Source organism: Mesoplodon densirostris, chromosome 8 (genome assembly GCF_025265405.1).
Source record: "Mesoplodon densirostris isolate mMesDen1 chromosome 8, mMesDen1 primary haplotype, whole genome shotgun sequence".
In the NCBI taxonomy this organism is placed as follows: domain Eukaryota; kingdom Metazoa; phylum Chordata; class Mammalia; order Artiodactyla; family Ziphiidae; genus Mesoplodon; species Mesoplodon densirostris.
The window spans coordinates 104,720,175-104,791,566 of NC_082668.1; the positions used below are offsets into that span (position 1 = coordinate 104,720,175).

Here is a 71,392-nt window from a genome sequence, read left to right on the forward strand (position 1 = left end):
CTTTTTTTCTGTTATTTTACTACTATTTGTGTTTAACTTACCAAAATCAGAATTTAATTAATATTATTGTCATTTTCCTAAACAATACAAAACCCAAGTATATTTTAATTTTAACTCTCCTTTCTAAATATGGTGTTGATGTCCATTATTTCAGTTTTACTCTACTTCTAAGCACATAAGAGATTATTATTATTGTTTTATAAATTTAGCTTTTGTTTAGATTTACTTATATATTTACCACAGTGTTTGCTTATCATTTCATCTTGCATCTTACACTTCCCATTTGGATTCTTTCCTCTGCCTGACGTATTTTAAAATTTCCTTTAGTGATAGTTTCCTGTTTGTCTGAAAATGTTTTTCTTTCTTTATATTCTTGAAAGATAGTTTTGATAAGTATGTAACTCCAGGTTGACAGTTTTCTCTTTCTCATTTAAAATATTATTTCTTTTTTCAAATGGTTTCCTTCTTTTTTCTGTTGAGTTATTTTTTGTCAAAATAATTCTTCATACTTTTAAATTTAATCTACGTTTTCTCTCTCATTGCTTCTGATTGTCTTCATTGTTAGCAATTTGACTACAATGTGCCTAGGTGTGGGTTCTTGGTATTTATCCTCCTTGGGAATCTTTGGTATTCCTGTACTCTGAAGATCGGTGTCTTTTACTGATTCTGGAAAATTCTCACCTACCTATTGCCTCTTTCCATTTCTCTTCTCCCCTTTTAGAAATCTGATGAAATGTACATTAGATCTCCTTACTCAATCCTCCATTTATCTTGTCTCTTGACTTCTCTTTCTATCTTTTTGTTTCTATTTGTCACTTCCTGGATAATTTTTGCTCAGCACATTGTAGATAATTCATTGCCTTCTGACTTCCTTTGCTGCTGTTAAGAAGTCAACCACTAGGGGCTTCCCTGGTGGCGCAGTGGTTGAGAGTCCGCCTGCCAATGCGGGGGACACGGGTTCGTGCCCCGATCCCGGAAGATCCCACATGCCACGGAGCGGCTGGGCCCGCGAGCCATGGCCGCGGAGCCTGTGTGTCCGGAGCCTGTGCTCCGCAACGGGAGAGGCCACAGCAGTGAGAGGCCCGCGTACAGCAAAAAAAAAAAAAAAAAAAAAAAAAAAGAAGTCAACCACTAGCCCAGTTGTTATCCCTTTGGAGACAATCTCTCTTTTCTCTGATTTTTCTGTGGTTTTGCTAGGTTATGTCAAAATGCGAACTTAATTTTGCTCATGCTTCATGGTGCTCAGAGGGCCAGTGTTCTACAAAGGTCTTGCTTTCTGAACTATGGGTCTCCTTTCCCAGGTGAATACCTTTACTTTCTCTTACCTCGCCAGAGCTATTTCCTAGCAAACAAGCTAGTCCCTCTCTGAATCTCTGATTTTTTTCTGATGCCACAGAAATGTCTTCCTTGCTTTCTCCCTTTTGTGCTTTATCTCTTATATATTTAGAATAGTTTATGCATCTAAAGAGGGAAATTGTACCATCTCAACTGGAGCCATTACTTCTAAAAGTATCTATCTAAAAGTATATAAAAATGATATTAAAAATAAAATAAATGACCTTTCCTATGCTTTGTGAGCTTGGGGCCAGGATTTTCCTTGTCCCCTAATCTGAGAAAGGGATGCAGGCTCATGTGATGTAGGAGTTTTTGTGTTGGTGGGTGTTAAAGTATTAGTAGGTGAGTGTTAAGGAATTACCCAGGGAGATAAGGTGATATACCCAGGGAAGGTATTTGCATGCTGTTAACTCCTTTTCCAGAGATAGTGTATTCTTCTCAATTAGAGACTTTATAAAGTGGTGGGGATTTCCATCACTTTGGCCTGAGGAGGGGGATGATTCTATCTAGTCCATCTCCCCAAATCAGATTAGGCCTGTCCCTGCTCAGAATTCTTAAGCAAGTCCCATTGGTGGCTGAGTGAAAAGCACCCTTCATAGCTTGATACTCAAAGCTATTAGTGAGGTTTCTCCTTGCATTCTCTAGGACCCTGGGCATGCCAGACCCATTTATGTCTACTCACCCATCTCTATCTCAAGTTTCTTTTTCTTAATTCAATTAGCTAGTAACTCCGTAATTCCTACTTACCTTTTCAGACTGACAAGCAGAATTCTTCCTCCAAGAAGCTTTACTTGACCAACCCCTCTCTTCCTTTCCACCCACCCCACCCTTTCTTTCCCTTTCCTTCTATTTTCTCTTCCTCATCCCGCTGGACATGTATGGAAACACCCTGTGGTCCCCTCTCTCTATTTAGCAATATGTCTTGCTTTTGGGTTCCTTTCTATCAATGTCTATCTGTGTGACCTGCTTGAGAGCAGACCTTCATCTCTGTAGACCCAGTGCACACACAGGGCCAGGCACATAGGAGGTTCTCTGCACATGCTCTGTGACTTGGAATGAAGGCCATTCTCCTACCATGGTGGCAGGTGGCACTCTGCCCTCTCAGAGCCCCACAGGTCCTGCTTTGCCAAGGCCAATGAACAAAGCTCTCTGACTTGCCTCCTGGGCAACACCATCCCTCAGGATTTCCCACTACCCTGAGAACTGAGTGTCTGCATCTAGGTAGGATGTTTCTGGAAGGCAGTACCTTCCCCTCCTCCTTTGCCTCCTCCCATACAAACACCCCTGGGAAAGCAGGGAAACTGTAAAGGAAAAGATGTCTTATGGTATCTGAGAATGTACTTGCCTGGCCTCTGAGAGTTTACTTGGGAAGGCACTTACATCAGTCAGAATAAATACCAGCTCAGCTGGTAGGAAGGCTGACGTGGCTGCCTTGGGGTGCAGATGAGCTCACTCACCTCATGTTACACAGCGAAGGTCTCTGGGTACTCTTAGAGCAATTCTCCTGCAAGCCCACAAACCCCAGGTTCCCAGAAACTCACTGGAGCTCTTCCATATCAGATCATCAGTTTCTAAAAAACCATGCAGTGCATGGGCTGAAGCCTGGGTTCCAATCCTAGCTCTGCCACATTATACTATGCAATCTGGATGAGGTTCCTCATGTGTCTCTGTCTCAGTTTCCTCATCCATAAAGTGGAGAGAAAATAATAACACTTACCTCAAAGGATCGTTGTGAGCATTCAGTGAGTGAATAGGTAATACCTAGTATGTAGGTATTTCTCATAAACTTAGAAATAGTCGTCACTAACCTTCAGTGCATTGTGTTTTATCAGACAAGCTTTTATCCCATCTCTCTCGGTCTCTCCACCTGTTCAGTGAGAAGCTGAGCTGTGTGACTTCTCATGCCTCTAGCAGCTGGAACTCCCAGTTGTCTCCCATCTCATCAGTCCACACCCAGGTAGCGTCCAAATATAGGTGGTATGTCTTTCAAGCAATGCCGCTGGACATAGGACTAGATCACTTTCGCCTGGTCTTGATTATAGTTTGGGTGATACTCATGTACCATTTCTCTGCTTGGTTCTAAAGACCCCTCGGGTAGACAATCTTCACTGAGGCAATTCACACAAGGATTCACAGGGAGGGCTCAGCGGGAGGGGTGGGCTGTAAAATACTCTGCATCTATGAAAATGCCACTTCTTGGATGAAGTTCATTTAATTTATGCTGCTTTTTTTTTCTGATTATATATTTTTGGTAGAAGACTTGGAAAGTTTATGTGATAGGAGGGAAATATCCAAAAACAGTGATTCCTACCTATTACTCTTTGTGAAGAATATCCAAAAACAGTGATTCCTACCTATTACTCTTGGTGAAGAAGCTCTGCTTCAGAAGCCGAGGTCCTTGCAGAGCCCCGGGATGGAGGGAGATGCCTGGTGTGCAGAATCCCAGGGACCGTATGGGCCTTGCAGTACTGCATGTGGCCCCTTTGACAGCAGGTAGACAGCAAAGAGACAAGGGCAAAGAGACAAGAGGTCATAGTGAAGATCCACATTCCAAAGGGAGAGACGTCTCAGAAGAGCTTCCTTGAGTCCTTTGGAAACTTCTCTCATTGGTCTTAACCCTGAGCAATTACTGTTAATATACAGGTGAGTTTTCCCATCTTTTCTGTGCCTTTTAGTGTGCTTGTGTTTGCACTGGGTATGTTGTGTATTTTAATGTTTTTCACGTAATGTTACATCACCAACATTTCCCCAACTTATTAAACATTCTCTGCAACACCATTTTATTGCTGCTGAATATCTAATTGCAAGTCTGCATCATAATTATCTTAACATTCCCCTAATGATAAACACTTAAACTGTTCTATTTTTTCCTTACTGTAAATAGAGCTATTATGGACCTTTTTAAACTGAAATCTTGGCCTGTATTTCAGGGTATTTTCTCAGAACAGACTTTTAGAGGTAGAGTTTCCGGGACAAAGAATGTGAACGTTTACAAGATTCTTGGTGCACTGTCAAAGGCATTGCCAGAGAAGTGATGGGCAGGTCTGCGCTCACCAGTGTGTGCCCATTGGACACTTAGTGGCTTTGGGTAAGCTTCTTTTAGATAATCTCTGTCTTAATTAATAAGATAAAATGTGATATATATGCATATATATGTAAACGTGTGTGTATATTATATATATCTTTGATTAGTAATGCAGCTGCACATTTTTTCCCTCTTACAATCATTTTTTAATGGCAGGTGATTAATAGCGGGTAGAATAAACAAGTTAGCTTACTTCTCCTTCCCTGGGGGGTAGCTGCTGTTAGCTGCCAAAAATTCCAACTCAGCTTGGCTGTTTAAACTCTCCAGCTTGTTTTGTTTTGTTTTTTTTTAAATCAAATTTGTCTGTAGGGGGAAAATCCCTCTGTAGAAGCAACCAAAAATAACTTTGTGATGGCACATTTCAACAGGCTGTTGACAGGGGTGAAAAGACCTTCTCTTCATCTTGAGCATCTCCATGTCCCAGGGTACTGGCTCATTCTAACAGTTTCATGAAGGGATGGTAGGACTCTTCATCCCCTTTTAACTAATGAGGAAATCAAGGCTCCAAAAGGGGAGCCTCCTGAATCTGCTCCACGTCATCTCCCAGGAACCAGATCCTCTTCTTCAGTTAGTAACAATCAACTGAAAGACCCAACGGGGCCCTTCCATTGTCAGACCATGGCTGGATGTAGGGTGCGGGGCAGGGTGGGGAAGCCCAGCCTGGCTTCAGTGGGAGAGTGTTGTCCTCAACTGGCAATGCCTGCCAGGGACACAGGTGTGGGAGGACTTTCACAAGTACCCAGTGCTGCCTAGATGCCCAGTACCACCCAGGTGCCCAGTAGCTGACCAGGTGCCCAGGGCCGTCCAGGTGCTGGTATTTACAACATAGGTGGAGCCTGACCCTCTGGTGTCTCTAGGATCCCGTTTTTTCTTCTAGCAGAGAAATTAGAAGGTTGGACATAAGTATACCTATTGGTTTCTGTGACCTTATCTGGACCATGTCCGGTCATTTTGCCTGACTTCAAGCACAGCCTCTTTTCTGTATCCTAGTCCTATGTGGCCAGGATGGTGTTCTGAACTGAAAAGGGTGTAAGAGCTGAGCCTTTGCAAATTAATGAAATGAGAGACATCTCCCTTCTGTGCCCTCTTGTCTCCACCGTGCCCTCCACCACACAAATATACCTCATCACCTTGTGCTGCTTTCCTGCCTCCAGGCTCTGGTGCCCTGAGTCCTCCACACAGGGAAGAGGGGATGTGTACAGCCTCACTTTCCCCTGTTTCCCCCATGCCAGCAAGGATATGTGTGACAGAGAGCTTTGCAATGTTTCTTCCTAAAGAATAAAACTTGAATTATGGCATTTCTGACTTCCTTGGGGTTGAAAGTTTGGGTAGAAGGCCTTCTGTGGGCATCTCCAATGCTGTATAGACAGGCTTTAAGAGGTAGCCCTTCTGAATCCTTTGTTTTTATTTCCCCTCTGGGGTTCTAGGCAGGTATCTTTTGTCCCAGCGGAATTGCAGACATGTCTTTAGGAAGCTGAAGACCTTGGTTCTTTCTGTGCAGATTTTAGTGACAAAGGCAGATGAAGAGTCTTCATCCATAAACCCAACACATCTCTTTTGAATTTTTGTTCTGGGGTCCATAGTGTTCTGTACACGTGGCAACCTACAAAACAACGCAGAGACAGGTACATTCATAGTTTTGTCCAAAGAGGATTTTGCTTCCATCCTGAGGGATCTGTTATACTGTGCTTTTCCTTATTCAAGCCTCAATAATTTCTAGACTACCTTTCTCCTCACAGTACACCTCTAATTCACCTCAACATTGGCCACCAAAGTGTTTTGCAAACCAGACCATATCCACACCCTGTTCCCTCCCATAAGTACCTCCGAGGGCTTTCCACCACCTTTGGGGCAATAACCAGGCTCCACAGTATGGCAGCCAGGCCCCCTCATTACCTGGTTCTTTGCAGTCTCTGGGTCCAGCCTCATCCCTGGTCACTTCCACACAGGCCTCATGCTCCAAAAATAACAGCTCACTTGAACTTTCTGGAATCACTTCTATTTCTCTGCATCTTTCATCTCTGCATATGGCTGACTCCTTCAGAAGCAGGCTCAGAAGTCCTCCTTCAAGAAACCTTCTCTCAGGGACTTCCCTGGTGGTCCAGTGGTTAGGACTCTGAGCTTCCACTGCAGGGGGCATGGGTTCGATCCCTTTCGGGGAACTAAGATCACGCAAGCTGCGTGGTGAGCCAAAAAAAAAAAAAAAAAAAAAAAAAAAAGAATCCTTCTCTGACCTCCCACAGGCATTTTATTTTCTAATTGAAATATAGTTGATTTACAATGTTCTGTTAGTTTCAGGTGTACAGTGGAGTGATATATATATATATATGTATTCTTTTTCAGATATTTTTCTCTTATAGGCTATTACAAGATACTGAATATAGTTCCCTGTGCTATACAGTAGGTCCTTGTTGTTTATCTATTTTATATATAGTAGTGTGTATATGTTAATCCCAAACTCCTAATTTATCCCATCCCCCCTTTCCCCTTTGGTAACCATAAGTTTGTTTTTTAGGTCTGTGGGTCTATTTCTTTTGGTAGTCTTCCACTGTGGGCCCTTCACAACTTGAGCTGATTCAACACGTTTCCTGTGGTGGTGGGTGTCCTCCAGAGCAGTGGAGTCCTGATAGCCTTTAAATCTCTGGCATTGTGCCTGCAGCGTAGTATAAACTCAGAGAACATTTGTGGAATGAATGAAGTTGTTTCAGTCCCTGAATGGTGGGGCCTGGGTGCTCACCATCATTTTGTCCTAACATCTCCACTTGTCACCCTTAGAAAACAATATCTGATGAACAACAGCTGTGGACTAAACGGTCCTTCCCTGGATGACAGTGTGTTTGCCTCTGAGGCATCGAGGGGGCCCACAGGGTGTATTATCTTGACAGGGTGAATGCAGAACTCTTCCCTAAGTCCTTTTTGACTTGAGAGAAAAAGAAGAATTCCAGCTAGGTGAAAAATAAGAGTTGGCTGAAGTGTTTGGCTCGAAGTTAGAGATGGGGAGGTCTGTATATCTTAAGCATCCTTGGAGTTCTATCATGTTGGCAAGAGAGAGCTCTCCATCACAGGACGACCTCAGAAATAGAAGCTGGCAAATTTCAACCAAGCTCATTGTCAGGGCTCTGGATTTATGAATTCACCCATAAACTAAGACTTCCCACCGTGTCTGCCTCTATTTGTGAGAGCAAAGCAGCAAAAACAATCACACCCGCAGCCATCTCCCTCACACACTAACAAAGAGGGGCAGAAAAGCCTTCTACCTTAAACTCCCTCATGTGTCTCAAGAAGCAGAAGATGCTTTCTGGGAATTCCCTGGTGGTCTGGTGGTTGGAACTTCATCATGCTTTCACTGCTGTGGCCTGGGTTTGATCCCTGGTGGGGGAACTAAGATCCCACCAGCCATGCAGCACGGCTGGGGGGGAAAGAAAAAGCAGAATTTTCTTTCTGATTTGCTGCTGAGAAGGCAGCGGTTATTTAGCTCGTGGCTAGGGGGTCATGGATGTGCACACTTATTCAACAGGTGTTTACTGAGCACCCTCAGTCCCAGGCATGGGGTTAGGCAACGCTTACCATGTTGAGAGACAGTTCTCCATGGGTCTCTCTCATTCCTTACATCGTGTCAGTGAGGCACAGGCTGTCCTTTGTTCTGGACCATCTTTGCAAGGATGTTTGTGGAACAAGTGGCCTTGGAGGATGGAGACAGTGCTTCCCTCCAGAGCGGAGGGTAGGCATGCTTACTTCCCATTATAATGGACTCAACTTCTCCTAGCCCAGCACTTGCTTCCAGAACTTAACCCACTCATGTGGACATGCAGCCATCTGGGACCATTCACATTGCCATGTGGGGTTTGGGGACAAAGAGAACTGATGAAAAGATGCTGGTATTCATGGCCCGGTTGTGCCATGAGTGATGAAGCCCTCGGTCTCTGAACAAGGACTCCTGTGCCTTCTGTCCACAACCGTGGAAGTGTTACAGAATGACCTGTTAACTCGAAAGCAGGTAAAATCTCAGCGCCTTCACCGTTCCCGACAAGCTTATTGCCTTATTGAATTTTATATTCAAAACACTGTAAAATTAAAATAGTTTTACTTCACTTTGTTCTTTCAAACTGAAACAGAGAAGTTAAGTAACTCTTCCTGGGTCACAGAGCTAGTTTGTGTCACAGGGGAGATTTTTGTTCCACTCTCTCTGATTCCACAACAACTCTCTCTCCATAACATGTGGAGCTGTTACACTGAAAACATTAAAGTGCCTGTAGGTTCATTGTGGCCCTGGGCCAGTTAAAATCCTCTTGGTCCCTTAAAGCATCCCTGTTGCCATGATGATAAAAAATACTCAGCGAGGAATGGCAAACAGCTGAGCAGCCTCTCCTCCAAAGGAACATAAACAAGATAAAATCATCATGAGTTCCTTCCACTGCTGAAAAAGTTCTCCTCTAATATTTACATAACAACTGGCTGGAAGCCCTGACCTACTGCCCTTTCTTCCGGTGAGAGGATGAGATCCATTTCCCACCCAGCAGGATGGGTGGAGTCATGTGAAATTCAGACTAAACAACAGCGTAGCTGGAGGGAACGGTGTGCTAAGGGTGAGGGACGTCTCGGCCCCTGGGTTGCGTCCAGACCTTGATGTGCCCTTAGAACCCTGTACATTTCCACGGTGCATTGCCACATCCTTATGATGGAGACTGACCTGTTTCTTCAGTGGCTCCCTGTTACCCATGGGACCAAGGTCACGGTCCATCTCTGGTCTATTGTGCAACTGATCCAAGCCTTGCTTTCTCTCTGAAGCCTTTCCTAAGTCCATGCCATCCCACAGGTGGAACTGGCCCCTCCCCACATTATCTATATCATTTCTCTTACAGCATCAGTAACACTTTTCCATGTACACTTATGTGCTTATCTCTTCCACAAAGCCACGCACCCTTAGAGTCAGGGCCTGTTATATTCAGCTATGTCACCCTCGCACTTAGATAGGTACCTGTTTGTGGGTTGCAGCTATACACTCTGACACATACAGACATATATGATCCATCTGTTTCTGGGTCTGAAATGTTATTTTTGAATTGAATACTTTTTAAAAGCACACATCACCCAATAAGGGTGGGTATGAATGACATGATGTCATCTAGTTGGTCATTTTCCTCTTGATAAGAGTAACCTGGTGGCAAACGTTGGGGGTGCTTGAGGTGTGGGTGAGGTATGATGGACCTGAAAACACTTACTGTCTCTGTCTTGCTAATCGTCCTGCCCAGGGCCAGCTCCCATGGCTCTGAGCTGCCTCTGTCTCGGCCAGTCCTCAGTGGGAATGGGGATGCTGGCACAGGAGCCCAGGCCGTGGCTGGCCGGGCCTGCTGGACGGCAGAGAGTCGGCCTGGGTGTGCTGGCCCCCTGGCATCCCTGAGTCCTGCTGCTGCCTGCTCTGCTTCCAGTAAGAACTCCCGCCGATTCACCTCAGCCTGTGGGGGGCAGGAGGCTCCCTTCCCCAGTCTACTGGCCAGACAGGCCTGTGTTCAGATGCTCCGTTGGCCTTTAGAAGCTGTGTGACCTCCAGCAAGTCCTTCCATCTTTCTGAGCCTCAGCTTCTACAGGTCTAAAGGAAGGATGAGGCGGCCCTCCTGTGAGGTTATGGTGCGGATGAAGGAGGACCATGTGCAAAGAAGCTGGGGTTCACTTAAGAGTGTCCCCTCTTCGTCCAGCCCTCCCCCCTTCTATCCCCCCTCTCTTCCTTTCCCCTCCACTTCCCTCCTTCTTCCTGAACAGCCCTGGAGACTTGGGGTGTGCACACTTGCTCTTATTTTTCCTGATTATCATCTGCTGCAGACCCGTTGCATGGAAGATCCAGTGCACTGTCGGGGGATGGATCAAAGATAAAGTAAACATTCTCCCTGCCCGGTGGGAACATTATTTATCTGCACATCCGTGTGTACTGGTTGCTGCGTGCACGTGTCCGTGTCCATTCTCTCACTAAGTTTCTCTGCTCCTTGGGATGGCAGCCTCACCTATGCAGTCAGCCTGTGACCTCTCCCTCCTGGGTGGCGTCTGCACTGAGCCTCCTTGGCCAACCCAGCCTTGCAGCTTCCATGTCACTGAAACAGGAGGGAAGGGGGCAGGGCACAACCTCTAAAAGAATGACATAGCCCTTGAGGACACGACATAAACTGGTTAGAACCAATTAGGTCCAAGATGGCAGAAGATTTGACTTCCAGTGGACCTTGAGCCTCACTCTACGCTCATTGTAATACAGTAGCTAAATGACACACCCACAGGAGCCATGACAGTTCTGATGCCGACCATGAAAGGCCAAAAAGTGGGTGGTGGCCCATTTCCTGAAAATCTCCGCCCCTTCTCCAAAATAGTTGGAATAATCCTCCCACTCTTTAGCCTATGAAATTACCCAGCCTATAAAAACTAACCACCCCATATTTTGGGGCCTCTTGCCTTCTGAGACAGACTGCACTCTCTCTGTGGAGTGTGTTTCTTCCAAGGCTGTTCTCGCCTTTTGAGATGAATCACATTCTGTATGCGGAATGTATATCTCTCTAAATAAATCTACTTCTTACATATCATTTTGTCTCTCACTGAATTCTTTCTATGATGAGACATAAAGAACCTGAGCTTCATTAAGTCCTGAGACAAGGTGTGTGATTTCAATTAAAAGACAGCGGGTGTAAGTCCCAATCTGAGCTGTGCAGTTTCATCACCGCTGCATCTTATTCTGGTTGGGCCTGGGACCCGGTGGGCTGGGGAGCAGGCTGTGCTTCCATAAAGTTTTCCAGGGCACTGGGTAGGCCAGGGGGATGAGGCTGAGGGGAGGGGAGGGAAGAAGTGAGGTGCCAGGGAGCCCAGCTTCCGTGAGCCAGTTCTCAGACTACAGTCAGTACAGATGGACATGGGGCTGTGGAGGGAAGGAGGGAGGGAGGGGTGACCAGTATTCCTCTTCCCACACAGGCACCAGCCCTCAGGGAGGCCCAGGGTCTCATCCTCTCCCTGGCCTTTTTAAAGGAAGGCACTTCTGAAACTGAGCACGACCCTGTGTGGCTCCTGGGCAGGGAAGCCTTTCTGTGTCCCCCATTTCTTGTTGGTAGGGAATAGACTCCAGCCTCCATGACCTTCCCTGAGTTCCAAAGGGCAGTTTCAAACAGTTGCTAATCAGGGAAGGGATGGGATGCAGAGACAAGGGAGGAGCAGCCAAGAAACAACAGTGCAGCCTTGGGGCAGGGTCCTGGTTCTGCCTCATGGGACACACATAACAACATCTTTGAGCTCTTCTGCAGAACTAAAACCCCCAGCAAATGGAAGATGCTAACAACTTGATGAAGCATTCTTCATTCCAGAGAGAAAGCCACAGTTTGTTATCCTTGAGAACCACAGAAGCTCATCAGGAGACCACCTGAGGCCAGAATAAAGGAGTACAGGTTCTGCACACACCCTGATCCTGATCAGCAACCCTGGCCTTGAACCACTGCTATAAAACTCCTCACCAAATCCTGCCCCCCCCCCAGGTTGGGGCATACAATTTTTGAGGGCATGAGCCCTCTGTGTCCCCCTCTGCCTGGCAAAGCAATAAAGCTATTCTTTTCTACTTCACCCAAAACTCTGTCTCTGAGATTTGATTTGGCCCCGGTGTACAGAGGCCGAGTTTCCAGCATCACTTCTGTGTGTGGGCTCTGGGTGCTCCCTCTGTGCCCACTGGACAGTGATCTGTGTTGAAACTCCTTGCAGACGAGGCCATGTGCCCACGTATTCTCAAAAACCTAAAGTGACGTCACAACAAAAAGGAATGTTAGAAGTCATTTAGTGCTTCCTAAATGTGGGGAACTCTTGGCCCACAGCTTGCAACAGGTATTCTGGGAAGAAATGGAGTCTCTGGCCAAATACATTTGGGTAGCACTGCCTGACTCTCCCTGTCCTGCCATACACACACTGGGATACCGGAGATGCTGAGGAGACTTGGCATTAGTTTAACTTCCCTTAATAGGCCATTTTCCAAACTTATCTGCACATGGAACACCCTTTTGGTTTGGGCTGTTTATCGCCACTTTGCCAAGCATTTTGGGACTTGGATACAGCCAAACCTTTTATTTTATAGATGAGAAAGCAGACGGCCAGCAAGCTTGGTCCTCTCACCCCCACCCCAGGGAAAGGCCTCAGCTTCTGAACAAGTCTCTTCCATCTCTGCCTCTTTCCTTCCCTCTGCTTCTCCCCCTGTGACTTCCGTCTCCCTTAGTTGGCAGCCACCCCTGCCTGAGCTTGGATCCCATCAGTCCTCTAAGGAGAGTCATAGGAGACCTTTTTGCTGACTCCTTGTATAGATGGCTCAGCCTCAAGAAACCTGAGCCCTGAGAAGTTCCTGGACACCTGGGCTGCAGTCTTTAATCTTGGAACTGCTGGTCTCCAGGTGAGGGATTGCTGAGCTGCTGGGAGTCTTAGAAAGACTCTCATGCAAGAGGATGGTTAGTAAGTTCACTTTAACTCATGGTTACTCCTAAGGAGGTGTTTAAATGTGATGCATTGAGGAAACTTCATTGACTGATACATACCCTCTATACATCCAACACCAGTTATTGACATCCGAAGACAATTAGTGCTGAGCACACGACACATTTGTTCCTGCCATCAACCCTGGGAGCTGACCAGGGAGGTCAAGAGAGTTGCCCAAGATTCCAGGACCAGGACAGGGGAAGTCAGGGCCCAAACCCAGGGAGCAGGGCCCTGCAGTCTGCACTCCAGCCTCTGGGAGCCATTATCACTAATGTTATCGTGGGAAGGATGGGGTGATGCTGTGATTCATAAGAAATATATATTTGGTCATTCAGACGACCAAAATATATTTTTCGTATATATTTATTTGGTCTTTGTCCACTGTTCCTGGCTCACAGCTTCCAAAACGCTTGGAATTTCCTAAGTGCTGAAGAGTGATAAAGGTGTTTTTTGTTATTTGAATGAGGTGATTTTTGGAAGCCCCTAAGGTTGGGGCCTGGTTGTCAGGGGAACCAACCACCTGACTAGAGGTTTGTAACTTTCAGTCTCACCCCCTTGATTTCCAGGCAAGAGTAGGGCTGGAGGTTGATATCAGTCATCATTGACCAGTGATTTAGTTAATTATGATTATGTAATGAAGCCTCCATAAAAACCCAAAAGGACAGCTTTTTGGCTCTTTTTCAGAGAGCTTCTTGTTGGGGGAGCCAGAATGCTTCTGTGCCACTGTGCTGGGGCCCTGTTCAGGACCTCACGCTACGCTATCACTTTACCTGGTTGTAGATTCCTAACCTTTAATAACCTTACATATATATATATATATATATATATATATATATATATATATATATATATAATTTTTTTTTTTTTTTGTGGTACGCAGGCCTCTCACTGTTGTGGCCTCTCCTGTTGCAGAGCACAGGCTCCGGACGCGCAGGGTCAGTGGCCATGGCTCACGGGCCTAGCTGCTCCGTGGCATGTGGGATCTTCCCGGACCGGGGCACGAACCCGTGTCCCCTGCATGGGTAGGTGAACTCTCAACCACTGCACCACCAGGGAAGCCCTATATATATATATATATATATATATATATATATATATATATATATATATATATATATATATATATTTTTTAAATTGAAGTATAGTTGATTTAAAATGTTGTGTTAATTTCTGTTGTACAGCAAAGTGACTCAGTTACACACATATATTCTTTTCCTCAGTTACACACACACATGCCTTGTTGTATGCTTTTACGTTATGGTTTATTGCAGGATACTGAATATAGTTCCCTGTGCTATACAGTAGGACCTTATTGTTTACCCATTGTATACATAATAGTTTGAAGTTTGGGGTTCAATAACTTTTGATAATAAATCGATAATCTGTGAGTAAACTGGTTTTCCTGAGTTCTGCAAGCCCTTCTAGCAAATGAGTTGAACCCCCGGAGGGGGTCGTTGGAACCTCCAGTTTGTAGCTGGTGGGTCTGTCACTGGCGTCTGTGGTGAGGGTGGTCCTGTAGGACTGAGCCCTCTACCTGTGGAATCTGATTCTGTCTCCGGGGAGACAGTGTCAGCATTGAGTTGAACTGCTTGTTGCTGTAGGGAAGCCTCCTCCGCACGTTAGAATTGGGCTTGGGAACCCTCTTCCGATGGCGTTCACTCATATTTTTAACAGGTCCATTTTTTCTAATACCAGGCATTTGGGAACCAATGCTTCAGCTAGTGCCCTGGGGGCTGGGGCAACCTATTTCTAGAGGGACACTGCACTCGTGCATTTGTTTCCTGAAGCTGTGCCCAGGTGGGGAAGACACATGCAGGTCACTGGGTCTTCCCTCTCTCCCTCCCTGGTGGGGCCCAGGAGCCATCTGTACAGACTGTGTTCTCTGACAACTGCCCCGTGGAGCCTGAAGTGGCCGTCCCAGTATCAGCTGGCGGAGTCGATCAGAGAACACAAAATTGCATGGATAACAAGTAAGCCCTTGGGCAGCCTTTATCTTTCCCTAAACAATCATAGTCATGTCATTTGACTCTGGATGCTCCATTACGTTTCAGATTTATTTCCAATCATTCAGAGCTGCATCCATGGGAGACAGAGGTGCCTTTGAGCTCCGGCACCTGCTGTTCCCCCCACATGTCAAGGGGTGACGTTTGATGTCTTTATCCGCAGTCGGCGTGATGATGGCTCACTCCTTGCTCCCCACTCCTAGGCCCACAGCCCCATTCACACCCAGCGAGGACTTCCATGCCCCACACGCAGGTGGCAACGTGCGCGGCCCAGGGGGAGCCGATCTCCTCCCTCTCTTCCCTCTGGCAGAGCCTGCCTGGGTCCCTGGGAGAGGCCTCTGCAGCTGGGTTCCTCCTTCGCTCCCTCCCCCACTGGGCGGCACCCAGTGTCCCAGGCGAGGTGCGTGTCTTGGGGTGCAGGGGGCGCTCGCGGGCTGCCTGGTGCTGAAGGTGGGGGGATGGGGCTTTCTCTCCTGGACGGGGAGGCGTTGGGGGGAGGTGAGTCCTGGTGAAGTCCTTCAGATGAAGTACTCCTTTCTGCTGTTGTCACCGTTGTCCTGGAGGGACGGGTCGTCCTGCAGGGCCGCGTCGGCGCTCTCGGCAAACTCCGTGCCCTTGGCCTCGTTGGTGTGGTACGTGCCCTTGTGCCGGTACATGTAGTGCAGCATGAGAAAGAGGAGGCAGACCAGCACGAAGGCCACGGCCGCGATCACGCCTGCAGGGGCGGAAGCACAGGGGTGTGTGTCGGGAGGAGTGGCCGGGCCGGGATCGGGGAGGACGCAGGCAGGACCCACAGGGCTGTGCTGGGCCAGACACACTGCCGGCCAGACACCAAGCCCAGACTGGCTGGCTCCTTCCTGCCTCACTCTTGCCCTGCCCAGGGCACTTGCCCCTCACCTGTGCCCATCTAAGCTACCCCTGACCTCCCCTCTCCCTCCGTGCAGCATCCTCAGACCGAGGCTGGAATCTTATCCCAGAACTGACCCTGCTCCGAGGCGCTCCCAGTCCGCTGAGGAAGGCAGACCTAAGTGCACCATCCAGGGAACGCGGCTCAAGGGTTTGCCTAAAACTGATAGGTTCACGGGACTTGGAACTTTCAGGGATTTTTTTTTTTTTTTTTTTAGAGGTAAGTTTAATTCAAAGAATTAGGTATTTTATACATAGCTATTAAAAGGGTGGAAACATTATTTTATAAAGACACAATCATTTTTTAAAACCTGGCAAATACAGAGAAACGTAAATGCACGTTAACATGTCCTTAATCCTTCGGCTCAGAAATCACCGAAGTTAACAATTTGATATCTTTCCCTCCCAAGAAGCATTCATGTTTAATCGAAGTTCTCCTTCAATCTTCAAATGAATGGCCCTCTCTAAACCTTTGTAACACTTTAGTATTTAGAACTTGCAATCATTTTCAAGCTCTTCTTACTGGAGTCCCTCTGGCCGATTTACGATTCTCCAAACACTTTTTATTTGACCAATTTTCCATGTCTTTCTGCACATGTTCTCTCTGCTGAAAATATTTTCCCCTCCCCTTGTCTTCCTGGTAAACTTGGATGCTGCCTTCAGAATCCAGCCTCTACCACCTCCTCTAAGAAGACTCCTTTGCCGAACTCTCCTGGCCCTGCAGAGCAAATCACTCCATCTCTCAGCATTTCTGCTGTACTTTGTAAATCTGATAACTCTTGAGCTTTAGAAGCAGGACAATCCCAGCTGAGGGGTTTCCTGGGCATGGGATTGAAGTGCGAAAACCAGGAAAGTTCCAGGAGCGGGCGGGGGCGAGGGCTGCCCCTGGAGAAGTGTGGTGAGTGCCCCTTAGCCCACAGCTCCCCTGTGCTCCTGGGAGGTGGGGTCTGCAGGAGGGGTTGGGATGTGTGGCTAGAGGGCTGGTCAGAAGGAAGAGGTCACTCAGGCCTTTGGAGTGATGGGGTGAGAGGGCAGGACCAAAGGTTTTGGGTAGGACTAACGGGTGGCATTCTCACGTGGGGAGGTTCAAGTGCAGGTGTTTGCTTTGAAACCCCAGAACAAACCCTCTGCCGTGACTTAGAAGGTGGGTTTACTGGGGGAGGGGCCTTTGGAGACTATGTAGAGGCTACAGACGTTCCCAAGTCCCAGCTTTGTGGGACAATTTCCTCAGTTCCCCGCTGCCTTTAGGGGACACTTCTGTCTGCATGATGTTAATGGTATTGTCTAAGAAAAAGAAGGTCCAGCCGTTCAGTGAGTAGAACATCAGGGTGATTGCCTGCTTTTATTTATTTATGTTGAAACGTGAAGTTCCCTGAGCTAGGAACGAGCTAGGGAGAAGTGTGAAGCTCAGAAGGACACCGCAAGCCATAGCTCACAGACTTTGCCTGTCCTGAAACAGAGTTTGGGGTCACAGCTGTGACCATTGGGGGCCAGGATGGGCTTCAGAGCAAGGCTAGGGCAGGGTTAGGATGGAGAGACAGGGGCGTGAGACCTACGACAAGGAGCAGTGTGGCTTGAGGGAGCCGGGAGAGAAGTCAGGGAACCCTGGTCAGCCCCCAACCCCACCCCTCCCTCACCAGAGTGGCCCTCCCTCCAGCCCCACTTCCCTGTGGATCTAGAGTCCTGACAGGCCCTGATGAAGGTGCCTTGGCACCTCACCCACCAGGATGCTGTGTTGGACATTTTCTTACAGAGCCAGAGTCCCCCGGTCCACCTTCAAACCACCTTTGAGGGAAGGAAAGCAGGGCCATGGCAGGTCCTTCCCTGAGTATTTCCTCTGACCCTCCTGGCTGTTTGAGGGGCCCCCGGACAGCGTACCTGCAATGACGGCGATGTCCATCTCACTCGAGGCTATCCCGGGGTCGGGCTCTGTGGACAGAACAGAGGAGCCTGAGGTGAGAGAGGACGGCTGCCCGTGCCCTGCAGTGTCTCCGCCAAGCCTGCACCCTCTGCTCGCAGGTGCACTGGCCCAGGGTGCATGGGAAACCGCGTGGCACGTAGACAGGCCTCTGGCCGGGGGCGTACAGGGCCGGGCCCAGTCTCTCCATGTCCGCTGACCATTGCTGGAGAGCATCGTGTCACCCCCAGGGCTATCAGACACCAGTATGGCATCTCCAGGACTGAGCCAGCCATATGTGAGCGACCTCTGCTGCATCCCTGACCCAGAGCCCTGCCTGCACCTGCAGATGCTCACCAGACACCTGCGGGGGTGTGAGGGCAGGCACGACTGTTTAGTGCAGTGTCACCTGCCTCTTCAGGCCTCAGCTTTTCTCATGATGATGGTAAAAACAGACAACCAGTGGGGTGTCTACACGTCAGGTGTTGGTTTAGTTGCCATCCATCTAGTATACCAGGTACATGGCATTATTAACCCATTTCACAGATGGGACACTGAGGCTCAGAGAGTGATGTGCCCACCATCACACAGCTGGTCTGGTGGGCGAGCTTGAGGCCAGGACTTAAGGCTGTGCTCCCTGCGGGGCACTTTCTCTCTTCTCACTTGAAGACGCCCCTCCCAGGAGGGCTCCTATCCAGAGATCTCTCCCTAAGACCCTCCGGAGGCCTCTGCATCCTTCTTCTGAGGGTGGGGCCACTCTGTGGTGCTATCCAAGTTACTAAGTGCGTTTTGCAGAAGCTCAGTGGTCTAGCCAGAAGGCTAAGATGTCCAGGAGAGCAGGAACCTTTCCTCTGGGATATGTGTGAGAGGAAGGATTTGCTAGAGCACGGAAATATCAGTGTTCACATGGAAATCCCATGTTCCCGTTACAAGGGCTCCACGTATTAAAACAGAGAAGGCTGCTTCATAATAGTCATTTCCGCTCAGATAATCACTTTAATTATAGCGTGATGAGGTCATTCTCCCCAGCGCAGCTGCCAGGTGCCTCTTTCTGATAAGAAGCTGGCTGGTGGTGGAGGGAAGCGGGGGCTCCAGGCTTGAGGCCCGGAGGAGGAGAGCCAGGCTGGGGGCTCTGAGGCCGGCTCAGAGCCTAGAGGTGGGGCAGAGGAGAAAACAAGGCCTCAAGTCAGCAAAGAGAGAGAGCAGGTATCAGGGCAGCGGGAGGGAAGTGCAGACAGGAGAAAGTCAAATAGATGCTGGACTTTGCAATCCAGGGTGGTCAAGTGCAGCCTGGGACTTAGTATCTAGCACACAGTAGGTACTCTAAACATTTACTGAATGCATGGTGGAGGGGATAAATGCACACAGTAAATGAATGCATGAGAGGCCAGAGTTCTAGAGCTTACTCCATCACGGAGCACCTCCCATTTCAGCAAGAAAGAATAGCCCCTTCCTTAAGTTGGCATGGATGGTTGTAGAAGCTCAAATACCCAGGATTGCTGTTAGGAATTTTCCAGGTGAAAGCAAGCCTTTCTTAAGTCAGTTTGTCCAAGGCAGCCAGGATTAGAAAGGACTGCTATTTCTTCTTTTAAAAACAATTAGCAATTCCTTACCATGTGCCAGGTACTGTTCTTAGCACTTAATGTGTTTTAATTCAAATAGTCCCTGTGACAATGCCATTCAGTAGCAGTTATTATTGTCCCCTTTTTACAGATTTGGAAGCTGAGTTCCAGCAAAGTGTAATTGATTTCTCTGGGTCAGAATCTCTCCTGTTTGAGCCTGAGCAGCCTCAAGATGACATGCCTAACCCTGCAGGGCCCTGCTCAGTGGTGAGCCTGGGTGAGCTGGGTGAGGACTAGAGGTATTCGGCTTGGATCACTTGGGGTGACTTTCTTGGCTTGGGCGTAGGGACCAGAGCTGAATTTGTTCAAGTTGTACCATGTGACTGGACTCCAGGGTAGTGACACTTCAGCCTGGCCAGACCTGACACCTAGGTGAGAACTGGCACAGAGGAGGAAGCTTGGGCATGTCTGGAATGGTGGGGATGGTATAAGACAGTGGTTGTCAAAATGTGGTCTCTGGAACAGCAGCATTTCCTGGGAGCCTGTTAGAAATGCACATTCCTGGGCTCCACCCCAGTCCTACTGTACTAGAAGCGCTGGGGCTGGGGCCCAGTAATCTGTGGTAACAGGCCTGCAGGTGATTCTGATGCACGCTCAGAGTTGAGAACTGCTGGTATAAGAGAAGGCTTCCCAGAGAGGGTTTATCAGGATGGGCTCTTGAAGGATGAATAGGAGTTTGTGGCACAAACAAGAGTATAAGCATTTCAGGTAAAGAGCCTAGCCCCTACCACAGCCCCTCACCTCTCTCTAGTTCTCAGTTTTCTCCCCAAATGACTGCTTGCCATCCATGGCACATAGGGTCCTGAAATCTGGGCTTTGACCTCTTGCTTCTGGAGATGCTGCAGTGAGAGTCCTCACTGGCTACACCACCTCATGCTGTTTCAGCCAGCAGCAATGATATGGGATATTTGCAGAAGGCTAGCTGGAGTGAGCTTGAATCTCTCCCAGGAAGTTGATGGGTCACTGTGTGATTGGATTACGAGCCTGGAATGAGAGTCCACCCCTTGCTGAGTTCCAAGGGTAAGTAGGAGCTTGGGATTAAAATCACTTCGAGCTCAGGAACTGGGGTGAGGGCCGATGAGAAGCTTGAGGGGGGTGGATTTTATGGCAAAGAAAGGTGTTATTTATGGCCAAGTGTGCATCTGAGATCAGAACAGACAACGGTCTACTCCTGAGACTGGACAAGCATGAGTGGCCTCCACCCTTTTTGTAGAGACCCAAAGTGCCCTGCACGTTTCCTTCCTAGCTCTCCTCAAGATTGCAACGCCCCCGCCAGAGAGAAAGCTCTTCGAGTCCCAGGACCGCATCTGTCTTACTCACAGTCCTGCATGCCTGGCACGGAGTAACAGTTGTTGAGAGTGATTTGAAAGCCTAGTCCTATCTGGGGAACAGAGGGTGAAACTGCGCCCTGCACTGTCCACATCACTCTGATGACCCTTGGGTTCAAATCCTGGCTTGACTGACTTAATGGCAGCGTATTCAGTAAAATGCTTAATACTGACTGGCTTTAGTTTCTGTGTGTGTAAACAGGATAACAAACCCACTTTGTGGTAAGGGTTAGAAATGATACACACACACATGATAAATATTGTATATATGTTATATAGACAGTTACTATGTGGTACGTAGCTCAGAATAGGTGTTTTTCAGTTGTAGCCACTGTTTTGATTGTGAGTCTTATTATTACTCTGGTTTGCATGGAATTCAGTGCCATTCACTTAAGGGACAAGTTCCCAGATGCTGTGGGTCCAGGCAGATGCTGGATGCTGGTCGTGAATTCCCAGCATCGTCCGGCTGACAGTCAGACAGCACCGGATGCTCAGTGTCTCTCTTTCGGGAAACTGTTTAGGGAGCTCTGATTTCTTCTGTGCACACACACCACAAGCATATGGATCTGAGTCATAGTGTAAAGGGGGTTTCTTACTGAGGGCGGATTTTCCACGATTTTCGGAGACTGTGATTTAGACAACAACATGACAAGAGGGAATACCCGAAACCCTTTGTGTCCTACAGTGTCAGGGTCAAGTATAGCCCGTCTAAGAGATCAAGCAAGGAGCAGGCAGATGGAGAACAAAGCACGGCCTCATGCCAGTGAAAGCTGATGTAGGTGATGGCAGCCGAAGGGCCAAACAGCCTGATACCTCTGGGCTTCTGAACACCCCCGTGTGGCCACCCAGCTGCAGGCCTTGCCACAAGGCCAGGGCCAAGGGCAGGGACAACAGATGTTTCCCGTAGCTGTGGATCCAGAGGGGGAGAGGAAGGGAAGGGCTGTTCCTGCCCCCAACTCACATGCAGGGAAGTCACCACCTCCCATGGAGCCATGGTGGGGAGCGAGGGCAGGGATCAGGGAGGGAGGCTGATGCTCTCCTACAGGCCTTGGGAAATTTCAGGGGTGGGAAGACTGTTCCAGGACTAGGGAAGTTCTGACACAAGTCCCGGGGGCTCAGCCTCAGCGGGGGAAGCAGAGGGAGGAGGACTGACTAGGCAGCAGGCTCTGGGCGAAGTTGCCACTTACGTTCCTCACGGCAAGCGAGCCAAAGGGAAGTGTTTGTCCCCAGAGAGCTTGAGCAAGTGGTCGACATCTCACAGCCAAAAGGGGCAGAGTCTGTGCTGTAACCTGGCATCCCCGGCTCTAAACTGTGTACCCTCTCCAGAGTGCAAGCTGCCATGGTTGGGAATGGCTTTTCTCCTGTGCCATCTGCAACGTGGCAGCAGCCAGAGCCCTGCTGATTCTCTAGGTCTGCAGGGTGGTCCGCTGCGTGTTTCCTGGTCAAAGGCAGCCCCCCTGGGAGGTAGCAGGGTGCAGAGGGGCTGCCCCTCCATGCAGGCGACATTTTCTGCTCCAGCTGGCAGCTTGGGTACCGCTAACAGGGTGCAGCACAAAGCACTTTAGCAGCAGCTGGATTCTCGGGGCTCCAGTGGTGCTTCTCAGAGGTCAACAGAGAGCAGTGCTCAGGCACTGGCTCCAGGGACACAAGCCGACACTCCTGTTGCCACCAAGAGCCTTGCTTCTCTTGTGTTTTCCGATGAACCTGTGCTGGGAAGTTCTTTTTCCTGCAAGGGTTTGTCTTCAGCACCTCCTGACCCACCTCTAATGGTTTTTCCTATTGCCTCAGGGGTCCTGCAAGAAGCACCCCATTCCTGTTTCCCATCACCCACCTGGTCCAGCCAAGAGGAAGAATTCAGGCACGGCACAGAAGACTCTGGGAAGAGTAAGATTATTTAAGCCTTAGTAGAACGAAGGGAAACGCTTGTGGACCAGAAGGTTTATCATCAAGTCCTTGAAGAATTCATGGCATGACAACGGTGTCAATGCCAGCAATTAGCAGACGTGGCAACCACATCTGCTGCTTGATGGTTTGCTCTGTGCTACTTACACCGAGAGCCTTCTTTTTCAGGGGGCTTAGTGGGTGATGGCTGTGCGTGAGGCTGACTTGGGTTCAGGGGAAGGACAGGAACGTTTGTGGCCCTAGATAGTTCTCATTGGCTCCCACTGGAGTTTCTCCTTCCTTTTCTAGATTCTGGCCTCAAAGGCCTGATGCAAGGGAAGTAGAAATCAGCTGACAATTGACGTTTACTAACTAACTTTCCTTTGTGGTAAGAAAAAGGTCAAAGACATTTACTTTTCTTTGATGGTCTGTTGTTATCTCGCACTGAAAGGCTGTAGCATTCAAGCTACAACAGGGGAAGAATGGGTCTCAGAATATAAGAGCCCCAAGGAAAGAAACGGATAGCTCAGTATCCACTGTCCATCTCTCTTGCAAGACAGCCAAGGTTGGCTGAACAGTTAGCATTTGCCCAGCCCCAGGCTTCACCGGATGCAGAGAGGATGAGGTCTGTCCCCAGAAGGTTTAAGACTTGGTTGAGGAGACACGACACATTTACATGAAAAGTTAGACTCTGTGTGTTTAAGTGTCAAAATGAGCAATAAAGACGTGCCTGGGAAATAGAGTCACAGATGGAGAAACCAAACTTATGGTTACCAAGGGGGAACCGGGGTAGGGATAAATGGGAGATTGGGATTGACATATACAGACCACTATATGTAAAATAGATAACTAATAAGGACCTACTGTGTAGCACAGGGAACTCTACTCAATACTCTGTAATGGTGTATATGGGAAAAGAATCTAAAAAAGAGTGGATACATGTATATGCATAAAAAATTCACTTTGCCGTACACATGAAACTAACACAACACTGTAACTCAACTATACTCCAGTAAAAATTAACTAAAAATAAACTTTCTTTAGCACCTACTACATCCCAGCAACGTGGTGGATAGTTAAGGCAAGGCCCCTGCCTTCAAGGAGCAGACCGTACAGCAGAGACAAGGACGTCTGTGGGTAACTTTGGAAAGGGCAGGTTTCTGCGTTCTCCCGAAGGCTTCCTGGAGGGGGTGGTCCCCAAGGCTGGCCTGCTGAGATGCTGCGTGGGTGATGCCAGCAGCAGTGGTGAGGGAAGGACGTGGAGGGAAAGCTCACGGTGGGTCATCGGGTGTCGGGGTCTGGGCTCCCGGCAGCTGCAGGTTATATGCTGGGGAGGGGCGTTACCTGCCTGCAGCCTCCAGCAGGTCACCCTTCCTATCTGTGCAGAGAGCCTGTGTCCCCTTCTCCGGGCTTGCAGACCAAATTCCCCGGACAAAGTACCTGGCCAGGCGAGGCCAATGTGCATTTGACCTGCCTTTTATCAGAATGTGCCTGCCATTCTCAAGGTCAAAACTATTGCCCTCATGGTCCCTGTGTGTCACCTTATAAACAGTCTCCCAGCCCCAGGGCTGCCAAAGTGCTGTGCAATGTTATTACACTGCTCTGAAACCCCATCCAATGATCCAGCCACGTTTTCCTCCTCCTGGCTGTGATGCTGCATTCCCTGTTGCCCTGGTGCCTGATGCTGCTATATAAAAACAGGCACAGATGTCTGGTGGGTACCGGAGCCTTTCAGGCTACAACATGCCAGCCACACCAAAACACTGGTGGGTGAAGCACTGGGGCCTGCGAGAGGGCAAGGAGAGGTAGACTCCATGCTCTGGAGATCAGAGCCATTCCCGGCATCAGTAAACTGGGGAAGATGCAGCCTGGGGGCAGAGGCAGGAGAGGGGGGTCTTCCTGCCTCTGGATCCTTGCTCAGGGAGTTTTCATACTCAGGCATTGTCGTGTGGGGGATATGCTCAGGGGAGGGGAATTGAAAGCTGAGGATGCTGTAACTCACAACCCAGAGTGTCCAGGCTTTCCTCCACCTATATTTCCCTGCTATTACCCCTGAGCTTTTTGTTGTTTTTAAATAGAGCCTTATTCCAATACAATGACCAGTCTGCCTCAGTTGAGCTACAGGGTCTAAGTAAAAGGAAATGCTGCTTTGTCTCTCTTCCTGGGGCCAGAGTATAAAAAATGGAGCCCCTGGGCTTCCCTGGTGGCGCAGTGGTTGAGTCAGCCTGCCGATGCAGGGGATACGGGTTCATGCCCGGGTCCGGGAAGATCCCACATGCCGTGGAGCGGCTGGGCCTGTGAGCCATGGCCACTGAGCCTGTGCGTCCGGAGTCTGTGCTCTGCAATGGGAGAGGCCACAACAGTGAGAGGCCCGCGTACCGCAAAAAAAAAAAAAAAAAAAAAAAAAAGGAGGCCGTGTCTCCCCAGCCCAGGATGGTGACAGCAATGGGAGTCAGCAAGAAGCCCTAAAAGGCGGGGGAGGGAGCATCTGGGGAGACAAGGGTCTGCTGAGCAAGATGAAGTTGCCAGTGTCCACATGCGGATGCTCCTCTGAGAGAGGGAACCTTGTCAGCTTGGGCTGTGTGGGGTTTGGGGTTTGTTCAGGAGGCAGCAAATATCCCCACGGCACGGAGTGAGGAAAGGGAACCACCGTTGCCTCCCCACACCCTGTGCCCACCGCCTCCTGAGGACCTGAGGGTTTCTAAGAAAATGGAATGCAAAAGAGACAGGAAGACGGGGAGGAGAAGATCCAGTCCGGCTGCTGTGCCTGGTCCTGGGGAGGATGCTGGCGCTTGGTCTCCGTCCGCTGCTCAGGCTGGGGGTTGGGGGGTGAGCTGGAGAGGTGTCTGGTTCAGCAGGCGTCAACAGAAGCTCGGACTTGAGACAATGCAAGACCACGGAAAAGAGCTCAGCAGGTTTGCTCTTCCCGGGAGGAGAGAAAGCCTGCCCTGAAAAGAGCTGGTGTGGCTTCAGCTCACTGGGAGAGGAGCCCCAACTATTTAACTTCTGACGTGCACCTGTTCCTTTATCAAGCGCACTGATCTTCACGTTGAAAGGAGAACAAGAGGAAACGGAAGCTGAGGAGGAGAGGAGGAGGATGTCACCCGGGAGTGAGATAGCGTCCCTGCTCTGACCAAGGTCAGGGTCCAGGCTCCGGAGGCCCTCACACCCCACCGGGAGGGGGACGGACTGGAGCCCTCCTATCCGCGTGTGCACAGGACTGCGCTCAGCCTCTGGGGTTTGTGTGACATCCGGGTCAGTGTGTGGAGCTGGTGTCGAGGCCTCTTATGCTGTGGCCGTTCCCAGCTGATGGCCCTCTCCTTCGTCTTACTCTGTCCAGCTAGGTCGAGCGGCACCTCGGAGGTGCGATTCGTCCTCATGGGCAGTTCTGCAGCTCTGTTCCCGATTCCTACCCAGATCCAGCCTCAAGCTCCCCAGGCTTGGCTGGGCTCAGGGGTCCCCAAACACAGTCCATTCCCAAGGCCCCATCTTCCTCCATCCTCCCGAGAGGGGCTGTGCCTACTCAGAGCTCACTCCTTGACTCCCCTCTGGACTCTTACATGTGCTTCAGCAGCTCACACAGGGGTGACTCTCTGACCTCTGATCCCTAGAGGAAAAGAATGCCTGATTCCAAGGGTGGACAGACGTGGCAAAAAGCCTGGCACAGAACGAGGGTTCAGTACGGTGGGTCCTCCAGGGAAACAACCTCCTTCACGTCTCTGTTTCTCTTTCAGGGCTAAAGGAGCCTGGCAGCATTTGGGAGGAATTGGCTGAATTATGGATAAAGAGGGAACAGATAAATTACTTACCGTCCACTGAGTACAAGACGCAAGGCCCTAAGGAGGGAAGGAATGAAACACCCTAGGAGTCTTACTAGTCTTCTCAAATGGCACGTTACCCATCCTTCCCATCTCGAGGTAGGGTGGCACCTATAGCATAGGGCAGACTTGCACAGGCAAGTTACCCCACGTCTTGGAGCCTCCCCTCCTGTCTCTGTTACACAGAGACAGTAAAACCCCGGCCTAACAGGACTGACAGCTGAGGCCCTGGTTCCCAAACTTGACTGTGCATCAGAAGTGCCTGGGGGATGGGATCTGTTATGTCCCAGCTCCCTGGGTCACACTGTCCCCGCCGCCCAGATTCTGAGTCAGCAGGTCTGGGTTGCACCCGAGAGTCTGCATTGCTCACATGTTCCCAGGCAGTGCTGCTGGTCCAGGAGCCTCCCTTTGAGAACCGCTGAGCTCAGGACCGTAAGTGCTGCTTACAGAGCACGAGGCTCCATTCAAACACTGTTACACACCTCCCTTTGCAAGGGTGCAATATTAGGCTTCAGCAACTAGAACTGGGGGGGCCTGGTACCCCCTCAGCAACGCAAACAAGCAGCCACCATCACAGCTGTTCTGGTCACGGCCTGAGCTCAGCACCCTTTCTTTCAGGACCAGATGATATAGCTGGAGACCCGGCACAGTAACACACTCTGAGAATTTGTCACCTCTGCTGGCTCCCCTGCCTGGCCTGGCGAGGGGACAGGGACACTGTGGCAGGGTCTGGTAGCTGCCCGCGCCCTCTGATCAATGACCTGTCAGGAGACTGCAGCCTTGTTCTCTGGAAATTCTGAAAGGGTCCTCAGCTGCCCTGGATGCCCACGTGTGCACTGACTGCGCTGAGACCCAGGGAAGGAAAAAGAGCCACTGCTGATTCAGCGAAGTACCCCTGGGCTCCCATGATGCGGCAGGAAACTGCTTCTCCAAGGGAAGGTGTCTGGGGCACCAAAATGGCAAAGGAAGGAAGTGGATTCTTGGAGATACGGGGCTGGCCCAAAAGTTTGTTCGGGGTTTCCCATAAGATGGTACGGAAAAAAACCCAAACGAACTTTTGGCCAACCCAATATGTTGAGGCGCCAGAAAAGGTGCTGTGTATCTCAATCAGCATTGCTTTTGGCTTCCCAGATCCCAGCTCCACCAGAACCGGCTGAAGCTCAGAAGGCTCTGGACATGCTTTTTCCAGCCCCAGCTCCATCTAGGTGTGGGAAGACCGAGAGTATACAGAAAGCTCCCCCTGCCTACTGGTGAGCTGAGCGCGGCGGCCAGGCACAGAGTGGACGGGGGCGTCATGAGGGGCGGTCCTGCAGGGCGACTGAATCCCCCGCCCCAGACCTAGACCACCTCGGAAGTGCCAACCTCAGTCTCCTCGTGTGTCCAATGGGATGGCGCTCCTCTGTAGGGTCCTCGTGAGCTAGTACGTGGTGAGCACCTGGGACAGCGCCTGGCGTAGACTGGCCATTTGACTGTCACTATTATCCTTGTCCACAGTGTTGACACAGCTTCGGTCAAAGTGGGATTCTCACAAAAGGGCAACTTTCATTCTCTCATATGCTCTACGGCCAATGTATCACCCTGAGCATCAAACACTCCATTTCTAGTCATGGATCTAGAGAAATCATCTGAAACAGGAACAAAAATTCATTCTTGGCAAAGTGTATTGTCATTGGGTTTAAACTGGAAAATAAAAGAGGACAATCTAAATGCTCCACGTGGAGAAACTTGTTCTGTCAATTACGATACACACACAGGACAGAATCTTCTGCAGTTGCTGAAGGCATGGGTGGGAATTCTGAGCGGCAGGAGGAAATGCTTACAGTATGATTTAATGGAAAGGAACAGGACTCTAAATATAAACTATGTTAAATATGCAAAAAAAAGTCTTAGTAAAAGGAATGAAAGGACATATACTTTCCTGAGATGGTGGCTTTTGGGTGGGAGCTAGGTTATGGGGGTATTGTTTTCTTCTGATATATAGTTTTCACACACATATACATTCATATATATACATTCATGTACACACATGGCCTCCCATGACCCGCAGCCCTGCCAGTGACCCCCCTGGGCTGACGCAAGGGCTCCTCTAAGGCACGGTCCCCAGGCTTCACTGGCGGGCCTGTGAGCATCTCAGGTTGGTGACAGTTATGTCCCAGCCAGGGCCAAGTATGTGGCTGGTGGGTAGGATCCAGGTATGATGGAGAAGACAGTTCTGTAAGGAGAAGCTGTGCCTCCCAGTGAGATTCGGAGGCCCAGGAAATGGGCCAGCAATGCTCTTTTCAGTCCTCATTTCAGGCTGGGGGACCAGCGTGGGGACCAAGAACTTGACCTCTCCAGCTTAGGGAAGAGCAGAGGCCAGGGTTATAAAACCTCTCCCAGGGGGCACCCTGGACATCTGGCTGCTATGAAGCTTTATCTGAAGAGAATGTCACTTCCTCCACAGCCCTGGGAAAGCAGGACCAGCCCCCTGCTAGATCTGTGTTTGTGCCTTTGTTTGTTCTCCCATTCATACCACAAGGCTCAGCCACTCCCCTGGCCGCCGCTTTTCCAGGGACTATATTGCCTGGGGCTCTCTTCCTACTGGAAACCCTCTTTTCTGGATATGGATAATGATGTAATTGCCACCATTTGGGGGCTTGCTTTATAAGTGCATGTATTGGTGCAATTTCTTACAAGAACCTCGGAGGTGGATGCTATAATGCCTATCGCTTTACAGTGGAGGAAACTGGAACTTGCCCAAGGTCACACAATGGTGACAGGAGAGACTGGGATGGGGTCTGTCTGATTCCAAAACTCATTCTAGAATCATCCCTTCAGAGAAGGTTCACTGAGGGTCCATCATGTTCCCTGTTTTATTTTTTATTTTTATTTTCATTTTTTTTTTGCGTTACGCAGGCCTCTCATTGTTGTGGCCTCTCCCGTTGTGGAGCACAGGCTCTGGACGCGCAGGCTCAGCAGCCATGGCTCACGGGCCCAGCCGCTCCGCGGCATGTGGGATCCTCCCGGACCAGGGCACAAACCCGCGTCCCCTGCATCGGCAGGCGGACTCTCAACCACTGCGCCACCAGGGAAGCCCCCTACTTTTTTTAAAGTACATTTTTTATATTAATGTTCCCTGTTTTAGATCCTGAGGGTCTAACGGTGAACAATGCAAAGACCCACCCTCAGGGGGCTTCCATTCTAGGGGAGGAAGCAGACAACAGGAAGTTAAAAATATGGATCCATGATATAAGGCCAGGGGGTGATAAATCCTGAAGGAATAAAGAAGTGAGAAGGGGAGAGAGTGTGATCAAAAGGGTGATCAGGGAGACCACCCAGAGGGGGCAGCTTTGGGGCTGTGCTAGACTGAATGCTTGTGTCCCCCCCAAATTCACACGATGAAACCTAACCCTCCATGTGATGGAATTAGGAGGCCACTGGGGGTGACTCTGTCATGAGTCCTCATGAATGGGATTAGTGAGTGTCCTTGTAAAAGAGACCCCAGACGGCTCCCTCAGCCCTTCTGCCACGTGAGGACCCAGAGAGAAGACGGCCAGCTATGAACCAGGAGGTGGGCCCCCCACCAGACACCACGTCTGCTGGTGCTTTGATCTTGGACTTCCCAGCCTCCAGAACTGTGAGAAATACACATCTGTTGTTTTAGCCCCCAGTCTGTGGTATTCATTATATCATCCAGAAAGGACTACTACGGGCTGAAATAAGGGAGCCCTGCAGACATTGGAATGAGGAGTGTTCCAAGCAGACACCAGACAGGCGATGTGTTCCTGGGTGACCCAGGGACCATGTGGCTGCTGCAGAGTGAGCAAGGGGCAGAGTGTAGAAAGGGCGGTGATGGCACGACAGGCTGGACCCTATGGGCCTCTGCGAGGGATGGGAGGCCAGGGCGGGGGTCCAGCGGGAGCCGTATGGACTGTGTGTGCTTGAGGCCCATCACTCTGGCTGCTGTACTGAGTGAGGACAGACCCTGGGTGAGGATGGGAGAGGTTACGGCCATGGTCCAGGCAAGTGCTTGGACCAGAACCCTGGTGGTACAGGTGATGAGGGACAGGGAGATTTTGGATATATCGGGACTGTGGGGCAACTGGGGTTTGATGACGGATTAGATGCGGAGTGTGCAAATAAAGAAAAAATATATAGAAGAGTCATAGTTTGGGCCTGAGCAGGAAGGATGGAGTTGTGGTTCACTAGGAGGGGGGCCTGGGGGCAAGGTCTGGTGGGGGGCGACATCAGTGCTGGCTGAGTGTGTGTTATGCTCAGGGAGCCTGTTAGATGTGAAATGCACAAAGGTTAGTTTTGAAGACTAGTTAATCTATTTTCTTTTTCTTTTTTCTTTTTTTGCACAGAAGCTGCTAATCTAGGACCTACGTGTGAACAACTTTATATATGAATATTTTTTGTGCTTGGTTTACTTGGGTTGGTATGATACATTATAGTTAAGTTCCTTGAACACTGTGGATCCCCCTAAAGTGTATGAATGGCTGGGGCTTTGTAGATCAAGGGACGTTTTCCCCCCTTGCTTGAGGAGAGCTCGGGGAGAGGTGAGGGCTGAGGGGGGGGCTGGGGGGAGCCAGTCTCCAGCATCTTGATGGTACCCACAGACCCCCATGAGTGTGAATGAAGGAGAGGACCCAGAGCTGAGACCTGGAGCTTGGACATGTGGAGCCCAAGACGAAGCAGGCAGCGAGCCAGGAGGAGCCCAGGAGGAGCGGTACCTGGGAAACAGGGCCACCCACCCCTGCAGCGGCTGGGCGGCCCCATCACAGCTTTCCTCCTGCTCCGTCTACAGCTGCCCAGTGCTCCCCGGGGCCTGTGTATGTACTAGACTCCACCTCCTCACACACTATAAACATATAAACCGCTGAGACCTCCCCCCTCTCTCCTGCGTCATCAAATCGGCCCCCCAGCAGATCCCCCCTGACAGCACGCTGTTCTCCAAACTGAAGAAAAGACAGACCTCCCTTCTGCACACCCTGTCTCTCTCCCACTCCTGGCCCCTTTCTCTGCCCCCCTGTACAGCAAACTCCTCAAAAGGATTTCTATACCTTCTTTCCATGTTGCAGGTACTTATTTTTTTGAGTGAAATAAGCTGCCTTGATAATGTTGGTGCTTGGAGGGGTGAGTGGGGGAAGCAATTGGACAGAGCATTCAGGTTTGGAATCACACCAACAGGTGTGGACCAGTCAGTGTGAGGATGTGTGAGTGTGTGTGTGTGTGTGTGTGTGAGAGAGAGAGAGAGAGAGAGTGGGGTGTGCTCCCAGCCATGGTCAGCTGTTTGAATTCAGGTACACAAGAGGGAGAAGAGCTGTATTTATTGATCCAAGCCTGGGCCAGTAGGAGAAAAGGAGAAAAGGAGAAAAGGTTAAGAGTTCATTGGGCGTTCAACAGAAACCATCTGGGGATACAGCAGTAAACAAAATAGCTGAAAGTTCTTGTTTCTCTGGAGTTTACATTCAAGGAGAAGGATACAGACGAGAAAAAGGAGAAATAAACAAGCTATGGAATATACTAGATAGTGCAAAGACAGAAAACAAAGCAGAAGGGAGGAGGGGGCTGTGAGTGGGAGTCACAAATTTAAATACTGTGGCCGGGGAAGGTGGCATTTGACTTAGCCCTGAAGGGGGTGAGGGAGGGAATATCTGGAGAAGAGTGTCCCCCATGGCGGGAACAGCAGGTGCAAAGGCCCTGGGGTGGGAGCAGCCCCAGTGTATTTAAGGACCAGCCAGCAGGCCAGTGTGGCTGGAGTGAAGTGAGCCCGGGGTGAGCTGTAGAAGATGCAGTCAGAGACTTAAATGTGGCTGGATCATGGGCCTTGAGAGCACTGGACGAGCTTCAGCTCTTATTCTAAAATAGACGGGGGCCATGGAAGGATTCTGAGCAGAAGAGTGACATGAACTGACCGTCATGCTGTCAGGTGCTCTGGTCGTTGTGTAGGGGAAGGGGACCAGCTGGGGGCCACGGTACCATCCAGAGGAGAGAGGATAGTGGCTCGGACTTCAGTGGGAGAGGCGAGAGACGGTGGGCTTGGAATGGCTTTTCTAGGGACTCTGATGATGGGCTGTGGAGTCTAAGATGCTCAGGGGAAGAAGTGAGGCGATGGAGGGTGGTGGATGGCAGGCAGCGGTCAGGTACTGGATTCGCGGTGCCCATGCGGCTGAGGAATTGCCAGAGTGGAGATGTGAAGTCAGCAGGGGCCCGAGCTAGAAATGCCATGAGCTGTCAGGGAGCAGGGTGGTGGAAGTAAAGACTTTGGAAGTCTCCGGGCATGTCTCATTTTGCTTACGACTGCAGGAGCAAGAGCTGATGCCAAAAGCGGGGAATTGGGGTAAGTGGTGTGTGTGTGTGTGGCGGGGGAGGATGCTGGAGGTGGTATCTCAGAGAGATGGCAGATGATTGCCTGGCGGTGGAGAGCATGATATGCGCATCAGGGAGAAAGGAATAACAGTTGTCTCCAAGTGGCCCATCTCCACGCTGCACCTGGTGGCAAAGAGCGGGAGGGAAATGGTCACCACCTAAGAGGGCCAGCAGTGTCCTGAGGAGAGGGAAGGTGTGCTCAGTGGGACTGGGGTGGGAGGCTGGATGGTGCAGCCTGTGGTTCCCATGGGCTGAGATGTCAGGGAGATGGCAGGTCTGGGGATGGGGGTGACCGAAAGGCCTGGGGGTCCAGACGTCCTTGGCATCTGTGTGCCCTTCTCCCTTCCCTGGAGCTTTTCTCTTCCACATCATTCAGTCCCCTGGACGGACCCTCTGGGGATTCAAGGGCTAAGAGCACTGGCGTCAAGTCCATGGGGCCTGAGAATCTGGGTTGTCTGTCCTTTCCCATTGCCTCGGTGTTGGGGACCAGCAAGCCACATCGAGTCCACGTCCCACTGCCCAACATTTCAGAATCTCTGGACTCTCCCAGCCCTCATTTCAGGTAAAAATCCTCTAAATTTGTCTTTTATTGTTGTTTCTTGTGTGTAGTGAGCCAGCTGGCCAGAAGGAAGCTCCTGAGGGGTGGAGGTGCTGCACCATGCTATAGATGCTCCTGCTCGGTCATGGCGTTCAGGTCACGTCACCTCCTCTGAGAAGCCTTCCCGGATTTCTGCATGGGGCCTGTGTGCTCCTTCCTCTATTCCTGCAGGGGCAGCAATCTTTCTCGTATACGTTTTAGGCTATGCAGCCCACATATGGTCTCTGTTCCACATCCTTCTTTGTTTTATCGGTTCGTTTGTCTGTTTTTTTTTACAACCCTTTAAAAATGTACAAACCCTTCTTAGCTAGTTGACTCTACTGAAATAGGTCACAGGCTGGGTTTAGCCCACAGGCTGTAGTTTGCCGAACAACTCATTCAAATCCTCATTAAAGTGCTTTGCTGACGTCTAGCTTTGCACTAATTTTGGAGCTACTAGAGGGTGAGGATTGTATCTGACCCCTCACCCTCTGACACAATGCTAGGTGAGTGAATAAGTGATGTTGCATAAAATATCCTCTGACATTTCCCAACTGACTCTTTTATCATTATTTTTTCTACACACCTGCCTCTCACATGTTAAATAAATAACCTCCCTAAGAGTCTCCACGTCAGCTATTAAACAGTCACTCCACAGACGTACACAAAGCTCCCAGTGATATTAATGGCTGTCATTTATTAAGTTCTTTGTTGGCAGCAGACTGTTGCAGAGGTGAAGCCAACATTGTGTGTGTGTGTGTGCACGTACGCGAGCGTGCGTGCCTGTGCATACGCACACGTGCTCACCCATGTGATTCAAATACAGACTACTGGTCCTCTGTGCATCCCACGGTCATGCTGACGTGCTCTCCACAGTCCCAGCTTTCCAGCTGGATCAAGTACGCTAATCCTTACCACTTCTCCAAGGACTTAATTCACTTAAAAAATCATATAATTGCATTTTCAGCATAATTAGGTACCTAATTACATGACTAAATGTCCTCAGTCAGGCTGCATGTGTAAAGAATGAGGGTGTAGTTAGCCATGTTTTGTTATTAGGTTTCCAGGAGACTCATCAGTTGGTAAACGGGAGGCAGAAAAGGTTTTTCTCTTCCCTTCATGGGGTTTGACAGGCAGGAAAATGAGCAGGACAGTGAGGGTGGTGGGAGGTGGTTGGGGACTTGTGCTGCCCTGGGATCTCGGTTAAAGCCTCGGGAGAGCCTGTCAGATGAGGGCATGGAGTACTTGCAGTCTATAGACAGACACTAGCACTCCCCTCCAGGATGTGCTAACAGGAGGTCAGAGTGACCTAGAGACACAGGACCTTCAGTTCATGGTCCCAAAAGGTGAAGATGGAACAAAGGATCCTCAGTGGAAGGAAAGCGTGGTCCTCCTCCACTCCCTGGAATGCTTCTCCTCCCCTCAAGCCAGGGTAGGGGCTGCACTAAGCGTTGCTGCGTTCTCCCCACTCTGGGTGGAAGCGTCCCTGAGCCTCACCATTCCTATGTGTGCAATGGGACCATGAGTGAGCCTCCCTCTGGGGGCGGTTGTGAGGATGACAAGAGATGATGTGTATGATGGTGTGGGATGAGTCTGTGTGCAATACACATTAGCTGATACTGAGTGATACCACTGTGATTTCTTTTTTCTGCTGAAATAGTGTTTGAAAAGGGTGCTAGGAAAAAGAGGGTGCATTCTGATCTAAATACTGGGAGCGTGTTGCTTGGGGTCGTGGTAAAGAGAAGGGCGAATGTACATCAGCAAACTGCTCTTTACAAAAAATTGTCTGAAAGTGCTTCAAGGGGGCATCTTGTTGTGGGTGAAGGGAGCATGGGTTGCAGTGCCAGAGAGATATGACTGTGAGTCCAGGCTCCTCCACTATGATGTCCAACCCTGTTGCATGTGACCCTCTCCAACCCTCAGCTCACTGATCTGTAGAGTAGGACGCACCTGCCTGGCTCCCAGGGGGGTGGTATCCAACACATGACAGCTCTTCTTATTATCCACATTTATTTGAGAATGGCTCCTTCTCACACACACCCACACAAATACACATACACACACACTTGGCCTCTGGATGCAGGGTCCCTAGGGGGGGAAGCACAGGGGACCCGTTCCTGTGGCTTGGGGGTCAGGGAGTGCTTGTTTATCTCCTGGGAGAGTTGGGCTTCCTGAGGACTTCCTCTGTGCTGTTAGCCCTCTTCTGTCCTCTGGCTAGCAGGGCAGGACATGGGCTTCAGGAAGTCACCAGTTCACCTCCTCAGTTTGCATCAGGCAGTGGAGCTAGGAGGTTGCTCAAGCCCCTGTGCTGTCTCAGTGCTCGGGGAGGAAACGCCATTTCTCTTCACTGCTCCCGCCCTACCACCCCTCTCTCCCATCCTCCCACTGTTTTCCTGGCTGATGAAGATACTCTATAACATGTCTCAATCCATCACCCTGGAACACTCCTGCTCCATTTTCCCAGCGTCGCTCTCCCCTAAAGGTCTTGTGATTTACGTTTCGCCTACATTAATCTTTTAAAAGCAAAGAAGCCATAAACACACACATAACTCTTCCTCCTGTCAGTTGAAATCCCATGACACAAATGCAATGCCGTCTAAATTAAATGTTTCTTTCACAGAAAGTGATAAATGCCCTGGAGACTAATCAAAGAAAGCCAACAAACTTAGAGTTTGTTTCGCTTCAGAATTTTGTAGGTGGTTTGTTTAAAGTCCGACAACTGGTTAACATCTAATGACCGATGGGATTGGAGAGTTGCACCCTCCTACTGTTTTAATGCAGCCAATATAAACAGGATGCATTGTCCATCTTGCCCCATCAGGGATCTTGGCACCTCAAAATTGGGTTTGAAATCTAACACGTATTATGGGGAGAAGGGTAAGTACAAACACAATTTATTATTCTATTGGACTGGTGTACTAATTTCTTAAACAAACCAAGTAAGAGAGCAAAAACTGTTACCAGAAAAGACATTAGCCAGTTACAGGGTTGGATCTATTTGAGTGATCAGGACTAGGGAGGGACTCCAAGATAAGCCAGATGGTCTAAGACAATATACATTTCAAATAACTTTATCCTTATTACTATGGATGATTTTACATTGAAACAAATGTGACTTTTAATTTTACACCTTTCAAGTAACTATTTGGAATAGAAGAAGGAAGGAAAAATATGAATGACTAAATGCAGTACATGTCTTGAGTTTATTTTCCTCTTCTCCTTTTCCTTGTCTTATTACTTCTTCTACCATCACTATCCCATTCAATATCATTAATAAACTTTATCATTCATCTGCTTGGTGAGTAATGAGCAATGAACAGTCTTAAAGGTCAGGTTAGAGAAGCTGAGTCTTCTCTTGTAGGCAATGAACAGGTGAGAGATTATAAAAAAAGGGAATCTCTAGAAATTTTGTAGCACAGGGATGGAGAGGAGAACTTTCTCTCTTCTAAGTTTAGAAGAGTCATTGGGAGCTATCAAGAAAGGATCAGCATGACACAATGAGCAATCAACAGGGTTGAGAGTAGTGGACATGGAGAAGGTGGTATGGGTGTGAGGTCGGGGCTCCAGGAAGGCACACCTGACAAGGCTGGGAGTCTTGAGGGTTAGAGAGTTTGAGGTTCTGGAAGGAGTGTGGTTAGCAGTTAAAAGGAGACATCAGTATGCTGGAGCATTATGAATAAGGATTTATTGTTTTGTATTTAAATATATCCAATTATTGAATCATTTCTACAATTACATCATTTAAAGCAGTAAAAAATTAAGATGGGTTTCAGATTTTCACATTTACACAAAAAATAAGTTTTTCACTACTGTGGGTGGCATCCATGAGATAGATGGAAAGGATAAATAAAGGGGAAATCTCAAAAGTTTCCCCGAAGATGTTTTTAAGACTGGAAATGCCCCATCTACTAGAAATCTTTATAGTTAGGGGCCTGGCCAGGGGCTCGAGATGGTGGGCTTGCTCACAGCAGTAGGAGCCTCCGACTCACTGTCCTCAGCTCTGGTTGGACATTAGCATCTCATGGGACCCTTTAAAAAACACCCATGTCCAGGCCCTGTCCTCCTGGGGTTGCCAGAAAAAACAGGATGCCAGTTAAATTTGAGTTTTGGATAAATAACAATGCAATTTTTAGTGTAAGTATATCCCCAATATTGCATGCCACCTCCACAGACTATTCAGTTCTTTTGTCAACTTAGCAGATGCACTGTGAGTTTCCTAACAGGGATTCATCCAGAGGAGAGCACTGGGAACTCCCGGGCCTGAGCCCAGAGCCATAGCCTCAAGCAGTCGGAATTCCCACCTTGTCATCTCACACGTTTACCATCTGCCTGTCCCTTGTCAGCCCCTTGGAGGTCACACAGACTCCAATTCTGTTTTACACCCCCAGGTACTGGCTCATGCTGTGCCTTCTGCCTGGAATGTCCACTCCACCTGGCTTATCTGGTGAATGTCCACAAGTCAATCCACTCTGGTCCAACTCCACCCATGGAGGGTGTCTGTTCTGACCTTCCAGGGGGAAGTGACCTCCTGTTTCTATGGACAAGCTCATCAAACACATCAAAGTAACTCTGGGGTACCGGGAGGGCTGTGGCATCTTCCTATTGGTGTCTGGCATTTTGCAAGGTGACCGGCACATAGAAGGTGGTCATCAGAAGCTTACTAAGTAAAAGCTCCTCCCAGCGGTCCAGTGAAATGCAGCCGTAAAAATCATCCAGATGAGTAGTTACAAAAGCAGGAGTGTGCAGTGATTGCTAAACCAACCAAACTGAACTGAGCACCTACTAGGTGGCAGGTGCTTGCTTTTATCTCCCCACACTGCAGAGAACATTTACACATGCTGGTCCTCTGGTTCTCGTGATTACCCATGGATGCTTTGACTGATTTCGGGAGAGAGATTTGAGGGGCCCCACTGCTTCTTCCCCCGACACCAGCTCACGTGAGCAGCCACCCTGGCTGGCCCTCCTGCCCTGCCATTCAGCCGGCCCTTTCTCTGGCTTTCAGCGTTTGTCAGCCTTGCTGTCTGGGAAGGCTGTTTTTTCGATATTTCAGCTCTAATCTCAGGCCTCTCAGGCCCTGTCCATCTCAGGGCCGACCACCCGCATGGTCCTGCTTTAGGGCCTAAAAAGGCAGGAGCTGCTCTGCCCAGCAATGCCGCCATTCCTTTCCATGACGTTTGCTTTGACAGCACTCCTGCAAATCATCTGAAGGCAGCTGCACCCCTCTGCACCCATCCTGCGGGCCCCCTCGGTGGCTGCACCTCCAGTCACTGGCCCATGGGGCCAGGTGGCCCTGCCTGACCACCCTGCATGGAAGGCTACTGTCTCCACCGGGTCTTGGAGGGACCTTTAGGCCTGTATGCATCCATGTGCGTAACGGCCTGGAGCAGAGGGCAGCCAGGAGACCGGCTGGGTTCCTGCCACTGCTTTTTATGGGTCTGCTCTGTGCTGGGGCTTCGCTCACGTCATCTCACACTCAAGACGCTTCTCACTCAAGACCCGCTCTCATAGGACAGCCACAAATCACAAGTACCTCTTGTGAGCTGAACTCCCCCGAACAACGGGGCATTTCCATCCTTGCTTTAAATATGAAAAGACTGAAGCTCAGAGACTTTAGCCAAGGACAGAGCCAGGATTCAAACCCAGACTAAGGCTCTACTGCTGACCCTGCTGCCTGGCCCTGGCCCTGCCTTCCAATGTAGGGCAGACCCTGGTGGCCAGTCATGGTGAGATGCCCTCCACCTGTGAATTCCTGAGTGCTCCCAGCAGGGCACTGGACACAGGGATGACCAGCCTATTTTATAGATGGGACAACTGAGGTCAGAAAGGCCAAGTCACTTTTCACAAAACAGTCAGCTAGCCCAGTCTGTCCTACTCTAAGGACAAGGAAGTTTAACAGTGACCCAAGCTTAAAGGAAAAGGAGTTAACGTTTGAAGGTAGAATTTCTGTCTTCCAGTGGTGTGTGTGGAGGGTCGGAGGAGGGGTGAGCTCCTTGATCTCCTTCAAATCAGAGTTTCCAGGAGCAGGGTGGGCAGCCTGAGCTTTGGGGGCTGCAATCCTGCTTCAAACCTGATCACACCACATTAGACCAAATGCCTTAACACCCCCCACCCCCCACCCCTTTCCTAGTCTCCGTGTCTTATTGGGAACAGCAGCGCCTCAGAGGGAAGGGCTCAAACCACACACTTGATCCCGATATGCCCCTGGGAGGAGCCGACTCCCACTGCCATGTCCAGAGCCCTAAGGCTTCCTGAGGCCCTTTCCCCCCATCAGCCTCCACGCCAAAACTTTGTCCCTATTTGCTCCCCAACAGGTCCTGTGGCCTGTGGTCACTGGAAGTCAGCTCTCATGTCTAAGAAAGCAAAGAAGCCTCCTGGATCTCACTGCCCGCACTTCTGACGGGTTGGGCCCTGGGGGCAGGTTGAGAAAGCATCTGGGGGCAGGTTGAGAAAGCATCTGGTGAGCGCTGGGTCCAGGACCATTTTATCAGCACCAGGCCCGCCCAGTGCTGGCACCAGATCCCCTGCTGCTGCCTGATAAGAAGCTCAGCTCTGCTTTCTTGAAACCGCTGGGAGCCTTATCAGAGGCAGACCTTGGGTGAAGGAGCCGTTTCCATCAGCGTGAATAAAGGGAAGGAAAAAAAAAGCCGGAAGAAATACAACACCTTTGCACGCAGACACAGCCAAGCTATGTGCACTGCTGGTACAGGGCAGCACCCCGGGCGACCCCGCTCAGGAGCGAGGTGGGACCTGAGCTGAAAGCAAAGAGGTGGGCTCCCTGAGGGTGCTGCCGGCCAGGTCTCCCCACCTGTGTGTGTTGGGGGAGGGCAGGCTTAAGTGTGAAGCATTTATCCTCTTAGATTTTATATTTTTATTGAAGCAGAGTTGACTTACAATGTTGTGTTGGTTTCAGGTGTATAGAACAGCGATTCAGTTATTATATGTATATATGTGTGTGTGTGTGTGTGTGTGTGTGTGTGTGTATCTATCTATCTATATATATATATATAAATTCTTTTCCAGATTTTCCCTTATAGGTTATTACAAAATGTTGAGTAGAGTTCCCTGTGCTATACAGTAGGTCCTTATTGATTATCTATTTTATATATACGAGTGTGTATATGTTAATCTCAGACTCCTAATTTATCCCTCCCCCCTTTCCCATTTGGTAATCATAAGTTTGTTTTCTGTCTGTGGGTCTATTTCTGTTTTGTAAATAAGTTCACTTGCATCTTTTTCTTTTTTTTTAGATTCCACATATAAGCAACATCATATGATATTTGCCTTTCTCTGTCTGACTTCACTTAGTGTGATAATCTCTAGGTCCGTCCGTGTTGCTGCAAATGGCAGTATTTCATTCCTTTTTAGGACTGGGTACAAAAGCCCCTTAGGTTTGTAGCACATAAAGTGCACGGCATCATGGGGCAAGGCTACTGCCTGCCTGTAGGTGAGCCTGTCAGGTGCAGAGTTTGGAATCGAATGACACCTGGATGTGGGCTTGCCTCTGCCATTTGCTGTTGGTGTGGCCTCGGGACAGTCACTTTATCCCCTTTCCAGGAACACTCAGGATACCGAGTTGTGTGATACCCCGACCCCTCTTTTAAGCGGTGCATAAGAGCACTCCCCTCCCCAGTGGGCACATGGACAGCCCGCCCTGGCACCTTGGCTTAGAGAGACTCAGGAGATGCTGACGCCCTCTCCACGCCCTCTCCACGCCCTCCGGCCAGTATCAGGCTGCCGTGAGGACCTGGTGAGATAAGAAATGGGCTCCTGCCTTGGTACGTGTGAGCAGTTCCGAGTACAAACGGGTGCCCGGTGGCCCGACTTCCAGCAGGGCTGTTCGTGGAGGTGAGAAGCCAGTCACTTGAGTAGCACCTGGATTCTCGTGCTGGGATCATGTTATCCGAGGACCAGAGGCGCCCAGGATGAGCTCCTGGGTCGTGTTTACGTGGCCCTGGTCACTTAACTGGACGGCTCCCGGGGTTGCTCGGAAGACTAAACACAACAGTGTGTAAATATAAAGCAGATGAGAATAATCTCTCAACCTCCATTCCTGCCTTATGAACCTGGCTGCTGGAGGGACCTGCCTCTGCAGAGAGTTGTATTAATCTGTGCCTGTGACATAGGGGCTGCAGAGAGACAGGCGGTAGAGTCCTGGCTTCCAACCTGAGCTGTAGGAGCCTGTGCGGCCACCTCTCCGATCTCAGGGAGAAAGAGTCTGTGTTTCTAGGCTGTTCTTTCATCCTGCTGGGGATGCAGGCACACGTGTGCACACACGGACAGAGGCCGGCTTTCAGAAGCCTCTCTGGGATTGCCAGTTGTGTCTTTTGTGGGAGGCTGAGGGGTCTGTGGGGACCTCCTTCCCCAGGTAGGTGGCAGCATGGGGCCCAGGAGCCTGGGGCTCTAGACCACCCTTGTCCACGCCTTTTCCTGGTTCTCTTCTCCACCCTTGCTGGGCCAGACCCTCCACCCCTGGGAGCTGCTCCATGCCCTCTGCTGGGCTGCGTCCCCGGGGCTTACGTGGGCTCAGAGCTGCAGGGGAGGGACAAACGCACCCCCCCTCTGGCTCTGGGTGGGGCTCTGTACCATCTCTTCATGTTCCCAGCTGGTCCCCAAGGGTCCGGAGTGCCTGTGACACCAGGTACTGGGGACCCCACATCCACACTCATTCTCTGTAGAGTCCGGCATGGTCCTGCGGAAAAGCTCTACATGAAAGATGCAACTAGCAGTTTCAGAGAGGCTCTGAAAGCCGGCCTCTGTGTGTGTGTGTATGTGTGTGTATGCACACGTGTGCCTGCATCTGAGGCGTCTTTCAGGGCAGCTGAGAGCAAACGGGGTACTTGGTGAAGTCCCCCCGTGTCCCCCTGTATCCCAGGCACCCCTTGGGAGTTCTCTGCCATCCTCTTCCCTCCCTCTCAGCTCCAACCCTTGTCACAGCTCACTCAGGGACTTGCTAGAGTGTTAGCGGAGATGCTGAAGGGCTCCTCTCTCGGGGTTAGAAGCCTTCTGGCAGGGGAGACTCAGGAAGGTGCTACAGCGGGTACTGGGACACAGTCCCATCGTCCCTCTGCTGCCTTATCTGTCTGACTTCATCTCCTAGTTACCACTTTCCACTCTCCTCTCCTCAGGGCACTGGCCTCTGTCCGTTCCTTGATCAGGCCAAGCCTGCTCCTACCGCAGGGCCTTTGCATGTGCTGTGCTCTCTGCCTCTTGTGCCTCCTCTCAGATATTCCTGTGTTTGGCTCCCTGGCTTCCTTCAGGTCTTTCCTGAACATCACCTTACCCAGTGAAGATTCTCTCTAAAATGACACCCCCTCTCGTCCCTCCACCCTCTCTCGTCTCCTGGCTTGATCATCCTCCCTTCACTTAGCACCATCTCACCTACTGAGCATTCTACCCACTTGTCTTGTATCCATCTGTCCATCCGCACTAGAACATAAGCTCCCTTTTGGGATGACTGCTGGTTTGTCCACTGTCACATCCCCAGGGCCTGACACACAGTTGGTGCTCAAAACAGGCTCATGGACTGTGACTTCTGAGCTAAAAGCTTGCTGGTGCTGGTGGCAGAGGCAAAGAGCATGGGTGTAGACTCAGGGAGACTATGGTTGAACTCAGGATCCACTGTTTTATAACTGGTGAGGTGTGGACACACTTTTCCCCCCCGAGACTCCATATACAATCTGAAAAGGGGGATAATAGCCTCCTGAGATGTGGAGAGATGTCAATAAGTTTGATAAAGAAGATGTGGTACATATATACAATGGAATATTAGCCATAAAAAAGAATGAAATAACGCCATCTGTAGCAATCCCACTCCTGGGCATATACCCAGAAAAGACAAAATCTCTAATTTGAAAAGATACATGCACCCCAACGTTCATAGCAGCACTTTGCGCAATAGCCAAGACATGGAAACAACCTAAATGCCCATCAACAGAGGAATGAATAAAGAAGATGTGATACACACACATACACACACACACACAATTGAATACTACTCAGCCGTAAAAAGAATGAAATAATGCCATTTGCAGCAACGTGGATGGACATGGAGATTATTATACTGAGTGAAGTAAGTCAGAGAAAGACGAATATCATATGATATCACTTATATGAGGAATCTAAAAAAAAGAATGATACAAATGAACTTATTTACAAAGCAGAAACAGACTCACAGACTTAGAGAATGAACTTACGGTTACCAGGAGGGAAGGGTAAGGGGGAGGGATAGATTGGGAGTTTGGGGTTGACATGTACACACTGCTGTATTTAAAATGGATAAACGACAGGGACCTACTGTATAGTACAGGGAACTTTGCTCAATATTATGTAACAACTTAAATGGGAAAAGAATTTGAAAAAGAAGAGATACATGTATAACTGAAGCACTCTGCTGTACACCTAAAACTAACACAACATTGTTAATCAACTATACTCCAATATAAAATAAAAAGTAAAAAAAAAAAATAAGTTCAGGACAATGCTCCTGGCCCAACACCAGTCTGGGTCCTAGTGAGAAGCCCTGTTTTCTGAATGAAGAGGGGAGAGATGGCTGGTCCAGGGAGAGCCTGTCTGGTGTGTGGCCTTTTTTTCCTACACCTGCCTAGTTGGGGTGAGGATTTTCTCCAGGGCAGCAGGAGAGCCCCGGCTGCCTGTGTCTACAGAGGGGGTGACAAGAGGTCAAGAGAAGGTGAAGGCCAGGAGAGGGATCCTCCCTTTGGCAGCCTGGGTGGATCAGGTCAGGGAAATGAGACACTCCATCTGCACCCTGGTGAGAGCTGGGCCTGGTCTGATGGGCCTCCCTGGCTGCTGCCTGGTCCCTGGCCTCAGCTGCAGGTCTTTTTTCCGGGGCTTCTCATCCACCCATGAGGCTATGGTTTCCCCAGAGAGAGGTGCAATGGGGCCAGGTAGGCTCTAGGCCTAGAAGTCGAGCCATTGGAGATGTTCCTGTTGGTTCAAGACAGAGGTCAGAAAACATTTTAAATAAAGGACCACATAGTAAATAGTTTAGGCTTTGTGGGCCATGTGGTCTCTGCTACAACTCTGCCATTGTCCCATGAAAGCAGTCATGGACACGTGCAAACAAATGGGTGTAGCTGTGTTGCAATACAACTTTACTTATAAAAACAGGTGGCAAGTGGATTTGGCCTGTGGGCCTTTGTTTGCAGACCCCTGGCTTCAGTCTCTGTGTCACTGAGTCTCTCTCTTCCCTCTCAGGCTAACATTTGCATTGTGCTTGCCCCCTGCTCGGCCTGGGCCTTTACCTACATCTTCTCATTTAAGGTGCCCACGGGGATGGAGCCGTTGAGTGGCCGACCTGCACCTTGAACCCAGGTCTGTCACACTCGCAGCCTATACTTTCAACCTGTGTGATCATTAGCTGTTAGAACGCAGGCCACTGTCCACTACTGTGGCCACTTTATATAGATTCCAGAGTCCGGCCACACCCAGGGCTCACTGCATCTTGAACACCCCATGCGTATGAGAGGATGCAGGCACCAGGGTAGTGGAAGCCAAAGAGGGTGAAGTCACCATCCCAAGTTCACATACACTGGTTAGTGGTGGGGTTAAGACAGTGGTTGGAGAGGTGGCATGGGCTTTAAACCTTGCACGGGGTTGAGGCCATCTCTGCTGATGAGAGCTGTGGCCCGGGCCTCTCCGACTGGGCCCTGGGTACCTCCCCTGGCTGACTGCACTGACTGGCAAGGCCCCGTCATAGAGAGCCTCTCCAGGGAATCCTGAGCCCTGAGATGTCAGGTCCCAGAACAAGACAAATGGCCTATCCAAGTGGTCACAGCCTGGCTAGACCAAGGGCTTGCTCCAGGGAGGCCAGAGGAAGTCTGGGCAGCGTCCTGCTGTGGTACAAGGGTCCCTGAGTGGAGCTAGTTGGCTCAGGAGACGTCAGAAGCCGAGTCAGAGGAGAACTCCCACGCTCTGCTCAGGGAGGGCCCCACTCAAGGGAGCTCAAAGGAGAACCATGGGGCCCCTGGGCAGGAGGCAGGGCAGTGAGAGGTCAGCCTTTTATCTGGGTGGACAGTCAGGCCTCTGTTCCCAGAGCCCCAGGGCAAGGAGGGCAGGAACTCAGATAACTGTGCCTTCAGGGCAGTGTGACCCCACGGCTTTTACCAAAAGCACAGAGGATGGTGAAGATTTGGCCATAGGCCGGAGCCTCAGGGAATAAACAGCCCTGAAGTGCCCTTGTGAGGGAAGCACAGCCTTCCAGGGTGTCTGAACTAGGAAGGGAAATCATGGATTTCATCTGCCTTTGACTGCATTGTCCTCAAAGATGTATTCTGACTTTCTCTAGTATTGTTTGCTTTTTCAGTGAGTGACAAACATCATTTCACTCAATTGAGTTCTTTAAAAATAGCATGTTCCAGAAGATCTTTTCAGAAGCTCCAAGATTCTTAATAGGAAATGACCTAGGGGTGGTGACCAAAGCCTGATATAAATAAGTGTAGTTTAAAAGTGCATTGGAACCAACTTTCTTTTACTCCTGTGAAAGAGAATTTTGTTCCCCTTTGAAACTCCCCATTTCCTACACATACAAATGGTGGCGGTGAGCAGGGCTTAAAAGACAGCCTCAGGGTTGGAGCATCTGGGTTCAAATAACAGCCCTGCCACTCCCAGCCTGTCCTGCATCTGGAAGATGGAGGCTCCATCCACAGACCCAACTCACAGTGGGGGATGAGGGTGACGAGGAACAAACACTTCAAACCAACATTTGCTCAGCGTGTATGACACACCAGACCATCCATGCTCACAGCAGGTACCCCGTATACTTGCAGTACTTTTTGTATTTTTACATCCTTGCAACTTGTCTTGACTTAAGTCATTTCCCAGAGTTAGAACATTCTCAACAATCAGCATTGGTCTGTGAACTAAATATTGCCTGTCTTATCAGTAAACAGAGGATGCTGCAGCCATCAAGCCATCACATTACAGGCGGTGAGCCCTGAGAGAACTCAGGATGGAACAGGATGCCCGCCATCCAGCAGTCAGCTACTGCAGCCACCCGCAGCGATGCACCCTGAGGAGACTCAGGATGAGAAGGCACAGGATGCTGGCCCCAGAGAGCTGAGGTGCGTATCAAAGGAATGATTTCAGTGAGCCCAGACCCTTGCATCTTCCTGTACATAGAAAAGCGCTAAGTTCATTAACATGAGATATCTGCTTTTCTCTTATTAACAGTAACCTTTTGATGTTCTGACTACCTGGTCTTTTGTTGCAAAAACTCCTATATATCCTGGCTCCCCACCTTGTCTCTTTGGAAAAGTTTCTCAGAATTATCTGAACACTGTGTCCTGGGCTTAAGTCCTCAGATTTGTCCACTGAATAAAACATAACTCTCAACTTTTAGGTTGTGCTTTTTTTTTTAATTTTATTTTTTAATAAATTTATTTATTTTATTTAATCTATTTTTTTGGCTGCATTGGGTCTTTGTTGCTATGCATGGGCTTTCTCTGTGGCGAGCAGGGGTTACTCTTTGTTGTGGTGCATGGACTTCTCATCGTGGTGGCCTCTCGTTGCTGAGCACAGATTCTAGGCGTATGGGCTTCAGTAGTTGTGGCACGCAGGCTCAGTAGTTGTGGTGCAATGGGCTTAGTTGCTCCACGGCATGTGGGATCTTCCTGGACCAGGGCTCGAACCCATGTCCCCTGCATTAGCAAGCAGATTCTTAACCACTGTGCCGCCAGGGAAGTCCTGGTTGTGCGTTTTTTTTCAGTTGACAGGTCACTGACAACTTCTTCAAGTACAAAGACTTAATTCAACAAGATAAACCCATATCTGGTTAAGGAGAAATTCACCATAATTTAATATCAGCTGTCAATATTAGCTAGTTTTAGATAGCAATTTACATTTGAGAAGTTATCTTACTTTAAGTTATTCTTTAAGTATCTAGATATCTTCTTTAAATATCAAAAAGACACAGATCTGAAACCTGAATTCCTGTGATAAGTAATTTCTCACTAGGAGGATGGGATGCTTTTTATTCCTGTCATGATGTGTGTCTTGCTGCCCCAAGAAGCCCAACGATGCTTTGAGAGCAGGGATCTTGTCTTAGACTTTCTTTGTCTCCTTCTGCATCCATAGGGCAGAGGACAAGACGGACACATCGTAAGCCTATGAATTTCTGTTGATGAACCACGGATGTACAGGGTGGTTAGTAAACATTTGTGGATAAAGTGTTTCCCTAATGGAATTATCCATCTAGTTTCTAACTTTTCAGATTTTCTTCATGGACTCTTAAAGTTTGATAAGAACCCTTCTCAGGGAATTAATTGGTAAAATGATTGACAGCTGGGTGTACACTGCAGTCTGGCTGTAGGCAAATAATTGAACCACAGTGAAGGCATTTTACGGCTTCATGTGATGGAAATGTCTAATACGGAAGGATCCTCTGAGATGCAAGCCCCAAAGCATCATCACTGACGACGAATAGTGACCGGACATCAGTTGACCGTCCTGGGAGGCACCAGCTAGGAGCCTGCAAACTGGGTTACGTGAAGCCCTCCGTGTCCAGCGATGACTTGAGAGTGACCATCACAAGGGGGCCGTGGAGTGGGGTCACCAGGCCTCTTCTCCCCCACTCCACTATAACAGATGGGTATTTATTGCTTTCATATTTCCAGACTTCATCTAAGCATTTATTTTGTAGACGTGTCATTTCTCCTGAAAAGAACTGCAGTGGAGATTTGTAGCTGTGACATCGTTTTTTAACGTGTGTGTTTTTCGGGGTGGGGACCCCAGGTGGGAAGCCACTGATTTGGGAGATTGAGGGATGGCTGGCTTTCAATCCTTTTGGTGACTCTGCAGTCCCAGCATTAGCTCCTCCACACCACCCCATCCTGTCCCCACTTAAGAACCTGCTGAGTGAGTTTCCATGGCAGAAACAGTGCACCCCCAAGGGAAGCAGAGACCCGCACTCCATGCACTACAGCTGGCTGTGTAAACTCTCCTAACTTCTCTGAGCTTTGCTTTATTCACCTATCAGAGAAGGTGAGTGGTGCCTCTTTCTTTTTCATTTTATTTTTTATTGAAGTATAGTTGATTTACAGGGTTGTGTTAATTACTGCTGTATAGCAAAGTGAATTAGTTATACATATATATATATATATATATATATATATATTCCTTTTCTAATATTCTTTTCCATTATGGTTTACCATAGGATACTGAATATAGTTCTCTGTGGTATACAGTGGGAGAACAGACTGGTGGTTGCCAAGGGGGAGGGGGTTGGGGGAGGGATGGACTGGGAGGTTGGGGTGAGCCAATGTAAGCTTGTATATAGAGAATGGATAAACAGCCAGTAGTGACTCTTGAATGAAGAAAGGAACTAGATCTGAAAGTGCCTAGCAGAGGAGAACACACAGCGCAGGAATGGTCCCGTGACTGGTGATACTTCAACAAAAGACAATGCTGCCAGCCCAGGGGTGGGTCTGTGGTGGAGGCATTCCAGAAATTGGCCAGGAATTGGTGGAGGCGTTATTCTCTCCTGGTGCCCTGGCAGTGACCCTGAGAGGCAGCTGCCCGTTGCCTCCCCGGGGAAGAGTGGGAACTGTGTGTGGGTTGGCCTCAGCTGACTGCACTTGCCCGGTCACAGCCCAGCCCTTGTGGGCCTTTCATCAGCAGCTGCTGGGCTGCCAGGTGGGGGCCAGCAGAGGAGAGGGGAGCCTGCACAAGTGGCCGGGGGTGGGGTGGATAAAGAATAGCCTTTTCTTCTGAGGCAGAAGAGTGACCTGAGGGCCACGTGGGGCTGCGCAGAGGGGCAGGGCGTCGTGGGCAAACCCCTCCCAGCACGGGGGCTGCCTCGTCCCAGAGGCAGAAGGAACACCTGGCTCGAGGCTGGGCAGTGCCAGTGATGCCCAGTGAGGCCCTGGGGGAATAACCCCTTTGAAACCCAGTTTTCATATCTCCATGGAGCTAATAATATCTATTTCTGGAGTAATAATAGCTACATCCAGGTAACATCTTCCGGTTGAACAAGGTACCATGTGTATCCTCCCCGGGTGTGGCCAAGAGCACCCCCCACACCGCCTCTGCACCTGTGCTGAGATCCACCATCCAGAGAGATCAGTGAGACCTCAGCAGGCTCTTCGTGGCTCCCCCCGGGCCCCTCGCTGTGTGGCCTCTGTACACTGAGGTCCTCCGTCTTTGTCTCTGTCTGGGTCTCTTTCTGAACTGCCTTCCAGCTGTCACCTGCTATCCCATGGGTACCTGAAAGTCACCTCTGCTCTAGAGAGAATCTTCCTATATCCCTCTTCTTGGTCTTGTATATATAATTGTACAGTGAACAGGAATTGCTTCTTTCATAATGAAACAGGGCAAAGGAAACTTACTCTTAAACTTTGAAGTGAAGAATAGCCTAACTTCCTCGCTTAAAAACGCAAGAGGATAAGAGAAATACAGAGATAGACATAGAGATAGAGACAGAGATAGATAGAGATAGGTAAGATCCTGCCTGCTGCGTGGCCAAGAAAAAAAAAGAGAGAGAGAGAGAGAGAGAGAGAGAGAGAGAGAGAGAGAGAGAGAGAGAGAAAGTCCTGGGTATCCTCACGCATTTCCTTTGGATTCTCGCAATCTCCTGAGGGTAAAGGCAAAGAGCAGGCACAGGGCAGACACTGCAGCTGCCCAGCCCAGGGGTCCTGCCGTGGTTGGGCTGGGCAGCACTTCTGGGGCTGGGGGAGTGTGTGGATTCGAGATGGAAGCCACGCAGAGGAGGGCCAGGGCTCTGGGCGCTGGGCAGGGAGAGCGGTCGGGCCGTGCAGAGACCAGTGGGCACCCAGCCCCGGGGCCTGGATGGGCTAAGCCAAGGCCACAGGATGGCCTTCGTGGGCCTGGGTGCTCCGCCTTCCTGGTCTCTTCTCCCCCCAGATATTAACAATTGTATTTTAGAGCGGCATTGATATAAAGACAAATGCAAGGTTTAGTCTTAAAAGTTCATTTTTTCCCGTTTGATTTTAAAAGAACCAAAGCTTTTTTGTGGTTCTCTAAAAGCTCTAAGAGTTGTGCCTGATGTGTGAGGTGGCCCCAGCTAAGCCCCTCCTAGAAACACCTGCTGTGCACGAGTGAGGGGTCTCGGCTGTCAGCAATGCACGTTGCCTCTTGAGTTTCTGAATCATCACATGCAAAATGGAGATAAAAATACTTGCCGTAGGGCTGCTAGAGGGTGAAATGAGATAACTTAAGCAGAGCGCAGCCGACTTTCTACGCTTTGAGTCAGGGAGACAGTCGGTCAGGATACTTTACAGAATTTGTAGAAAAGAAAAAAAAAAGACTGTAAAATTTTTTAAAAAATGACAGCTTGGGATTTTCAGCCAAAGCTGAAATGAATTCATTAAAATGAGAACTTTGGCAGAAGCTGAAGGAGGGCCATTCAAATGACAAGTCAGTCCCACGGCACGATGGAAGGAGAGAAGGCCCGGCTTCCTCGCAGGAGTTCGAGCACGGGGAAGAGGCTGGAAAGGGAGAGAAGGGGCCCCTCCAAGGAGAGAGGGGAAGCCCAGCTCTGCACCCATCCAATGGCAGCGTCAAGGGAAAGAGAAAAACGCTGGTGAGAGAGGACACTGAAAGATGGAGCGTCTGCGGGCCAGATGGGAGGGAAGGGGCCCCATGTGCACACAGGTTGGGGTGCACAAGGCATGCCAGGTGGGGAAAGGTCAGTGGGCTGAGCCAGAGGCCACTGTGGGCCACCGAGGGGGCAGGGCTTACACAGGATTGGGAGAGGACCCAGGTGAATATGGGACCGACAGCACTCTCTGTGTAGACCAGGCTTGTCTACACTGGTTGGACCTTCACATCCCTCCCTCCCTCCCTCCCTCCCTCCATCCATCCATCCATCCATTCCTCCATCTATCCATCCATTCATTCATGTTTTTTTCCTAACATCTTTATTGGCGTATAATTGCTTTACAATGGTGTGTTAGTTTCTGCTGTATAACAAAGTGAATCAACTATACATATACATATATCTCCATATCCCCTCCCTCTTGCATCTCCCTCCCACCCTCCCTATCCCACCCCTCTAGGTGGTCACAAAGCACCGAGCTGATCCACAAGTGTTTTTAAGGAGGCTATTCTTCCCCAAGACAGCTGAGACCCTTATTGTTAAGGGGCTGGTGCTCAGGTGAGGCTGGGGGAGCAAGTGTGGTCCTCCTCGGGGACTAGGTAAGGAGACTGAACTGCAGAGGGTAAAAGGTTTGCTGAAAGTCACATAGCTGGTGGGAGAGGACACATGCTCTCCGCTGCTCTCCGACCACCTTGCCCACTCTGATAAATGCAGGAAGGAACAGATGCCTCAGAGGCAGCCGTCCTAGCTCAGAAGGGAACAGCATCCCAGGGCTATTGCAAAGGCAGCTCCCCTGCTGGGTCTGAGGGCCTTGCCCACCTGGAACCCAAGGACCAGGGCGGACTGTGCCTCCTGTGCTTGGTATTATTTTCAGTGGCAAATGAGCAAACAGGGACAGGAGCAGGGCATGCAGAGGGAGCTGGGCGGTGGGGAGTGAGCCCAAACTCACTGAGGACACCCTCAAGCCCTCAGGCAGGGGCAGTGGTGAACTCGGACCAGGCACTATACTAGGAGTTTTATCTATGAGCTGAGACGCCAAGGGGCTGGCGCCATGTTCAAGGCCACGGCCAGGTCAGAGCTGGTCCACATTCCAGACCAAATCCTGAGCTCTAAAGCTGGTATTCTAACCTCCTCAACACTAGCCAATTGAGGCCAAGTGTATTTGTACTAAATGTCTTCAAAAAGTACAGCAGGGGGAACTGAGCTTGAAGCCCCTGCTTGCTAAAGGCTGTGTGTATTGTGTACGGTTCCAGTGAGAGTGCTTGGGGAGCATCTCAAGCGAAAGGGCCTTTCATAGCCAGTGGACTTTGCTGCCTGGTGAACACAGAGGTCACAGACCGGAATCCAACACAAAAGGCAGGCAGGCAGGATTGTTTACCCGGTTTTGATCTGGCAAACCACAATTCCCTCCACTTTAAGACACTGCTGAGAATACATGTGCCCATAGCTATGGGTAAAATAGGACGACTCTCCATTCCAGGGTCCAAGGGGGGAGTGCTGGGGCCCAGGGTCAGCTGGCAGCCACATACGTGAACCCTCATAAAAGTGGGCGTTGTATGAAGGAGAAGGAGGGTAGGAGGTCTCAGCTGTGCTCCCTGCAAGTGGCATGCCAGTCTATCCATCACAGTGGAGCTAAAATGCCTCCATCAGGTGTGGCGGGTGCAGTGAGATGATGGGGCAACCTTGCCGAGAGCTTGTCCCTCCCAAGGGCCCCCAGATGCAAGCCTCCTTCCCTCAGAGACCTGGCAGGGGTCACAGGTGTGTCCGTTGAGCCCCAGAGAGCATGCTGACCGCAATGTTTTGGCAATAAGAGAAGGGATATGTGGCAGATACAAGACAGGGACTATAATAAAAGCATCATAAAGAGTTACTCATCCCAGTTGTTGTAAATTCCCAGTCTGATAATTCCCACATTTCTGCCATGTCTGGTTCTGGTTCTGACAATGTCTCTTCAAACTGTGTGTTTTGCCTTCTAGTATGTCTTGTAATTTTTCTTGGCAGTCAGGTGTCCTATACTGGATAAAAGGACCTATTGTAACGGGGTGGCGAGGTGTGGGGGAGGGGAAACACCCTATGGTCCTAGGATGAGATCTGTAGCCCATCCCTCTGGAGTGTGGACTTCACAAGTGTTCCTCCGTGTTTTTCTCTCCTTGCAGGTGGGCCCAGATGGCTACAGTGAGCTGGAGTTGGGTATTTTCCTTCCCCCAGGTCAGTTATGCTCTGATAGTATCCCATCGGGTTCGGCTCTGGTTAACTAGCTTCCCTGAGGCCAGGCTTTGGTAAGAGCAGGTGCACTGGTCCCTTCCTTCCTGCCGGAAACTCAAGAAGACTTTACTCTGATATTTACCGTGGGCACCTGCTCAAACTCCAGGAGGCGGATCTCACAGTATTGTGGGGGGCTCCCAAGGACTAGGCTCCCCCTGGAGTTTTTAACTCTCAGAGGAGTCCACGCTGAGTCTCCAGCAATTCGTCCGTCCTAAAGAGTCATGAATGAGAGCTGCAGAAGATGTTGGGCCAGGAGCAAGGGCAGGGCTGCAGAGTCAGGCAGGTGGGCAGCCAATGATGCTCTGACACCCATCCCCGGGCGAGGCAGGTGGGTGGCCGTCTGTGAGCGCAGAGAACCAGAACACAGGCTCTCCGGTGGCTGGAGGGAGGGTTGGGGGAAGCTGTGTGAGGCTGAGTCTGTGAAGGGACCTAGCATCTTGGGCTCAGGCTCTTGCTGGGGTGAGAGAGAACCGGCCCTTGACAGTATCTGCCATTGGCTAAGATGCTGCATACTAACGTTCTTTCTGAAAGGATGTACCCAAATTAAAATTTATAATGACTAAGGGCAGGAAGTGGTGTTCCTGCAGAGTTTCAGATTACATAATGATCTGAAGGAAGCCCTAAGCAAAGATGGGGGAGGGCGGGAGGGGGAGGGGAGGGAGGGAAGGAGGAAGAAGATGAAATACCCAATCAGTGCTGAGCGGGAAGGAGAGCTGGGCGGTGATGGCTGGGGCCTAGCAGCATGTTCTGAGAATCTGGTTTGGTTTGACTCTTTGTCCATTTCAATTTATTTTATACTGCCCTCCAAGTTTTGGAATAGGAGCTATTGAGCAGATGATTTTTAAAAGGGGCCTTTGGCCTTTGGAGCGGACGTGGGCCTGGAAGTGTTGGCCTTTGGGTTGTCCGTGCAGCCACCTGTTCGTGTCCAAGTTGCTGGCTGAGCACCTCTCTGAGCTAGGCCCCAGTGGCGGGGGGACAGGTGGGGTCACAGAGCTTCTTGGAAGTCAGAATTCCTGGAAGGCGACAGACTCAGAAATCTGTCGGGGCTGCAAAGTGTCCCCAGGGCCAGGGTGGGTGGTTTTCTAGTGTCAGGAGGGCCCAGGGAGGCCTTAACTGACCAGTAGGTGTATGTGTGCAGGGGGTGGTACCCAGAGAGCCCAGGGGCCTGAAGCGGGCAGGCGTGAGGGTGAAGCTGGAGGGACAGGGCGATCCAGGCACAGAGAGGGGCCCTAGGGGATGCCAAACTGAGCGAGCTGTGGAAGGCAGGGTGGAGGGCACCAGGTGGCCCAGTGTGGGTCAGGCCCGACCCCAGAGATGAGGGTGATGGTGGGCAGCCACGGGCCAAGGTTAGACCACAGGCCTGGCTGGAAAACTGGAGTCGTTAGCGGGCTCTGAGTGTCTGTGCAAAGCCATAGCCATGCTTTCCTGGGCACAGTTCTCACGGTGTGTGGGCAGCAGAGGGCCCCACCTGGCACACAGGGCCAGCAGGCCCACATGCACCCTAACGCCCCCCCTTAGTTTGGCCTCTGTTGCTCTGGGGTCTCACAGCCTGTGTCTACAGCCTGGCTGTGCCCTCGGGACCTGGGAGCTCTGGGGAAAGTCATCATCCTCCAGCCTCCAGGGCTTCATCTGCAAAACAGGGGAGAATATGCCTGTGAGACCAGGCTGTAGAGGAGTGACCCATGCAAGGCTGGACCACAGGCCTTGGCATAGAGGTACTGACGTTGCTCTTACATCATCCAAAGCAAACCCAGCTGCCGTCTGCTAGGGAGACTCTGGAGATGACTAGCACCTGCAGGCCAGGTTTGCTTTGATGAGTTCTCTTAACAACAGCCGCAAATAACACTATCGCTGGGCGCAGTGCCAGGTCCTTAGTCTCTCGTTCATCATGTGACTCCTGCCAAGTCGCTGTCACCCTTCCCACTTACAGATGAGAAAACTGAGGCTCCGAGGTGCTGTGCACCTCCCCAAAGCCAGTAAGTTTTGGGGATGAGATCACATCTGGTCTGACTCCACAGCACAGCCCAGTGTGGGGGTCTGGTCCACCCTCTTACTCATCATGAGAGAAAGGACACATCATTTAACTTCTGGGTCGTGTTTCCTCACTGGTTAGGGACCTGGTAGGAAGTGGGCAAAGGCCATACAAGGTATTTCCCAGCAAAACAAATACATCTTACAGAGGTACAAAAACACGTGTAATTACAGGGGCACACTCAAAGGTGACAACATGGTTTACTCATCAGATTGGCCAAGATAAAAACCACACAGTGTGAATGAGGATGTGGGGAAATAACAGTTTTCAGTGGCTACCGGTAAGTGTTAGAAATTCATGTGACCTTTTGGAGGGTAATTTTTCAGTATCTACTAACATTGTAAATGTACATACTCTTGGTCCCAGAAATTAAATTCTGGGGGAATTTATCCTAAAGGTATACAAACACATGCATGCAAAACCCTACTTACAAGGGTTGTCATGGCACTGTGGTTAAAAAAAGAAATCAAAGACTGTACACAACCCGAACCATTTGTGGAGGAATTGGTTAAATAAAATAACCAATTCATTTATAATATTCATGCTGTGTAGCCCCAGAAGGATGAGTCTATATATGGTGATAAGGTATAATCTGTAGGATATAGTCTTATGAACAAAAAAGATGAAGTCGAATATGTGTTTCATTTTGCCAATGAAAAATTAATTGTATGACATATAATACTTCTAGAAGGAGTCTCATAAATGAATAAAGTTACTGCCCTGGAGGAGGGAAGAAAGTTATTCTTTTCTATTATGAACTCTTCACGCACTGTTTAACTTTGTTTGGTTTGTACCTTGTGCTGACTGGGCCTGTTGTGTTTGCTCACTCTTTGATGGACTGTATATCTGCCACCCAAAGAGGCAAACTGACTTTACTTGCCAGCCTCTCTGCGCTAGTGAAGGGCCTCTCTCTCTCTCCCCATAGTGGATGGGTGGATGCGTTCTCACCAAACACAGAACACCTCTTACCCCTCACTCCTGTTTCCCAGAGGGCACTGCAAGTCCCCAGAAATAACTGCGCAACTCTGGGCACCCTTGGAAGGTCCGGCTGCTGGCTGTGCCGAGGCCATGTGACTCCCAAAGCCACGGATATCTGGAGGGGTTGCGCAATGGCTGTGATGGAATGTCATCTGGCACTGAACGAAACCCTCCCTGCTTTTCCCAGAGGTGGCACATTCTATATAAAGCTGCCAGACCTGGCCATCTCCTTGCTGAGGCTGACCGCTTCCCTCCAAGGGCAAGGCAATGGATTTCCGCACAGGACTCCTCCGCAATACCTGTGGCCTTTGGGCTTATGGGAGTTGGCTGAACCCATAAGCCCAAAGGCTAGGCTAGGGGAGGCCTGGCCGGGAGGGAACAGAGGGTCCTCTCTGTTCTAACGTCTGGTTCTGAGGGGCAGTGATGTAAACTGAGACAGGATATAGACACATCCTGCCTGAGTCGGCAGCACGAAATAGGGCCCCGTGGTTCTCCCATGGCAGAGATCCTGCCAGAAAGTAAATCCTAAGGGTAATCTGGAATGGTATGCAAGTAAGGGCTGCATCCCCATCAGTTCCGCAAGGGAAGTATTTGCAGTCATTGGTCAAGGTCTGAAACTTGAATCCTGGAGAACTGCTGTAGGGGGAGGAGGGGGCAGGGGGGGTGCGGTCGGGGGCAGGGCAAGGCTCCCTGAGCAAGCCTGTCCTCTCCAGACAGGAATGGCTGTGGGCCTGCACTTCCTCGGTGCCCAAACTGGAATAATTACAGTGCCTTGTCACCTTAACCCTGGTCCCGACACACACACACACACACACTCACTCACTAGTGTCTGACTCACCCTCACACACACATACACACACGTAAACACTAACTCACACAAGCTCATGGATCCACAGTATGATGTAAAATGAAAATAAGGATGTCCGACATTTATCAAGCACTTAACATGTGTTCACATCTGCACTGAACCACTGACATGCACTTAATTCTCACAACCCAAAGAGGCACACTATCCTGCTATTCCCACTTTGCGGATGATGAAACTGTAGCTAAGAGAGGTGGGCTTGCCTCCTTGTAACAAGAGGTCCCGATGCAGGCAGCAAGGCCCTGACTCCACAAGGAGCTCTGTGCACACCCAGATGGCACCGAGCACCTCAGCCACCCGTCCACACGTGGCCATGTCCACACAGAGGCGCAGAGCATGCAGATACAGACCCAGCCCCGCTCACCCAGGCTCAAGTTTGCCGCCTAAGGCCACACAACCTTGTTTTCTTTTAAAGACGTATAAACCCATATCATGATCATATTATTTACGTAACGTGATTACATTATAGACTCAGAATATCTCCTCTCTGACAGTTTCATACGATCAGACCTAACCAGGGTGGGAACAGGAGGGAATCATCCTTCTTTTTTTTTTTTTTTTTTTTAAATAAAATTTTACTTCTTTATTGCAAAAGCCCAGTGGCGGGGAGGCCCAGCAGTGTTTCGGAACGTTGCTTTTGAGATTCACAGAGAATCTCACGGCGATTTCCTTTCCGCAAGAAAGCATGTGCTGGTTTTAGAAAGAAAGAAAACAGCCTCTGAAGAATTGCAACCGCTCAAACGGTCAAGGCGAGCGGATCCCTGCAACATGGGCGTGGGCGTGTGGCTGGTTCCCGCTCGGCCCGGGGAGAGAGTCGGGAAGTTGGCGGAGTTAACTCAGAGTTTCTGCGGACGCGCCTCCACCGTCCTGCCCGGGCAGCTCCGGCAAACAACTTGTGCTTTCTCTCTGCGCTGCTTACCGATCTGCCTCTCCCCCTTTATCCTCTTAGGGGAAAAGTTCTGGCCACAGGCACATCCCCAACAGCACACAAAGAAACAGAAAGCCAGCGGATGGCCGCGGGGGCGGTGGTGGCCTCTCCAGGCCCAGGGCGCGCGGAGCCCGCGCAGCAGGCTCGGGGCTCCGGACCGGGACCCCGCGATTCCCGGCGCGCTGTGATGCCCGGGACCCAGCGATGCCCGGGGACGCGGCCGGGCGGGTCCCTAGTCACCCAGGACGCCGGGCGCGGCCGGAACCCCGGGGCTCCTTGGCCCCCCCCTCCCCGGCTCGGCGCCCGCGGACCCGTCCCCCGGCGGGTACTCACCTTGGCGGGTCAGGGGCGGCGGTGTGACCTGGGGGCTGCTCATCGCCGACCAGTGCGGGGCGCGGCCCAGGGGACGGTGGTTGACCCTCAGCAGCCGGGAGGACGCGGCACCTGTGTCACACTCCTCGGCGCGGCCCGAGGGGAGGGGCTCCGGCCCCGAGATAGGCAGACTTCATTTAGTTTTTTTCTGCAGACTTGGCTGGTGGGGTTTCCACCTCCTTTTTTTTTTTTTTTTTTTTTTTAAACACAGACACCCGCCCACTTCTGAACTCTTCTGTGCTCCGACTTCCCTGCGCAAGAATCACATTTTTCTAACTAGTTTCTGTTTCCATGTGAAGCTACCACATACAGAGGTTGTGGTTGAGATTTACCCCACGTGTGGGCTGAAAAACTCCCAGATGTGACATGATGGCCTGCCCCGCCACCATCCGGGACGGTGACCAAATACAGCCAGACCTGAGTTTCAGTCTTGGCTGGTCCTTATGAGGCCTCTCAGGTCCGCGGAGCTTTTGTGGCCTGGGAAGAGTTCCTGGCTTGCTGGCCCCTTCCGGCGCACTGTCCCAATCCATGGGCTAATGTCTGAGAAAGAGTCTTAGGAAAAATATGACTGCTGGACAAAGGCCTGTGACTTATTTGGATCACCTTTGTTTGAGGCTTCCAGACAGAGTAGAGTTTGTGGAGAATTCACTTTATTAGGCAATTAAAAACTCGACATGGATTTTGACACTCTGGTTAGTTAAATACAGTCTACCCATCTCAACCAAAAAGAATGGTATGTGATATGCAGCATTAAGTTCTCCTCGCCCTGCAGAGAGAAAGGCAGGGAGCTTGAGAACATGTCACGCTTGTTTTAAATCCCAGTCCCAGGAAACACCCTGTCCTTCTCCTGTCTCATATCTGATCTTTCCCGTGGTGCTTTTCATTGCTGTTTATCTGACAGTCCTCGTCTCTGCTGCAATCCCAGGGCACCATTCCAGCTGTCTGTAAATGTGTGTGCTGTTGGGAGTACCCTCCGGATTGAACACAACTCAAGGCTGCCCCCTGGAGGTGTGCGATGCAGGTGCTCTCCCCAGTGCCTCCCAGGCTGGACCACTCCAGGCATCTTTATTAGAGCTGCCTGTTTGACACAGTGGGAAACTGTTCCTAATTCTCTTAAATTAGATATTGCTTATAGATCTTTAATCAGACTTCCATGCTCAACATGTCCATGTTGATGTGAAGTGAACTATTCACAGAATGTCTTTGGCCAGGTGTGGAAATTTTGAGTCTCAGTTTCCTCATCTGTAAAATGGAGACAAGAACACCTACATTCCAGAGTTTTAGAGAGACAATGTCTATAAAATAACAGTGGGGCAGAAAAGGCATTTAGTAGAAGCTGGCAGTGATTACTGTAGCCGTGTAACATTTTGTTTTGCAATAGATATAGGTCCATGTTGGATAATAGTATCCGCTGTATTCAGAGTTCATAAATAAAACAACTTCAGTTATCTGAAATGCACCTGGGGAGCTGAAAGGAAGACAAAGACCCGCCAGGTAACTGAAGAATGAGTCCCTAGGTCATCCCACCTCACTTATGGGAGAACTTCTCAGAGGCTCACTTACAGTTAACTGGCCTTTAGACATAAGCATAAGAGGTTTGTTTAATTAATTTCTTGGGGGTAGGACAGGTTAAAAGCACCAAAAAGTAACAAGAATTCCTTATAGACAGGAAGCCAAAAACTAAGTAACTAACTAAACGACTGAACAGCAAAGGTAGGAATCCAGACAAACTATAGAGTTCAGATACAAGAACAAAGTAGCATTTGTTATACAACTAAAACATCTTCGCTCCATCCTGAAGTGAAGGATGTGACTTCACCGTGGGGTACCAAGGAGCTAAGGCTTTGGGACTCCATCTGGGTTTGATTCTTTCCTGCCTTCTAACTGAGTAGCCATCAGTATTTTACTTAAATTCTCTGAGCCTCACTTTTCTCGTCTATGAAACTGAAGCAATCTGCAAAGTTGTTGTGGGTGATACACTAGACAATTAATCATTAATGGGATAGTACAATGTCTTACTCAGCACATAGAAGTTAAAGATATCGGTCCCCGTCCCCTTCACAGGAACACTTGGTTTACGTTAAGGACCCCAGGCCATTCTGAAAAGAAGGTAAGTAGTATTTAATAGTGAGTAGTTCAGCTAACAGAGACACACTTAGTATATTTTAGAAGATTTAACCATGGAAATGTCTAATTTTAAAGAAATGAGGGCTATTTTTAAAACGTAAAATAATTATATGAAACATTAGATTATATGGCAAGAGTCTGACATTGAATCGCAGAAACACATTACTAGTGTGTCTTCATGTGTAGGATGTTTATTAATGGAGTAAAGAACTCAGCTATATCTTGTAACAATAAAACAGTTCTTATCTCACTTAATTCCCATAAACAACTTCAAAGAGGATATTGCCACGAGCCCATTTTTAAGGTGAGAAAACTGAGGTTGCGAGCAGTGACAAGAACTTGTCCAAGGCAGTGGAACTAGGATTTAGACAGTATAGTACCTTGAAAAGTAGAGTAGTACAGCACAACAGCTGGCACCCAGGGGCTGGCATCGCGTGAACAGGCAGGAAGAGTTACTGACTGGAGGAGGGAGAGGAGGTGGGAGATGGTAGAGCTGAAGGACTGCCAGCAATAGGAGACAGAGGACAAGCTGCAATGTCACTCATGCCTGACGCAGATGGCACAGGTTCTGGTTCCTTGCTGGATTCAGTTCCATCTACCCTCTTGAAAAAATGATCCACTGATGTCTGGGTAGTAGCTCTTTTCTTCTCATCATAGATGACACAGTGGCACTGGATTGCCTTTTGAACAGCTGCTGCAAGCTTTGTGTACCATTCTAGGTTCGGGTCCTGTGCCTGAAAAACTAACAATGCCTCCTCAAGTAAAGAAAATCCCTTTGCCATTTCCTGTGTCGTGAGTCTCTTTGATTCTTCACTTACTTCTTCCTCTGTCTCTCTTCATCCTTTCTCTGGGCACGTTCTCATCTTTGAAAGTTCGCAACTTGAAGGTTCCTACGTAGGGGACTTACTGTATTGCAAATACAGTAAGTATTTTTTCGCTTTGGGTCTTTTTCTGGTTCTTTCTCACTGGCACAGAAATAGTTTGACTTATCTGATTGGCAAGTTGGCAGCTTTAAGAAAAGTAGACTACGGCTCTGTATATTTTAAGAGGAGTGGAGAGAAGAAACAGGAGTTTGGTTCGGTCACAAACTGTGAGTAATGTGTGTGGGGAGTGGAGTGGAGAAGGTGGGGTGCAGAGAAGCACAGAGAGACCTAGGGTGGCAGGATCTGCAGCCCCCCAGGAAACTCTCCCCTTTCCCAGCAGCACACAGGTCTTTCTGAGGAGGATCTGTCAGTGAGGCATTGTGAAGGCTGAGAGGGAGGACACCTAATGGTGGTCGCTAACACTGAGCTGCTAGCCCCCTTTGGTCTAGACTTTGCTAAAGGCTGGCTCTCAGTTTGCCCGGCAGAGAGGAGTGTGCCCCATGTTCAAAGTCGGTGAGGCTGCAAGACCCTGAGCTACAGCCCATGCCCCTAACGTACAGGGCGCCTCATCCAAAGGCAGATCTTTACGCATCCATAATGGCCTGTCTCTGGAAGTTTCCAAACCATACCTAGAGAAGAGGGGCAGCATAGAAACCCAGCAGGAATACCAGGTGGTCTAGGATAGTTTGAAGTGACCGTAGGCAAAATCTCATCCATCAGGGACATATCTAAAGGCAACCTGTTATGGGCTAGGATTGAGATGCTAGGAAGCTTCAGGCTGGGAACAAAAGCAAACAAACAAACAAACAAAACGACAGAAAGAAAGAGCACAGAGAAATGTGGGAGTGAGGGGCTGGCTTGAATCTTAGAAGAGTCCATGAAAAGGGCGCAGCCTGGAGGTCAGCCTGTGTAATTCCCACACTGTAGGGAATGTGTGAATTTCCAGGGAAACATATCCCAGCAGGCATAGGGACAGATAGGGACAATTTCCTGAGCACCTAGAAAGTGCCAGTCCTGATGCTACGTGAGGACCTCTCACATGTGATTATCGCTAATGCCACAGCGTCCTTACAGGGCAGGTGGCGCTTTGTTTTTGTTTGTTTTTCCTTTTCCATCTTCTTCATTTCACAGGAGAGGAAACTGGAGACCAGAGAGGTGAAGAAACTGCTCATGCTCACACAGCTACTCAGGGACGGCTCTGCTGTGGTGGAAGGGCTTCCAGGTCACCCTCCTCAGCACCCTTCCTGCTCAACCCTGTGTCCTGGTGACTCCCTGGTTTCCTGCTCAGCTTGATGGGGCTCTTCGTATCGGAGGCCCCAAGACACAAGTAAAGAGGAATAGAGTTGCTGGACAAGTTTCCAGTGGGTCTCATCAGAACATAGGGAAGTAGAATCTTCCAGCATTTAGTGAATTACAAACTTCCAGGGAGCCCTGTTTGGGTCACAGCCCTTTCCCTCTGGATATAAGTTGTTGGTATGAAACTGAACTAAAAAATGGCTTCTCCAGTTGCTCCCAGTTGAGCTCTTGGACCCAATAAGGGAAGAGACAGCTTCCTCCTTTGACTTTTTGTTGTGGCTTTTATTGTCTTGGGCCAAGAGGAAGGAGGAATTCTGGGCATGGAGCTTTGTGACTGGGAAGAGGGAACTGGAGTGGTGACGCTACTTGGCAAACGTTTGCTGTGAGCTCTGTGTAGTTTACCTCATTTAATCCCCAGAGTAATCTCACGAGCGAGGAAGGACCAGGACTGGGAATGTGGCGACATGACTTCTCATTTGTGGCTCACCACTTGCCACTTTGCTAAATGTCTGTACCTCCAAATTTTCTCATGTGCAAAATGGGCTAGTGATGCTTACATCTGGTGTGCTTCTAGGGAGTTGGTGCAGGTCCCCTTTGGAAGCTCACACATTCATTAAGATAATAAAGACAAAGGACTGTAGAAAAAAATTTTAAATATCATGTGAAGTAAACACACACATAGACATAAATGTGCCATGATCACCGCTAGATATAACTGGTCCACCTCCAGATGGGAATGGTCATGGCAAGGCCCTGCAAACATGGGTAACTATTTATCTATTTCTCCCCTTTATAAGTTTCTTCAGGTGGATGGCTCAAGACAACAAATTTACTATATTTTATACTCTCTCACTTTTGATAGCCCATTACAATTACGTGAAAGGAATAATAAAAGAAATTAGCTTCCTTGCAAACTATTCTATATAGAATGGATAAACAACAAGGCCCTACTGTATAGCACAGGGAACTATATGCAGTATCCTGTAATAAACTATAATGTAAAAAGAATATGAAAAAGAATATATATATAAAGGTATAACTGAATCACTTTGCTGCACAGCAGAAACTAACACAACATTGCAAACCAACTATACTCAAAAAAAAAAAAAAAAAAAAAGAAGTTAGCTTCCAAAGTGAAGAGGCTTTAAGGGGGTCCTTCAGCATGTATGAGATTTCAAGAAGCCCAGGAAGTTGGATGGGGTGTGAAGCGTGTTGAGGGGAGGAAATAGGGAGACGGAAGCTCCAGCCCAGAGAAGCTCAGGAGGAGGCTGGGGGGTGGCCATGGTGGGGTGGGTAGGATGGAGAGGGTGTGTCTAGGTCTTCCAGAGACACAGAGGTTTAGGCTCAGAGTCAGCAGGCTGGAGGGTGGGAGTTAGAAGTGGGGGTGGAGACACGGAGATTTGTGGAAGGTCTATTTGGGGTAGGGGCAGCTCCTCCCCCCTCCCGATCTCAGTCCCCTTACAGAACTTTGGCCCAGGGACAAAAAACATGTGGCTGTATTTAGGAATATTAAGAAACCGTGTAAGTGAACCAAGGCTGCTAGTGTGGGAAGGAGTTTTTTTCAGTAAAACCCTCCTCTTTCTGGGATTTGGGGGCCCATAGTCTGTCAGGAAGCTCCTTTTCCACACACCCTAAAACAGAGACCACATAATTCAGAATCACAGATCTCACAGCCAGATGTTTCCTCCCCAAAGAAAAGCTGATCAGGAAGCAGATAGATTCAGCAATAGAAGAGGAAGTTCTTAACAACCCTTTGGAATAATCAGCCTGGTCTTTCATTTTTAAATGTTGATAGACAACTGTATATGACAACCAAGTCACATACAAGAGCCAGAACGTGGAAGAAAAAGGCCAAGTTGAAAAAAAGAAAAAACTAAGCTCAGCTAAAGAAACAGAAATAAATAAGAAAATAATTTTAAACAAAGGAACAAGGCAGAATCTTAATGTGTTCAGAGATTTGAGAAAATATTAAAACCATAAGATAAGAGTAGTGTGCTATGAAAAGGAAAAACAAATAATAAGCAAGAATTCTCAAAAATTAACAGTATAATGGCCAAAGTGAAAATTCAGTTAAAGAATTGAAAGTTAAAGCTAAAGAAATTCTCCTAGACTCAGGGCAAAACAAGAGAGAAAAGATGAGCCATGACTTAGGAGGTCCAACTAGTATGAATTTCTCAAAGAGAGAACAGGGAAGATGGAAGGGAGAAAATTACACATAAATTACATGAAGGAGACAAAGAAGGAGGAAATAGTCCAGAGCTAAAAAAAGCAATATAGGCCTTCAGACTGGAAGGGCTGAATTAAAAAAATGCATATATCTCTATTTTATATAATTTCAGAGCAACAATGATGAAGAGAACATTTTTAAAAGCTTTCGGGGACCAGTGGGTGTGAGGTGAGCCACAGGGGCACCTTCTACAGAAGAGTAAAATCAGACTGGCATCAGAACTCACATCATGTTGTCTTTTGCTAAAAGACAACAAAGCAGTGCTTTCAAAGTTCAGGGGGTGGAGATGCCCTTGAACCTTTAATCTTACTCCTGGCTGAAAGAGCAATTGACTATGAGAGAAGAATAAAGACATCTCTGGATATGTACAGACTCAAAACATTGAGTTCTTAAAAACAGAAGAAAGTTCTTGGAAGATAAAATTTGCCAGAAAAAGGAGAACGCCATGACAGAGGAGCCCTAGGATCCAGGTGACGGTGGGTGTGGCTGGAGGGCAGGGAAGTTCCAGGCTTTCCTTTTCTTCTGGGGGTTCATGAACTTCAGGAGGAGTAACACAGTAGGAGAAAAGACACCTGAATAGCTGGATACACCTGAAAATGTCATGAAAATGCATACATAGCTTCTCCACAAGGAAAAAAAAAATGTTGGCTGAAACCCCAGGGAAACAAATAAAAATCTGTACAAATAAGACATGGTCCAACTATGAAGCCAACTAAAATATGGAATCATTTGGGGCCATTTATGGAAGAAGAGAAAAGATCATTCATTTTGCCACAAGTCTGGGGACATTCTCTTTTGAAAAATGCTGGGACCAAGATGTTGGACCCCAAGAACAGGAGGCATAGCCCATCCACACCATAGGGCTCTGCAGTGGAAATGATTCTGTGGCTACCACACGAAGGCACTGTTAATTGGTATTCAGGTTCAGAATAAGCCTATAGGAAAAAAAAAAAAACATAGAAAACAATTGGGGTCAGGGCACAGACTGCAGTTTTTGATAACATTTTGCAAGTGCATGTCAATCGTGATGGAGGTAGAGGGGAAGGATGCTGGTATTTTTGATTGACACAGAGGGCATGGGGGTGTGGATGGCATTTGATGACACAGGAGTGCACCCTACACATTTCCTTAAAAGTTGCAAAGACAATCAACCAAGAGAAAACCAAACATAATGATACAACTATTCGATATTTGGAGAGAAAGAGGGGAAAGGAAATGGGGGTGGTGCCACAGTGCTCACCTACCATTGTTCTCAGGACCCTGGAGTGACAATGATGAAAGGCATGGGCTCACAGAGAATTGTGAGCATGGACCGGGTTAAGGGCCTCACTCCACCTGCCTCATGTGGGTGCCTTCTTTGGCTGAACCTAAATGTACACTCTGCTGATAAGCCCTTACAAGCAGTGCCCTTCCTCTGGGCATGAGTAAGGGGAGGATGGATCTGGGGTGGGCGTAAATGAAGAGTAAGTGGCATGAAAAGTCAATATGCGTTGTCTGAAGTTGGCGAGTTAAAAACTGAGATAATTAGTATTTTATCTAGGAAAATGAACTAACCCACTGGAGACCTCCTATTAGTGATGGTGAAAGAGCCTTTTGAGAGCAGCCCTGTGGGTGGGGGAGTATGTGGTGGGAGAGGGCTGCTTTTCAAACAAAAGCCCTCTGTAGTAGTATTTGAATTATTATTATTACACTTGGGAAAACCTAAAATATCAAAAAAACTTCAGCTGGCTGAGAAAAGGGCTTGACTTAGCAAGATGAAATTTAGCAGCAATTAATCTGAGTCTCTGAACTTGTTTCAATAAAATGCACAAGGAGGCATAACCTAGCTCAGTCTCCCAGCTTCTCCTCTGCAAGATTTAAGGGGAGGGGTCACCGGGGGGCGTCACTGTGGAGGGGGAGTGCCATGGGGGTAGGTCTCAATCTCTGTGATCTCCTTGAAGGACTAGTCCTGAGCCTCCCCACCCCCCCAAGCAATTCCAGGTGAGGTTCTAAGTAGAAATGGTAACCCACCCTCTCCGAATGGACCATCCAGATGAATACCATTGTGCATTCCTGCTTTACTTGAGTCATCACCCAAAGTTCAAGCTTCCCAGTGTCTTCATCCCACCGAGCTCTTAATGCTTAATGTGAATCTGTTGCCCATTCCTTGTGATTCTCCAAAGCCTTCCACCAGTGCTCCAAAACTCACAGTCCTACCAGCCAATTTCCCTGTATTCTGTAAAATTTTTGTTAAATGTTATCTTTATGTTCTTGCTCCTTCAGGATCCAGCCTTTCTTTAAGGACATTTCTCCCTCTTTAGTCCTCTCAAGTCAAGATTTTTTTTTTTAATATCGTTTGCTTATATATATACGTGTATGTCTATGCCTATATCTGTATCTATATCATCTACATCTATATCTCTATTGATCACATCTATACTTGGGAAGATTGCTTTCCAAAGTGCCCATTTCCATTGTCACTAGCAGTGTATGGAGTTCTTGACACTCTATATTTTTAACACTTGGTATTTTGAATCTTTTAAATTTAGTTTTCCAGTTTGGTGTGTAGGACTATTTCATTGTGGTCGTCATTGACATCAGTCAATCAATCAATCAGATAAGATGATCAATAAAACTGAGCACCCTAAGAAGCTGGAAAGTACTCGTGGGCAATTAGATGGTCTGCTGGAACTGGGCTTACCATCTATCTCTGGCATGGACTTAGTGACATTGGATTAGATACTTCCTCTCTTTGATCTGTAGCTTTCTCATATGTAATGTGGGCATAACAACTCCTATCTGACATATCTGTAGTGAGAATGAAAAACAATACATATATATAAAGTGACAGGGACATACTAAGTACTCAATAAATAAGGATGCTTTTTCTTATTATCTTTACTCACTGGGTGGTAAAAGCCACCCAAACATAAAAAGTCAGGAAGAGCTCCAGGGGACTGTGAGAAGGCAGCAGCGGCCTTGGGAGTTAAGTTTTGAATGACCCCCTGTGATAGCTTGTACTATTATCCAACAAATATTTACTTTTCCCTTCCCCAGCATGAACCCAGTGTACTGCCCTGCCTATGGGTATTGGGCTGGCTGTGAGGTTTGTTTTGGTCAATGGAATGTAAGTGGACATGACCTCAGCCACATCCCAGCAGAGGCTTGGAATGTGTCCGCATAGTTTGACTTGCCCTCTGGTGCTCCAGCCCTCCACCATGGATGAGCATGCCCCAGGCAGCTGCTGCTTCTTTAGTCTGAACCATGCTTCTGGAAGCCTCACTGGCTCTTCCTATGCAGTTTTGATGCCTTGATTCAGCTGTGTGCGATTGTTGAGAATTCCTGGCAGTGATGACAATCTGAAATGTATCAGGATTTCATTGTCTAAGGCAATAATAAAAAATAATAAACAGAATAGATCTTTTTACAGATAGGAATTAATATGACAGTGGACAGATAATGTTCCTTGATAAGTATATTTATCCTTGAAGCTGTTAGTGCTTGTTTTCTCAGAAACACAAAACAATAGATAAAAAAGATCCGTCTGTTTTGAGAAGAGAAAAAGCAGCTAAAGTAAATGGCACCGTTTTAGCTGTAGTTTTCTCTGTACTGGTGAAGCTTAAAGAGTAGAAATAAATTCAACAAAACTGGAATTTTAAAGGGTGGAAATAAGCAAGATGAGAATATAGAAATATTTGTAGAACAGTAAACTTTAGACATCATCTAGTGCCACCTTCTCATACACATATAATAAGGAAAGGGTTAATACTAGACCCTGCCATCCACCCATCTACTCGCCTATTCATCTATCCATCCATGGGTCCAACAATTCATGTATTCAACAGCCATTCACTGACTGTCCATTGTGTGCCAGACACTGATAGGTGTGGAGGATATAGAGATGAATCAGATAAAGAGGGGCCTCGAAGAAAAATAGAGACAAACAGTGGAGAGAAACACTTGACTGGAAATTCCCACATGGTGCTCTAGATTCTGCCTAGATATCTGGGCAGGGCTCTTTCTTTGGGAAGCTGGAGCAGAGTGGACAGTGTTTCTACATGATGTCCAGACTCTTTGAGACTAAGTTTTGTGGTTCTTCCCCAAGCCCCACAGCAGTTGGCACTGTGGAGCCCACAGAGATGAAAGGTGATTGAAGATACTTGGTGTGAATGTAGTGGAATCTTCTCCCATAGGTAGCAAATTTTAGGTGACTAGCACAGCCCTGTCGCTTTAGCCACCTGGCTCCATGTTATGACCCTTGACCCACCTGGGCAACACATTCTGATTTATACCTCATCTCCTTCATTCAGTCATTCTTTTTTTTTTAAAAAATTTGCCTCTTCTATGTAGCATGTAAAGCAAAACAAGCACTATATTCCTTTTTTTTTAAGCTTTAATTTCCTACTTCAACTATCATTCAGACTCAGATATATCTATTGCCTCTATGTCATTTGGAGAATTATATGAGTTAATACACATAAAGCACTAAGAACAGAAACTTAGCTAATATATCTTTGTGTGCTTTTATGAAAATTTCTGAATGACAGAGTCTTAACTATGGGATTGCTGAATCAAAGAATAAATAAATCTGAAACACAGGGAGAGACCTGCCAATTAACAATTTTCATTCCCAAGTCTTTAGGATATGAAAGTCCCATTTTTGCCATCATAGAACAATGGTGTATTAATTTGTAACTTAATGCAATGTGTAAAAAATAGCATTTTATTGATATTTTAATTTTGCATTTTCTTGACTAAAAACAAGCCTGCACATCTCCAGATATATTCTCGTATTTGTGTTCTCTTTGTGAATTGTCTTTTAGATCCTTTGTCCATTTTTCCTTGGTGGTGATTCTCTCTATTCTTATTGATTTGTTAGAACTCTTTATATATTGTTAATAATGATTATAACTTGATATGATGGGGATTACATGAGGATATACACATGTAAACACCCATAGGGATGTACTCTTAAGATTTGTGCACTTTACTGTATGTTAGCTATAATCCAGTTAAACACTTTAAAGATAGAAAATCAGACAATAGAAACAGACACACAGAAAATTCAAGTATTGGGCTTATTAGACATGAACTCTATAATTATATGTTCAAGGAATCAGCTAAAGTGGAGATTTTTATCAGGAAACTATAAAGAAGATTATATGAACATTACAGAAATAAAAATACAACAACCTATATTAAAGAACTCAACAGATGAGTTTCATAGCAAACTGGACAAACAACAGAATTAGTAAGCTGGAAATCAGGTAAGTAGAAAATGAAGAGACTGAAGCATGGAGAGAAAACAAAGATGCAAAATACAGAAAAAGAATATGAGCCATGTGGAGCATGGTGAAAATAGGGAGCACAGAATTATAATTGAAGTCCCAGAGGAAAAAGAGAATTAAATGGTAAAGAAGATAAGCTTGAAAAGTCATGACTGATAATTTTCCCCGAATGACAAAAGACATCAAGTCACAATTTCAAAAAGTGCTATAAAACTTAAGTAAAGTAAGTGAATAAATAAACCTATGTCTAAATCTATCACAGAAAGACTGGTAAGAACAAAAGACAGAGAATCCTAAAGGCAGCTAGAGGAAAAGGACACGTTACCTTCAAAGGAGCAACAATTAGACTGAAAACTGACATTTTTTTTTCTTTTGGCAGTAGGATTAAACTGGATTTTCTTTTTGTCTGTGTACATTTTAAATATCAGCAGAAAATAATATAAAGCTACTATTTAGGGGAAAATCCAGGTATAGAGGCTAGAACTATATTTCAGTGATATGGCTCTTCATGGAAATGATTTTCTACATCATCTCAACTTCGCAAATTGTCTGTAGATTAATTTATATGTCACATAAGAAAAACCATTAAGAAGTCTACAAATAGCAAATGCTGGAGAGGGTGTAGAGAAAAGGGAGCCTTCCTATACTGTTGGTGGGGATGTAAGTTGGTGCAGCCACTATGGAAACAGTATGGAGTTTCCTTAAAAAACTAAAAATAGAACTACCACATGACTCAGTAATCCCACTACTGGGCAATATCCAAAGGAAACCACACATTGAAAAGATGCATGTACCCCTGTGTTCATAGCAGCATTATTCACAATAACCAAGACATGGAATCAATCTAAATGTCCATCAACAGATGAATGGATAAAGAAGATGTGGTACCTATATACAATGGAATATTGCTCTGCCATAAAAAAGAATGAAATAATGCCATTTGCAGTAACATGGATGGATTTAGAGGTTGTCATACTAAGTGAAGTAAGGCAGAAAGAGAAAGACAAATACCCTATGATATCACTTATATGTGGAATCTAAAATATGACACAGGAGGACCTTCAAGATGGTAGAGAAGTAAGATGTGGAAATCACTTTCCTCCCCACAAATACATCAAAAATACATCTACATGTGGAACAACTTCAACAGAACACCTACTGAACGCTGGCAGAAGACCTCAGACTTCCCAAAAGACAAGAAAATCCCCATGTACCTGGGTAGGGCAAAGGAAAAAAGGAAAAACAGAGACAGAAGAATAGGGATGGGACCTGCACCTCTGGGAGGGAGCTGTGAAGGAGGAAAAGTTTCCACATACTAG

The 71,392-nt window shown here is 48.5% G+C and overlaps 1 protein-coding gene across 1 annotated transcript; it reads right to left on the minus strand.

Moving 5' to 3' along the window:
• Positions 1-14,865: 14,865 nt before the first annotated feature.
• Positions 14,866-58,489, minus strand: GYPC (glycophorin C (Gerbich blood group)). The gene is made up of 3 exons (XM_060106507.1): positions 58,255-58,489; positions 17,689-17,739; positions 14,866-15,619 (listed from the first exon to the last, which is right to left on the minus strand). The coding sequence occupies exons 1-3, from the start codon at positions 58,295-58,297 to the stop codon at positions 15,423-15,425; spliced, it is 291 nt and encodes a 96-aa protein (XP_059962490.1). The 5' UTR covers positions 58,298-58,489; the 3' UTR covers positions 14,866-15,422.
• Positions 58,490-71,392: the final 12,903 nt, after the last annotated feature.

Bases quoted from the DNA above. Each gene is read 5' to 3' on its own strand.
- GYPC (XM_060106507.1), bottom strand. From the start codon at position 58,297: ATGAGCAGCCCCCAGGTCACACCGCCGCCCCTGACCCGCCAAG. The intron at 17,740-58,254 runs GTGAGTACCCGC...TTCTGTCCACAG, and splicing joins GCCGCCCCTGACCCGCCAAG to AGCCCGACCCCGGGATAGCC. The intron at 15,620-17,688 runs GTACGCTGTCCG...CCGCCCCTGCAG, and splicing joins GGACATCGCCGTCATTGCAG to GCGTGATCGCGGCCGTGGCC.